A 72089-nucleotide genomic window follows, 5' to 3' on the forward strand; every position below is an offset into this window, starting at 1 on the left:
CTCATTTCTGTGGCAGTTAGATGGAGCATTTTGATTAAGTAAAAGGGTGGGTGTGTAGTGAATTATCGTATGTATTAGAAGATGGCAAAGTAGGAGCAGATGTTCAGCTGGTTCTGGCTGTAGGTGTTAGAGAATATCCCTCCAGCCCAGGCCCTGGGCACATATCCATTTGGATCTAAACATGCATGTGGAGAATGGCTTCTTTTCTTTCTTTTGTTTGTTTGTTCATTTTCACAAAGATTCCTGGAAGCAATGGACTGCAGAAAATGATCAATGAATGTGTTGATGGGGCTGTCCATGAGGTATTGTACTTAGAAATTAATAGCAAGTTTTAGGCTTTCAACAGCTATGTAAACTTGGGGAAATTAATCAATTTCTCTGAACCTCAGGTCTATAATATTAAAATAGAGGTAATAATATCCTAGATGCGTTGTGGTATTTGAGTTAAAGGCAAGTTGTTGATAATAACAAAAGATCAGAAACAACACAAATGTACATTCATTGGGCTGTGGTTGAGCAAGCTATGGTGTGAGTCCCCTGTGGAGCACAATGCAGCTTTAGCTACAGCAAGCTTCAAAGTGTGAATGCAGACCCCCCCAAATGAACACTATGCCCAATGGGAAACAACCACACAGAGAAGAGAATTATTTCAAATGACTTTAGAACTTCATGTACACTTACTAGTGTATATTCTAAGGAAAAAAATCCACATACAACTCTAGTCAGTAGTTTTACTTGTAATATTAATAATGTTGGTACAGTTATTTTGAAACAATTTTTTTATGTTGTAAGGTAGAGCAAGAATAAAGTATTAAGGTTAGTAGAAAACAAAATTTTATGTGTAAGAGAAAAGAGATATCAGTATAAAATGAAATAAATGAAGTAAAAACTCTGAATTGTTAAATGGGAATGGGAAATTTCAATATGAGCACATGATGTTAAAATATATTTTCTGGTCTGTCCACTGAGAAATCTGAGAATCACTGATACCCCAGGAACAATGAAACTCTTGGTATCCAAATTGTGGTTTCTAAATACCTTTCATACTAAAAAAATTTTGGAATATAGCTGTTTCAAGGTGTAGAATTTTTTGTGCCAGAAAGTAATCATAGAGACCATATCAAAAGGCTGTGGGAACCAATTTGATAGGATTCCAGCTGACCAAATTTGAGCATCATAAATAATGCAATTAACTGAACGTTATTGAATATGTAAACAGTAGTGAGCTATATTGAGGCTAACAACAGCAATAAAACAGAAGACTAGACCCTCATTTATCATCATTGGCAAGGACTATTAAATCAACTGCTTATCTTGGAAGTTGGTAATTAAAAGGAAAGAATTGAGCATTGCTAGGATGATAGTTCAGAAAAAGCAAATGGCTCCAGTTGAAGTTCTCCCAGGAACTTTACAGCAGAATGCCAACTAAAATACAGAAGGAATAATGTCATTAAAAATAGTTTTAGCGACTAATAAAATATTTGACTCAAGCAAGCATTATCACTTGATGCTCAACCACTAGATAAAATATTTCATATGGTGCCAAAGCATCACCCTATATGTGGTTTACTAACCACAAAGGGAGACACTTGTCTGGATAATAGAGAGATCCAAGTGTCACCACCTGAACCCAGGGATCAGACTTACAGCTCTGCTAGTGGAAAAACCAAACTTCATGGGCCTCCTGATGTGATGTAATATGAAGGACGCAGCATTCCTTAGAAAACATTCTTGTCAAACATATTTAACTTGGATTCACTACCTATCTACGAAAGCGCAGGGACCATAGGAACCAATAAAACGGTATCACAGGAAACAATTGAACCCATCTGAACTGTGGGGCACTCCTTGGACAACTGGCCCAATGTCAACTTCCTGGTGGTTAAATAAGGGGTGTTGGGGTGGGGGTTAGAGGAACTCCTGTGAAAGTGATCTCATTTGATTTCCAGGCATATGCATCTTGGGCTTATGTCCTGAGTCATGTTGGTATATCACATGCATAGGTTGCTCATAGTCAAAGAGCTTGAAATACCTCCAAATAAACCTAATACTAAGCCTGTCCTTTTGAAACACACACACACACACACACACACACAAATAATAGAAATCATCATATACTGAATTTTCCAGCCACATTTTTTTTTAAAAAGTAGGACTATTTTGCTTAGCATATGGACAACTTAGAAATGGTTATAGAAGGATAATTATTTTGTCAAAACATCCTTAAACATACACAAATATCTGTTGAATTTATCTATTGGTAAGACATTAAAAAATGTAAAACATTTAGTGACTTTTATGTTTATGATTCTGTGAACATTGAACTTTGTTGTCATAATTTCAATAGACGTGTTTGAATAAAGTTAGGCTACATTTTCATTTAAAAATATACTTTCTTTCTTAAGATATAATAAAATGACACAGTATAAGTTCTGTATCTTTATCATAAAAATTACACATGTGCATTATTATTTCCATTGGGCTTTAGGTCAGAGTGTCAATCTTTTTTACATGGGAATATTTACACTACTTATGTAAACATTTAAAATTTGATCTTCTGAGTTGTCCAAGTATAGGTAATCCTTTCTTTGTATGTGCATGTATATGAGGCTTATTTTCTTAATGTAAAAACTTGTTCTTGAGTGAAGCAAAATCTCTAAGCCCTAAGAATTGCAGTTACAAATAAATTTCTAAGGATGGATGTCTAAACAATCAATGATAGTTTTAAATGAAGCCTCACTAATAGGAACAATGATGATTTCAAATGAGTTGAGTATAAAAGAAGATAAGACAATAAATGAGATCCCTATTAATAAATGGATTGTGATAAGGTTACTATTGCAAACACAAAGTCAACTCCATGCAGATCAAGCTTACAACTAATTTATATTTCATGCCTTTTATTAACTGGCAGAAATGAGAATTATTCACATTTTTCACGGTATCACATCAAACTCTCCTAATCAAACTCTGCTCATTTTTGCATGTGAGTTGCACTATTTCATAAAATTTTCAGCAGTCTTTGACTCGCTAAATAAAGTTGTCACTCAAACCTCATTTCCTGTCAGCACACAAGGGAAGCTGTATGGACACTGAATTAATCTTGCATATTGTCTCTGCTTGATGAGGTCTCCAAGAGATCTTTGTTCTGTCGCCTTTAATGGACTTTGTCTAATGGACTCATTAGTGAATTTCTTATCATTTTTAGGAGAAAGATGCAATCGTACAAGACTGTCCTTTATGCATTTGAAAATTATTATAATTTAGTCCTTAAACACTTATTCAAAAATTAAGAATGAGGGGACTCTACTTTATTTGGGTACCACAATATTGTAACAATGACATGCTGATTACAATGAAGGGGGCCTAAGAATACTATTTCATGCTGATTACTCATGTTATATTCAACACTCATAGTTAAAGCGGACAACACTCTTCAACTCAATAGCTTAATATTCCACCCTAGTCAGAAAATTTGCAGCTGGGAAAATGGAGATTTTCTTGGCTTCATTTATCTATAGGTGCAGAAAAACTAATAATAAATGACTTCTTGATATCATGCAAATCTCTCTAAGTTCATGCTTTGGGGATTTAAATTTTAATATTATTTTGCATTGCAGTTCAATAATCAGTACTCATGTTTGTTATCTTACATGACACTCTTCCTTCTCTGTCTCTTTTTCTCAACTTCCCATGTTATTTTGGGTAATGAAATTCACACGATGGGGTTGAGGGAGGCGCAATGGGGAAGATGGAATTAAGCAAATACTTAATTCTAAAGAAATCTGAACAGTTTACTGTTTTTATGGTGTTTGAGTGGTTTCTATACCCTCAATTAATTTGTAAACACTTTCCACTCAAATCCCTATCACTTGAGAAAATTTGCTAAAGTTTCATTATCCGGCTTTCTTTGAACTCCAAACTTTTAAATGAACTATTGCTTTTATATTTAATAAGAAAAAATAACTAGTGTTAATACTCTGAGTAACTCTTAACACATTTTTCCTTTGCTTGAAATAATCCTCTGACTTTTCATTGCTAATTGCTTTATCACACTTTCTGATGAGGAAGGCTAGAAGAAGTAGAGACTTAGCAGGTAATTGCTATATAACACGAGGCAGGTGTGTGTGTGTGTGTGTGTGTGTGTGTGTGTGTGTGTGTGTGTGTGTGTGTTGTAGATGAACGAGAAGGTCACAAAGTTCTTTTTAAAGATCATGGTCAATAGGACCAGGAGGGATGTACCTGAAGTCAAGTTCCTGAGAGAAATCAGCATGGAGGCTGAGTCATCAGACCAGGCAAATGGTCTATATACAAAGGGCAGTCTGAGAGAGGGAGCTACTAAATGTCTGGGCTTTCCTGGGTCCTGGAACAATTATCTGTGGCTGACAATTAGACTGTGGTTTGTAGAAATTCCAGACACAAAATCATTGACTGAACTTTCTAAAAGGGATTTAATAGGACCATCATCTTTGAATAGTTCCTTCAACAACTTGCCTTCATAACCTCTCCTCATGTTACATAATTTTTGGACTTTTCACGATACACAAAACACACTTAGTTCTTTCATTTTTTTTTTTGACTCTTTGGATGCAGTGTTTTCTCTTCATGGAAAGTTGTTCTCCTTATTTGTCTGACGAACTTTTACTCTTCCTTCATGATGCAATGCGAATGTCACCGTTTCCATAAAGCTTTCCCTAAGGAAAAAGTTACTCATTCTGGTATGTTAAGTACTTAACCATCTTTCTTAAAATGTGTCATTGAATGTTATTTGCAGAAGTCAAGGCTCAGTCTCTCGTGACGGCCAGCATGGTTAACAACCTTACTTTATTTCCAACAATCTTGGTTTTTCTACCAATATGAAAGTGAAGGGAGGTGCAGAAAACAAAATGTAAAACTAACTTTAGCCTGGTCAATTGGTATTTTTATTCTAATATCTCTTTTGTTACACTGATACATCTGTGCTGCCTTTCCTAAATTGAGTGAACTCTGCCATATATTCTAGGATAATTTAAAACAGCTGAAATGCTTATTGCATTCAATGTTTATGCAGTGCACAGTGTAGGGAATGTGAATGCAAAGAAGGAAAGGAACGCACCACCATCTGGTAGCTATAAATGTCTGTGATGAGAGGTTAGTTAGTAGAAGGCAGCATCTGAAAATGAGGGAAAATGGAAATAATGTACATTAGGACTGCTGAGAAGTAGAACCATGGGGAGATTAATGATTATAATTGCTTTTTATGCTGCTAGTAGAAGTAAACACTTCTTTTCAGTGAAAATAAGGAGATGTTGCCTAGTGAAAAATCTATATGCAGTTCACACTTCAACTAGATCACCTTATCTTTTGTGTAGAAATTTCTGTGCTTTTCCAAGATTCCTGAAATTTACTAAGGGCAGGAAAAACATAGTCTCATGCTCAGTTTGGCTCTGGTTATCTGCCTCCATTGAATCCTTGTTTTCTTCTATGACTTCTGGTTGTTTCTTTCTCTGTTAGGCATTATGTCAAATATAGGATTTAGTCCTTCATTCATTTAATTTGAAAAGAACAAACAAGACACTTTCAAGAGACATGTAAGCAGCAGACTTTACTGAGGGTTTTGGAGACAGCATTGTATGATTTAATTTTTTAATATAAAATCATAAAAAATGCAACTAATTTGCAGTAACAGAAAACAGATCAGTGGTTTCCTGCACATGAAGTAGGGATATCAGTGCCGGAGGGAGGAATTACCAAGGGGCAAAATGAAACTTTTTTTTATAATGAATATCTTCATTATCGTATTGTAGTGATTATTTCATGGTTATATACCTATGTCAAAACTTAACAAATTATATACTTTATATATTTTCAATTTATTGTATCTTACCTCCACAAAGCTACAAATAAAATACATACACACAGAGATACAACTCTATACACACTAAAATGATTATAATAAAAATTTTGAAAATACTAAGAGTTGGAGAAAATGCATAGAAATTGGAACCCTCATGCATTGCTTGTGATAATGCAAAATGGTACACTTGCTTTGGAAAACAGTTTGGCAGTTTCATAAAATGTTAAACATATAATTATCATTTGATCTAGTAATTTAATTCCTGGATATTTATCCTGGAGAAATAAAAACGTATGTCCACGAGACTCACAATGCAAATGCTTATAGAAACAGCATTCATAATAGACAAAAAAAGCGATCCAATGTCATAACCTGGTGAAGCAATAAACAAATACTACTTATTGCATGCAAAAAAATCACTACGTGAAAAAGCATAGATTAAAAAACATACTAAGTGAAAAAATCTAGACGCAAAATAATATGTAAGTCATCATTCAATTTATATAACATCTCTAGAAAGTGTAATACTGTAAGGACAGAAAGCATATCAGTGTTTGCCTGGGAAGAGGGGAGGGAATGGGAACTGACTACCAATGTGATGGGACTTTTGAGAATGATAGACATGTTCCACATCTGAAATTGAATGATAGTTATGTCATGATATAAATTTACTAACAATTATTCTGTAGATTTTAAATGGGTGAATTTTATGATCTGTCATGTATACTTTAATATAACTGTTTTAGCCCTAGCCAGTTTGGCTCAGTGGATAGAGTGTGAGCCTATAGCCAGCCGTGGGCAAACTACGGCCCGCGGGCCGGATCCGGCCCGTTTGAAATGAATAAAACTATTGAAAAAAAAAGACCGTACCCTTTTATTTAATGATGTTTACTTTAAATTTATATTAGTTCACACAAACACTCCATCCTTATTTTGTTCCGGCCCTCTGGTCCAGTTTAAGAACCCATTGTGGCCCTCGAGTCAAAAAGTTTGCCCACCCCTGCTATAGACCGAGGGGGTCCAGAGCTTGATTCTAGTCAAAGGTGCATACCTTGATTGCAGGCTCTTTCTCAAGTGAGAGGCAACCAATCAATGTGTAAACACATCTCTCTCTCTCTCTCTCTCTCTCTCTCTCTCTCTCTCTCTCTCTCTCCCTATCTCCCTCCCTTTCTCCCTCCTTCCCTCCCTTCCCTAAAAATAATGGAAAAATACTCTCAGGCAAGGATAAAAAATGGAATACTTACCAGGTGCCATATATTTGGGGATACAAAGAAGATACAGTGTTACATGACAATTGGAAAAATGAGAAGTTGGGTAAATAGCTAGCTAACTCCCTTCCCCTTCTCCTATATAATTGGCCTAATGGAAGTCACCTAATTGGGCCACTGTTAGACATCTGAGTTTCAGAGGCCATGGTCTTGGAAAAATGCTCTGTGTTGTTCCCTGCTCTTAGCTCACTCTTTCTTTTTAACTGGCAGAGGTATTTTTTTCCAAACTCCAAAAAGGAGGTGGTGATAATATTCTTCTTGCCTTGCATCAGTGTCAGGCAGATTTAATAGATGATGGTTGTAAAGCGCTCTGAGGTATTCAGAGAAGGGAGCTTGACATAGTCTATACAGGTTTAATGACTAAGAAGCCCTGTTTTCCACTTCCCAACTGTCACCTCTCCCCTGTATTCATTAGTTTTGTCTACTGTAAATGCAATTGGTCACATCAATGAGCTGGTGAGTAAACTCACACATTTCAAGTCTTCTAATAAAATGGAAGACAAGTTCAATTTCTTTGAGGAGAAATAATGAAGTTGACACTATTTTCCTGCCTGTTTCTTTAATGTAATTTGTGACGATGTGACCTGTTTTCCCTAATTATACCATTCTCTGAGAAGTTGTTTCTCCCAAGAACTTTAAAATACTTAGTTTAAGAAGCCGTGATACATCACAAAAGCACACTTGTGCATCATTGTTAGATGTTGACAAATACTGGTTTAAAAACTGGATAATCTAATGCGTCAGGGTGATTATCAAAATAACTTAAATCCTTCCTTTTGCACTAATACCCAGGATTAGAACAGCTGAGACACCTGGTAGGTGCACATTTGACTTTATAAGAAACCAACAAAAAAGTTGTATAAAATGATTGTTCCATTTTACATTTCCACCATCAGTGTCTGAGAGTTCCAGTTATTAGATCAAATGACACGAAAACTTTAAATAGTCCAATGATATAACTAGAGATACACACACACACACACACACACACACACACACACACACACACACACACGTGCGCAAACTTATAACAAAGGGAATGACTTAAAAATTCCATTCTTTGTATAATCCTATATAATAAAAGTGTAATATGCAAATCAACTGAATGGTGGAACGACTGGCAGGGCTAGAGAACAGGTGGTGCCAGGCCAGTCAAGGCGAACGCTAGCAGGCAGAGGGAGGGGATAGCTATGGGGTGGGGGTGGGTGTGGTGGTGGTGACCAGCGGTGAGGTGATGGGGGCTGGCGCCATCCTCTCATTGCCCGCCCAGTGGCCTCCTGCGGCAGTGGCGGGGCGATTCAGGGTAGGGCCGACTGCTTGCTGTCCCTAGATAGGCCCAGCTGGGTCGCCTCTCACAGAGGGAGGCCAGTGGTCCAGTGGTGCAATGGGGGGCGAGGCTTTCTGCTTGCTGCCTGCACCATCTCCTGATCAGCCTGCTGGTCACCTTCCACAGAGGGAGGCCAGACTGAGGCTTAGGCCCGCTCCCAAGGACATCCCATGAGGGCTCCTGGTGGGCTGAGGGACACCCCCCCCCCCTGCCAAGTACATGAATTTTCATGCACCAGGCCTCTAGTGTTATATATTATGTACCTGAGTCACTTTAGGTGGTGTTGGCTTAGCTAATTAGAGCAAGAAATCCAGTGAGCAGTAAGGCAGTTCTAGTCATAATGTACTTGGAAAGTAATGAGAATTTGAACTAAGATAGCAGGGCCAGGAATGATTGGGGAGAAAGAAATAGGAGACTGCAGACATAACTTATAGATGGAACTTATTTTACGTGGAGGTTAAGGAGGGGAAGAAATAAACAATGATCCTGAGATTTGGCACTGTAGTAACTAGAAAAGGTATTGGTAATACAAGGTGATATTAAGAGGAGGTTATTTGGGGCAAAGAACAGAGAAACTGATACATATTGTTTAGATATGTTATTTTAATAAAGATTTCTAACTGGCAGGTCTGGAGTTAGAAGACTATATGAGATTAGAATGCACATTTAGGGAGTCACACCTGTAGCATTGTAGTTGAAAAGGTGTGAAATTATTGATATGGTAGAGGGGGAAATATGGTTGCTGAACTCTGAGACAGTAAATTAAAATATGTATATATATATTTTTTATTGATTTCATAGAGGAAGAGAGAGGGAAAGAGAGATAGAAACGTCAATGATGAGAGAGAATCATTGATTGGCTGCCTTCTGCACGTTCCCCCGCTGGCGATCCAGCCCGTAACCTGGACATGTGCCCTGACTGGGAATAGAACCGTGACTTCCTGTTTCATGGGTCTACGCTCAACCACTGAGCCACACTGGCCAGGCTAGGACAGTAAATTTAACAGGACTTATATTTATGAAATAGCAGAATGAAGAAAGAACGAAAATTAGATATGTGGGTTTTTTTTTTTTGAAAGCTAAGGAGAGAAATGAAATCAATTGGATGCTTTAGAACTGTTTCTAATATGCTTTGCAAAATGTTTTGATTGAAAACTACACAATTAATACATCCTATGTTCAGAAAGATTCTTTTCAAGTTGGATTTAAAGAAGCTGTTATTATTTCTAGGTGAGCTGGGAAAACAGTTTAGTTAGATAATGAGTTTCTCAGCATTTTGATCTGAAGTTATTTACAATTTAGCAACCTAAGAAGGGTTTCAAGTAAATATGTACTCATGGCTGATTGAGGATATGGGGTCAACCTTGGGGAAAACACATACAAAATGAAGAACTAAATCTTTTATCAAATTAAAAAATATATAGTGCCATATAATTAAGAGGGGTTTTTTTTTTTTTTTGGTTCATAGCATTTTGATTAGTAATTATAAATAGAGATCACAATTAAAACCAGTCTCTGAGGTAGAAATATCATCTAATGATAAAAGTATATGCTGATTCAGGCCTTATTGCCAATATTGCACACTAGAGAATTGCCCATGGCCTGCATTTTGCCTCAAGCTGTGTAGTTATCTCAGATCAGATATTAATTTAAGATGTTAATGCTTATGTCATCAGATGCTCTTATTTACAGACCTCGACCCTATTAATCTGCAGTCTGTGGTTACAATAGTAATTTTTATTGGCTCATTTTATGCACACATAGCTTTCTTATTTCTTACTTGTTGGTACCAGCACACAGGGAGAGGGGGGTTGACCAGTAGTTTTACTTAGGCTTTAGAAGAATATCTCCTGAAAAACTGTGATAAATAGATGGTACGTGTCTGAAAATGTTTCCCATATAAGAAGACTTAGGATTAAATTTATTTGTGTCTTATCCACTTATCTTATTCACCCCCAAACACTGTTAAACACCATGTGCTTGTCACACTAGTCAGACATGTGCAGATGGCTGGATGCATATAAAGATGGAAGAAAGCAGTTTCTGTCCTTTGAGGCATTCATATTGTATCAGTTTACAAAGTTATCTAATATAACATTTTTTTTTCAAAATTCCATTTCCAGGCAATTGTTCAGAACTGAGGATGTAGTTTGTCATATAAATAGGACAAAGAGGGTATTAATGCAATAAGTCAAGTGCAATCCTAACGCATGACATATGCTATTACTGAATCTAATCCTTATGTAAAATAATACGTATTTAAGAAAAATGCAGTCAGAGATGCCTCTCAGAATACCAAGATCACATCTCTGCAGTGACAGAGAACTGTCCCTTTTTCCACTCCTGTCATCTATAGAGAGAGGAGAGAGAGAGCCACAGCTGTAAGAGGCCAGTGGGAGTCCAGCTGGGTGAGCGCCAGAATGAGTTGGGGCTCGTGACAAGACAATCCCTTTGGGGGAGAGGTGTCTATTCCCCGTATGTCAGTTTTCTTTTCTTTTGGAAGACCCAGGGGGTCGTCTGTTTATTTTTCTATTCATTGCCTCAAAAAGGAGTCACCTATTGGCATGCCAATTCAGCATTTTCCAACTTACACAGTATTTGATCTGTGCGGGAACTGTCCTTTAAGATTGGCCTGCTAAATTTAGACAGAGCCTGTTCAGTCTTCTCAGATTCCAGGAGCTCAAACTACTTATTAAAAAACCTCTCAGTCGGAAATGAGACCATAGATCTGTCAACCTTTTTGCTGAACCATTAAGCCATAGATACCACTTTGACTGAATAGGGTACAGCTTCAGTTGTGGAGAAGGAGATTCTCTGCAGTGGTACACATCACCATAGTAACTGGGTTTTCAAGCAGGGCTGTGAAATGGAACTTAAAAGTCACCCAGAAACAGGTCTACGTTGCAGTGGCTTCAAACGATCATGTTGGAGACGGCAGAGATTCAGGGATTACAGGCCATTTCATCTAGGATGGCTCAAACACAGGGGGGAAGAGGTAGGCATTATGCATGTTGTATTGATATGCTGCAACATTAAGACAAAAGAGTATATACCTCAACACTGACTTGCTGTAAGCAAACAATCCAATGAGCACCTCTCATAATGTTGTGGCTTGAATTAAGGCAGCCTTTATGAATTTTCAAAAACAGGCACTAGATTTGATTCTTCCAAAAATTTTAATTTGTAGCCCAGAACGTTTCATCTTAAAACAGCAGATGTTTATCATGTCCTCCATGTACTGTGTAGTCATTGTAGGGAGCGAGTGTGCTTGCTGCTATAGTGAAAGTACAAAACATGTATAATAGGAATTTAGTGGGAAAATCAATACCAAATTTTAGAACTAAAAGGAAATAGGGCTTATAAAGTTATTTAAAACTATTTTTTAAAATTTATTTCAGAAAGGAAGGGAGAGGGAGTTAGGAGCATCAATGATGAAAATCATCAATTGGCTGCCTCCTACATGCCCCCCTCCTGGGGATGGAGCTGCAACCTGGGCATGTCCCTTGAGTGGGAATTGAACCAGGGACCTCTTGGTTCATGGGTTGATGCTAAACCACTGAACCACACTGGCAGGGATGGCTTATAAAATTCTTAAATCTTAAATGTGAGAGCGGTGTTTAAGGGAGATCATCTGCAATGTCTCTAATTTTCAAATGGGGAAATAAAGTTCCACATTGAGCAACTTGCTAAAAGTCACACAACTACTACTTACATGTGGAACTGAGGCTAGAAGCCAACCAAGTATTTTGACTTTTAAATCAGGATATTAAGAGAAACATGACAAATGAAAGGTTGGGAAGTGCTCAGGAATTGCTTACAATTTAAAGAAGAAAACAATGAATACACATGAAACAACTGGAACAGAGTTATGAGTGGCAAGGGCTTAGCATTAAAATTCCTTATTAATTTTAAGGCACATGGCTTTAAAAATATGGATTGCAGTTTGTGAGACAGTTCTTTTTAAAGCTAAAGAATAAAGAAAGGTGTAGGGGCAGTTGTCAAAGACATCCACGGACCAATGAACAGCTTCAATGTGTTAATTCTTTCCCTATTTGCAAGTCTTTTTCTTCCTCCTCCTTCCCTCTCTCTTTCTAAATATGATGAATATTACAGTACAAATAAAGTTGATGCTCTTGTTTCTTACTCCCCATTTAATTTCTCTCGTAGAGCAGCTCCCAGTCAATCACTATTATGAATACATTTTTCAGTAAGTAGTGAGTCCTACTATATGTCAGACAGGTTTTGATGCTTGAACTACAGGATGTCCCAGAAAATGTATACACCCATTGCGTAATTATAAAGGCAGTGTTTATTAAAATACATTTTATTTTCAATAATAGAGTCTAAAGACATAGTGTCTACACATTTTAGGGGGACACCCTGTATATTGGCTAAAAACAGGCTGAGAGTATTTTAGAGCTTAGAGAAAGAATTGGGTGTGTATCCATTTTTAGATTTTATACCTATAAGCATACATGCACACAAATAACATATTATTGCTAGTCCTCTGTGTTTTAAAATGCATTCAATTTGCCTCATCTTTTATGCATTAACTGAAACCACAGGTTGCTTTTTTTCACTTAACATTATGTTTTTGAGATCTAATGTTGATAGATATCAAGTTCATTTCTAGCTGCTTCATACTATTAATATTTGATTTATTCACTTTTCTGTTGAAAGTCATTCAGCTTATATCTGATTTTCACCATTGGTATAATGCTGCAATGCTATCCTTGTAAGTGACCATTATGCGCATATTTAAGTCTTTTTAAAAGTATTTACCTAGATATGAGTTTGCTGGGTATTAGAGTAAACTCATTTTCAATTTTCAAGTTGCTGCTGCATTATTTACTTTAGTGATCATCTTATTTGATATTCTTATCAGCAATGATTTTCATCTAGAAAGTGTTTATGGTGCATAGTCATTTAGTGTCTTTTTAGACATACTAAGGCAGTGATGCGAACCTTTTGAGCTTGGCATGTCAGCATTTTGAAAAACCCTAACTTAACTCTGGTGCCGTGTCACATATAGAAATTTTTTGATATTTGCAACCATAGTAAAACAAAGATTTATATTTTTGATATTTATTTTATATATTTAAATGCCATTTAACAAAGAAAAATCAACCAAAAAAATGAGTTCGCCTGTCACTTCTGACATGCGTGTCATAGGTTCGCCATCACTGTACTAAGGTAAGCAAACGTAGGTTTACAATTGCAAGTACATAAAACACAGTTTATCCTTGTATTATTATTTATTAATTATTGTGTTATGAACAGTTGTAAACCTACTTTCCCCACCCCACTATATCAAAATTGTATGTTTTGTTTTTGCAGGGAGGAGAGTGTTTGTGTGAAAAGCAGCGAGAAATGGAGTTATTACTGATTTATTAAAGAATGAGTAAGACTGACGTCCTAAAAATGACTAGGGAAGTAATTTTTATATTATGGGACAGAAACCTTAACTCCCAGCTTTAATAAGTGGGAAAAACTAGGCTCAGTTCTTCCCTGTGTAGGTTAGTTTGGCTGATATAAAATAAACCCCATAGAAGGAAAAGCATCAGTGATGCAAACACACTAGAAATAACACATAACCAAATGAAGGTGCAAGTTAAGTTTTTGTGAGAAACTGAAAATTGCAAGAAAATTGTCTAAAAATTGGACTCTAGAGAATATTTTTCAATATGTGTTATAAAACTGATTTCTAAGTTGAAACCACACTAGCATAAAAAATATTTCTTCTAAATACTGGCAAAGAACTTGTGCTAAGAAAGAGTTCAAAAAGACTTACTTTTTCAATCAAGAGCACACTTTCTCTAGTTAAGCAAGTGTAATGTCCCATTTAAGTTGAAATTATAATTCAGAGGAAATTATACAATTGCTGGTTACTAAGCTAAGAGTTTATCTGATAACAAAATTGATTGAATTTAAATGTTTAATTGTATAAATGATAGTCTTTTAAACCCCAGAATATTTTCAAATGATCTAATAAATTCTCAAATCATCTAATCATTTTTGACATTTATGGCAGAGACAAGTTTGACAGAAAAATTTCTTGAGTCTCAATGTCTTTTCTTCCCCCACAACTTTGTTTAAAATAATGACATATAATTTTACTAGGGGCCCAGTGCACAAATTCATGCACCCTGAAAGGAACTGTGGGCCACAAGTCTGCAGTAGGCACAGGGGCGGGTCTTGGCCCATCCTCTGTGTCCCGGCCTGGCCCCTCCCACCACAGCCCCCCAGTACCGTCTGCCAGCAGCCCCTCTCCCACCGCCGCCACTCCCATGTGCTGACGGCACTGGCCCTGCTCACACCCGCTGATTGTGCGGAGGAGCGATTGGGGCCAGTGCCAGCAGCAGGTGCGAGCCATGGCTGCTGCCCTGATTGCCCCTCAGGGGCAGGGAGAGGTGGAAAAGCCCTCAGGGGTGATCAGGGCCAGCAGCTGCCACTTGCACCTGTTGATGGCACCAAGTGGATCAGGACTGGTGCTGGGCACCAGCAGCGGGTGCAAGCGGCAGCTCCAGCGCTGGCTGTGGGTGCGAGCGGGGCTGGCACCAGCAGTAGGTGCGAGTGCTAGGCGGGACTGCGGCACATGGGAGCAAAGAATTTTTAGTAACCACCAGAGGCTCACCCCAATGACAGCGACCAGTGCCCCACCTTGGTCTGGCGCCCGCGCTCAACTTTTCCACCATCCCACTGCGGCCAATGCCCGCCATGTTCTGCACACGCCCCCTGGTGGTCAGCACATGTCATAGCGACCTGTTGTTCTGCCGTTCAGTCTATTTGCATATTAGCCTTTTATTATATAGAACTAGAGGCCCGGTGCACAAAAATTTGTGCACTCGGGGGGAAGGGGGGGCCCCTCAGCCCGGCCTGTGCCCTCTAGCAGTCTGGGACCGCTCGGGAGATAACGACCTGCTGGCTTAGGCCTGCTCCCGGGTGGCAGAGGGCAGGCCCAGTCCCTAGGTGCAGCCCCTGGTCGGGCTCAGAGCAGGGCCGATTGGGGAGTTGGGGCACCACCCCCTGTCACACTCAAGGCAGGGTCGATGGGGAGGTTGCGGCACGACCCCCTGTCACGCACAGAGCAGGGCCAATCTGGGGGTTGGGGCACTGCCCCCTGTCACACACAGAGCAGGGCCCATCAGGGGGGTTGGGGCTCCATACCCTGTCATGCACAGAGCAGGGCCCATCAGGGGGTTGGGGAGCTCCCTCCTGTCACGAACAGAGCAGGGCCCTTCAGGGGGTTGAGGAGCTCCCCCGTCACTCACAGAGTAGGTCCGATAGGGGAGTTGGGCCACCGCCCCCAGTCACACACAGAGAAGGATGGATCAGGGGGTTGGGGCGCCGCCACTCTCACACTCAGGGCAGGGCTGATGGGGAGGTTATGGCTCTACCCCATCACACACAGAGCAGGGCCCGGGGGGGGGGGTGGTGGTTGGGGTGCCGCACCCTGTCACACGCAGAGCAGGGCCGATCAGGGTATTTGGGTGCTGCCCCCTGTCATGCTGATACCGGTGCCGGGAGGCCTCTCGGCTCTGCTGATCCTGGTGCTGGGAGGCATATTACCCTTTTACTATATATGACAGAGACCTGGTGCATGGGTGGGGCGGGCTGGTTTGCCCTGAAGGGTGTCCTGGATCAGGGTGGGGGTCCCTACTGGGGTGTCTGGCCAGCCTGGGTGAGGGGATGATGGTTTGCAGTTGGTCACACACCCTTCAGGGTGGGGGTCCCCACTGGGGTGCCTGGCCAGTCTGGGTGAGGGGCTGAGGGCTGTTTTCAGGCTGGGGGTGACTGAACTCCCAAACGCTCCTTTTTTCCTTTTTTTTTTTTTTATTCTGGGCCAGCTTTAGCTTGAGGCTTGGCTCCAGCTCTTAGGCCTCCATGGCTGAAAGTAGGTTTCTGGCCTTTGCTTACAATGTTGCGAATCTGCTGGCTGATATTTGTTACAATGTTTCTTAAACTGCCCGCTCAGAGGCCTGCAGCCGCAGGCGGGGAACGTTGGTTTCCTCTGTCACTGAGGCAAGCAAGCCTCATGTTAGTTTCAAGCTTCCTGGCTGCCGGCCGCCATCTTGGCTGACAGTTAATTTGCATATCTCGCTGATTATCCAATGAAAAGGGTAGTGGTCGTACGCCAATTACCATGTTTCTCTTTTATTAGTGTAGATTATTATATAGGATATATTTTAAGTGTACAGTGTGATGATTTGATATACATTCACATTGTAAAATGACTGCAATGCCTTTCTGTTTTTGTTTCAAAATCCGTGGCCCTGGAGGACTTATGGCTAACATTTTTTCCCCATAAATTTGACTTTGAGAAAAGTGCATGATGTCATGCCCTACCCTCAACAAAGTAAAAATTTCACAGGGAGGGACTATAGGACAGACAAGTCTTGAGCAAAAGGAAACTTAGATGTCAGTGACTATCTAAGAAGGTGCTTAGTGTTTTCATAGGTAGAGAAGAAAACTAACCATTCACCTGGACTTGTGCCAAGGGACTCTTGAGTATACAGTGAATTGATTTATGGTTTTTAAAGAACAGAAGATAATACCCGGAGGGCTGGCACTTTTCAGCCCTCACTCTCAGCCTTCCCACCATAATGCAGCCTGCTGTGAGCACATTCTGGAACAGATCTTGGTTAAAATCAAGAGTCAATTACCCATCCACTGTAGGGAATCACACTAAGAGCCCAACCTATGCCAGAGGGCTTTCCTTCCTTGTATCTGGTCAGAGGAGGGTGGAGATTGCTCAGTGTATTCCCCTTGGTCCCAGAGGGGTTTGGAGAGCAATTGAATATTTCCTGTGACCCAGAGAGGGACACAGTTATATCTGAGAAAGATCTAGCCATCACCACCACCGCCCTCCCCCCGCCCCCCCCCCCCCCCCGCCCGCCAAAAAACAAAAGGTGAAAGAAAAAAAAAGGTAGCATTGCATTTCTTGAGAGAATACAGCAAGTTTGCCTGTGATCCATGATTGGAGACTGGATAAGAAATTGGGTCCCTCCAGATTCCAAAACCAGGATACCATCTGGGCATAAGGACAGTCAGAGGAGCTGGTGGCATGAGTGCATGTAAGACTCATTGTATGAACCTTCTCAAAACTTTTATAAAACCACAAGGGCTGTGTTCAAGGGAAGATACAAGTTTATTTTGCACACAACAAATAAAAGTTGACTCAGAAAAAGTGCAACTTGACTGAGAAACTCTGAATTATTATTATTTTTTTACTCTGAATTGACAAAGATTAAGTTGCTATTATCAGGTAGAATGGAGGTTCAAAAATGAAAGTAAGTGTAATTATAGAAAATTAAATTGACATTATTTGCCCATTAGAGTTCATAGCCTTAGATATCTGTATTCATCTTAGAATTTTAACTCCAAGACCCTAATATTCTTAATAACATGTATTTGTATCACAGCACTAAGAAAGATAAAAAGGTTGAAAGCACTGATTAGCTTTTAAAACGTAATTGAACTGAGCTTGCTTAAAATTTTAATTTCTGTGGGTTAAAGAGTAACATAAGCTAATATATTATTATGAATTTTTGAAATCTAGTAGTAGAAAAACTTTTTTAAAAATTTAAATCAGTTTCATTGAATCGTATTTTAGAAACGTGAATTTTTTATTGATGTTTTTTGAGAGGTTAAAAAAACCTGATTCTCAAATATAAAAGATACCTTAGTGTAAAAAAAATCTCAATATATGTAAAACACTAGTTTTATAATGAATTTTAAATGACTATAAATCCTCTTTTATGCTCATTTATTATTCATTTGCACAATTATGAGGCAAGAAAAGGAGTATATTTTCTATTGCATTGCTTTATCAATGTAAGTATAACAAATTTCCATATTTATCTCCCTTTCTAAAACTATGTGTTCCTGATTTTACATAGCTGATAACATATCCATTTGGGAGTTTGTCTTATTATGATCATAATTTGAAAAATTCAATGAAGACTGTCAAACTTTAAATTCGAAGCAATCTTTATAGATACCATTGGGATAAACACTCCCCTGTTGTCCCGGTGGTTCAATTTCTGAGGCTAATACTGCTAGTTGCTTATGCATTTTCATGGTGTTCTTCTTTCCAAGCAACCCCAAGTTTGCATCTCCCTTAAATTCTCCAAACAACAGTAAGAAATGACATTTTAAGAAAGTTTCCTTGAAGACTTGAGGATTCCTTAATAGCATTACACATCAGAATGTGAAAATTTATAGTTCTGTGGGAGAAATCAGAGCTCCTCGAGTTCATCAACCCTGGACCTTATAATCATGGAAGTTCTCAGATCAGCTTTTTCTCCACCTCAGGCCTGTGGCCTTATGACTGTGGCCCATTTAACTGCCCAGACATGGTCTCTTTGAACACACTCTCTAGTTTTACTCTCCAGGGTCCTGTGCCCCTGGTCCCACATATTTTTCCATCATATAGTTATCATTCATTTTCTTCAAGGGAACTATCTCACTTTTTTCACAGGATGTGTCCAGGTCTCCATGCCTGAAACAAAACATAACCCAGTTGGTTAGGGATGAGGTCATAAAATGATCCATGAAAAAATATGGTGGTATCTTTGTGGTATTTTAAAATATTAACAATATATTCTCCCTAAATATTCTCCCTAAACATACTTAAAGTATATTCATTTTAAGATAATTTTTGAGGTTACAAAATGAGGAAGTCCTGTGCCTGCAAATGCAGGTAACTAGTTGGTAACATTGAGAAAAGAAACTTGAAAAATAAAACCTGAATAGTCTGGCTTCAAAAATGTCTGAGAGACCTGCTGCTATAATTTTGATGAGCATTTTTTAAAACCCTGAGCTTGAAATATACCTAGACAAAGATGATGAATGGTTAAGCTATTTATGTTGATGTTATTATCATTTCGGCATCATAGACTCTTTTTCTCAGTGCCTCTAAGCAGTCTTCTGATGTGTGCCTTGATTTGTGAGTTGGTGTTGGAGGGCTTTGTGCAAGAATGGACATCCGTTATCCTTCCACATAGATCTTCCATCGAAAGTAGTAAATGAGATTTTGGGTTTATAAACCGATTCTCAAGAGTTCAGTTAAGGAGAATCCATTTTCCAGAGTCCGATAATCTCTTGGTCAAGTTAGTCAACCTCTTTGAGCTTCAGCGCCCCATCTGTGAAATCTCTATTTTATTTGTCTTGACTCATTCAAGAAAAAAATTAGAAAACACTTCTAAAATAGCAAATATTAAATGTAATAAAAATATTAACATTAAAAGAAAATATGTATTAGGGAAGTCAAGAGTACACATAGAAAATCAGTACCTGGGAAAGTAATGACATGATCATTCTTGAGTGTAAAAGGATAAAACTGATGACTGTTGAAAGGGATCAATAACACAGTACTGTTTTGTAGGGCTGATGAGAGGATTGAATTATATAATCTGTCATATTCGTGGCATTTCACAGGGTTCATCAAATGTAAGTTCCCTTTCTACTGGAAGAGATGTGGGATTGTCACAAAGCCTTGAACCTGTGGTAAAGTCAAGACATGGAGCTTGGTGGTGGTGGGTGGATGGGTGGGTTGGTGGGCGGGCTCTGTTACCACTGATAGGGAGATAATTCATAATCATATAGCATATAATTTTTGTGTAAATAATTGTCTAATACATTAGTATGAGAAAGCAAGGAACACAGAATTGAACAAATAGACAGATATCAGGTGTGTGACCCTAAAAGGGTAGAATAGGGCCAGTGAGGAGCAGTTAGAGGAGACTGATTCCAGTTGAATATAAGGAGGACTTTTCTAACACACTAAGCTCACCCAATGCAGCATATGTTGCTTCAGGAAACTGAATATCTCATCCCTGGAGGTGTTTACATGTAAGGTAGGCATCCTGTTGACTGGAACGCTGTGAGAAAGATCCAAAGAGTGGTTGGCTGGATGAACTACTTGAAATATTTTGCTATCATGATTCTGTGACTTTTCTGAAGAGGCTCTTTGAATAAAGTGAATTTTAAGTAAGTTTTAGTGTCAGACATGAACATAGATCAATAGAGAACAGGAATAGGCATTATTTCTTAACTCTGTGCTAGTCCTAATATTTATCCTAGCCTGTCACTCTTATTCTATAGGAAACTCCTTGCTCATCCCATCACTTTAACTTGAAATTCCCCCATTATCCATTGATGACTCCTTCCAATTACCATTTTATTTTCAAATGAATCTAGCAGACAAATTCAGATGCTTCTTTATGACATGTCAAAATCTATGTGTAGATTGCTTTTCTGACATCTAAGATGCTTCCTTCAGTATTTTTTTCCTTTGATACATGCAAAATACTGCTATACCAAGCAAATCTTTACATGGTTTTCTGAAGTAGAGTCTTTACTATTACCTTTCTTATTTCTTAGCTGCTTTCAAGGGCTTCTTTTTTGCCTGGCCTGTGTGGCTCAGTGTTTGAGCATCAACATATGAACCAGGAGGTCGTGATTTGATTCTGGGTGGGGACACATTGTGAGGCACAGCAGGAGGCAGCTGATCAATGATTCTCTCTCATCATTGATGTATCTATCTCTCTCTCCCTCTCCCTTCCTCCCTGAAATCATTAAAAATATATAGTTTTTTAAAAGAGCTACTTTTTCAACTTATGCAAAAGCAAAACAACTTGCCAACACCCTTTTCCTAGTCTGTGTTCTACGTTCTATTTTGTTCTCTAAGCTTCCTGAGTCATCACAGTGCTCCTTTCCTTACTTCATGCCCTTCTCTGATTCCTTCAATTTTGAAATGAGTAGATTTAATAGCTATAAAGCCTTTTATTGCCTTTTCTTCCAAGTTCCTGCTGGAAGCTTATTCTATGTCCCTATTATTCTCTTTAAATTTCTTAAGGGAGAAAAAGTCAGTTAAAATAAATACAGAAACAAAAAGAATAATGAAGAGGTTGTCACCTAAAGGGTTGTAATGACCATTCTGTTGAAGCAAGCTGGTAGAATATGATATGTTAGCTTTCAAGAGGAGATAGCCTCTCATTATTTGCCTGGACCACAATTCTCTCTTCACTTTGCATGCTTTAAAATGGAGTTAATATTTTATTTTTGATATTTTAGCGAATGGAAATTATGGAGCTCATAATTTAGATTTTTAATATAATTAATCTATAGAATGTTTTATGTTTAAATTTTTTCTAATGTTTCATCATCTAACTATATATTCACCAGGACCCAGAGGAGTGGGCAAAGCAAGTGTTATTATTCCTAGTTACCACATTAGATCACTGATGCTTAAAGAGTGGATTTTACAAAGACCACAAGACTACATGTCATAGCCAGACTCAAATTCCAGTCTTCTGTCTCCTAGTCCAATGCTCCCTAAGTTTAAATATAATTTTATTTTAGTTCAGACAGACCATTTTATCTGTACTTTTAAAAATATGTTCTCAGAATTCAGCTCTCTCTCAGATAGTAAAGACCCACCATTAATTGACATTTGTGGAAATCTTAAATGAAAAAAATCTGAAGATCTCTAAATCTGATGACATTTAATTTGATTACAAGTACATTTGTACTAGTAAGTTACCTATTTTTAGTTGTTTAACTGTAACTGTACATCTGCATGTAACAGTGTAACAGACATTTGATTCATAGAATCTTAGGAGGAGTTACTTATTTTCAGAATTTTAGACACACACACATTTGCTGAATACATTGAGGGAAGAATTCATTTAAGCTGACTAGGGTATTTAAAAGTGGCACACCATACACAAAAATAAACTCAAAATGGATAAAGGACTTAAATGTACGACAGGAAACCATAAAAATTCTAGCAGAATCCAAAGGCAACAAAATCTCAGACATATGCCGAAGCAATTTCTTCACTGATACAGCTCCTAGGGCACTTGAAACTAAAGAGAACATGAACAAATGGGACTACATCAAAATAAAAAGCTTCTGCACAGCAAAAGAAACCATCAACAAAACAACGAGAAAGCCCACTGTGTGGGAAAACATATTTGCCAATGTTATATCTGATAAGGGCCTAATCTCCAAAATTTATAGGGAACTCATACAACTTAACAAAAGGAAGATAAACAATCCAATCAAAAAATGGGCAAAGGACCTAAATAGACACCTTTCAAAAGAGGACATTCAGAAAGCCAAGAGACATATGAAAACATGCTCAAAGTCACTAATCATCCGAGAGATGAAAATCAAAACAACAATGAGGTACCATCTCACACCTGTCAGAATGGCTGTCATCAACAAATCAATAAACAACAAGTGTTGGAGAGGATGTGGAGAAAAAGGAACCCTCCTGCACTGCTGGTGGGAATGCAGACTGGTGCAGCCACTATGGAAGACAGTATGGGGTTTCCTCAAAAAACTGAAAATGGAACTCCCATTTGACCCTGTGATCCCACTTCTAGGAATATATCCCAGGAAACCAGAAACACCAATCAGAAAGGACATATGCCCCCCTATGTTCATAGCAGCACAATTCACCATAGCTAAGATCTGGAAACAGCCTAAGTGCCCATCAGTAGATGAATGGATTAGAAAACTGTGGTACATCTACACGATGGAATACTATGCTGCTCTAAAAAGGAAGGAACTCTTACCATTTGCAACGGCATGGATGGAACTGGAGAGCATTATGCTAAGTGAAATAAGCCAGTCAATGAAGGAAAAATACCACATGCTCTACTCATTCATGGATAATAAAGACCATTATAAACTTTTGAACAATAATAGATACAGAGGCAGAGCTGCCTCAAACAGATTGTCAAACTTCAGTGGGAAGGCCGGGGAGGGTTGGGGGGCAGGAAGAAGGAGGTAAGAGATCAATCGAAGGACTTGTATGCATGCATATAAGCATAACCAATGGACATAAGATACTGGGGGGTAGGGGAGGCCAGGGGATTGTCAAGGGCGGGGGGAAAAAAAGGACACATATGTAATACCCTTTGTAATACTTTAAGCAATAGAAAAAAAGAAGTTAAAAAGAATAAATTTCAACCTTAAATTAAAAAAATAAAATAAAATAAAAGTGGAAAATAGTAGCTCCAATCATAATTCTTTTTTTCTATTTCAACTTCTCCGTGCCAAGGAAGATTGTCTATTTATCACCTATCTCAGGAAAACAACCTTACTACTTGAAGAATTTTTAACTTCTCAGAACCCAGTGAATAATCAATCACTATAAAATTATTTCAACTTGGAAAATAAACATTCTTTAGACCTCTTCAACACTTTTAACTTAATAAAGAGGTTTCTCTCTAATGAAATAGAATGTTTAAAATAAGAATAAAAGCAGTAAATAAACTTTGAAAATCAGAGTTAAAAGTGTACATATTTTCTCTTGCTGCTTTACCATCAAACCTCAGAGGGAAGGCGGGGGGGGGGGGGGCGGCGGCGGGGGCGGGTGGTAAGGTGGAGAGATCAACCAAAGGACTTGTATGCATCATATAGGCATAACCAATGCACACAGACACCAAGCGGATGAGGGCATGAGCGAGGAGGTGGTGGTAGGGGAGGCAATGGGGGGAGGATAAGGACACATATGTAATACCTTAATCAATAAAGAAAATAAAGAAAAAAAGATTCTACAAGGGAGTGCCCATATAACTGTCAGCTGATTTTTCAACAGAAACTTTGCAGGCCAGAAGGGAGTGGCAAGAAATAGCCAAAGTGATAAATAATAAGGACCTACAGCCAAGATTACTCTACCCAGAAAAGCTATCATTTAGAATTGAAGATAAAGAGCTTCACAGACAAGAAAAAGCTAAAGGAGTTAATCACCAACAAACCAACAAAGCAGTATTACATGAAATGTTGAAGGGTATTCTAGAAGGAGAAGGAGAAGGAGGAGGAGGAGGAGGAGGAGGAGGAGGAGAAGGAGAAGGAGAAGAACGAGGAGGAGGAGGAGGCGGCGGAGGAGTGAAAATATAAACAAAGGGCAATACATACATGTATATCAACAATTGAATCTAAAAATAAAAATAAATGAACAAAGAATCTAATGAACAAAATAAACTGATGAATAAAATAGAACAAGAGGCATGGAAACATGGAACAGACTAATGAATCTGAGGGCAGAGGCGGGGGGCGGGGTGGAGGGATGGGAAGAGATTTACCAAAAGAACATATGCATGTATGCATTACCTATGGACACAGACAATAGGATGGTGAAGGGCTGGGGTGGGGTGGGAACCAAGTGAGGGGGGCAATGGGGGAAAAGGGGGTTATCTGTAATACTAGCAACAATAAAGATTTTTTTAAAGTTTATATATTTTTGTGCTGACTATTGAAATAAGAACTTCAGACAGATAGTCACATTCCTTTGTGTGAAATAAAATATGTAGTGCTTTTAAAAGAAAACTCTGAATATTATAGCCCCCATGGAAAAAATACAGCTTTGTCCTAATATTGTAAGTAAAGAGTTTCTGAAAAATAACAGAATAGAGTGTTTTAAAAAAAAAACCTAAAAAGCTTTTACTCCAGGCTATTATAATGAGAAAAAGTGTGCCAAATGTGAACTAATGAAGTACAAAGTAATGAATATTTAATTTGTATAATTTACCAAAGTGCTTTTAGAAATCAGAGCTACATTCTTCATAAACATAATGTTCATTAGGCCTTAACTGTAGCTCTCATGCAATTACCATACCGTTCCTGTACAACTTCAGCATCACATGGCATTGAGTAAAATCCTCTGAGAATATCTCGAGGGCAAAGAGAAAAAAGGAGAAGGAAAGCTGTTATGGCTGTGAAATTTGAATAGCTTACCTTTGACAAGGGAAGCATAGAAGACTGCATACTGGAGGGCGGGCAGCCAGCACCTGCCCAGGAAACAGAATGGATTCACCTGGGCTCCCTGCTTCTGGCAACAGAGGTTTGAAGGGTTAAACAAAACACAAAATTAGTTTGATGGCTAAGGAGGACACGTTACCACATTCTTAAAGGTAAGAGGCGTGCTACTTAAAGTGTGGCTGATAACATATCAGATGCAGCCAAGCTGAGCAGTTTTCAGTAGAAACAAACTCGTGATGTGATATGAATTTTAATCTGGCCACTAACGTTGCTCAGGTAGACTTCAGAGCCCAAGAACCTGCACTCTTTGGCTATTATAATGGGGGGCGATTTCTTTGTCTCTTGAATCATATCTCTTCTTCTTCTTCCCTATTATTTTATCAATTTGGCAGTAAAATTGCCCTTGCCATTAAGGGGTCAGGTAAAAATTTAAAATTTCATTTGAGGGAAAAAATTCAAATATCCAAAGAAAATGATATTCCAATATTTTAAAGTCTGAAAATCACTCTTACTAAAGTAAGTGAAACAGCGTTCTTAACTTTGAAAGCCCTCTTTCCCCTTTTCATTTGCTTTGTAATGTTTTTCTTCGATTATCCTGGGTCTATATAATTCAACATGCAGGTTAGTAAAAATTGCTCCAGAGTCAACCCAGTCTATTCTGACTGATGTCAGCCAGGCCATCCTAGGAGAGTCACAGAGCACTTCTCAGTGAAACAGAGCTATCCTCTCCCTCGGAAAATAGCCCAGTTACGTGATTCATAATAAAAGAATAACACTGCTGGAGTGATGCAAAGAGTTTGGGGATAAAGTACAACAACTGAGCACCGAATTAATATGGAAATCATTAGTGTACAGGCCTGCCAAGGATTTCCATTAAAGTGTTTAGAGAAAAATGATTTTGACAAATTATGTATTTTATGAGCAAAAATATGCAACCTGCTGCATTTGGCGCTTTGTCCTTCCATTCCTGAAAGAAAGGTGAATTGCTTTTGCTGCGAGTTACTGTAATTGGGTTCCAATTCCTCCAATAGATAGTACTGTCCATTAGCTCAGATGGCCACCTGGAAGCACTTGGTGACAGCTGGCAGGTATGGCCTTCAGGGAGCCTGTGCCAATTGGACTTAGATCCTGTTCAAGGAAAGGGAGAATCTCTCAGGAGATAGGTTATCATATATGAAATCGACTGGCAAAGATCTTTCATTTAGCTTGTCATTTGGAGCTGCAGGTAAATGCAGTTCACTTTAGAATAGAAATAAGCTTATAATTGAGATGGCCAAAATGAATGCATTATGGGACTAAGTCCTGGGGAGGAAAGTTGATGGGGTATTAGACGATGTACAATAAAGGGATTATGAAATTTTAGTGCCAGAGATAGCGGAAAACAAACAAACCCTTTCGCCTATCTTCAACGGAGCAAATGAATTGGAGAATAAAGACAACTGTGCAGATGGACCCTCAACATTTTATAGAATGGGAAGGAAACTTAAAGAACTTAAAGGTGTTGAGTTTAAAACATAAGCAGAAAATCTAGTTGAAGACACTCAGTAGTCAAATGATAACATTGGGGAAAATGCAGAAGTCAGACTTGTGTGCCACCGTCTTCATTATAAACATGAATGGGATTGCCAAGGGAGAGAGAAAACCCCAAAGGAGGAGGAAAACGAGAGAGAAGGAAGAATGTTATATATTGCGGTTGAACTGAGGAAGGTGGAGGCAATTCTTATTACATGGTTTTTATTTTCTCAAGTGATTTGGAGATGTTGTAAGAGTGGGGAAAGCAAGAAAGATGTATAATAAAAATTGCATGAGTTAGAGTCAACTAGAGATAAATGATTGCCCAGCAGTCTGGATAGGCCAGCAGATGTTAGATAACACGGATTGGTTGTCATGCCAGCTGGCATCATTGTATGACTTTTTCTAACAATGCTCAGCAGTCAATAGTAAGAGAGGAGTGATCAGATGATTGACATCACCCGAGGCTGGAAATGGCCATGATGGATATTTTCAGGTTCTGAGAAACTTTTAAAACACCTAATAGTAAGAACTGGTATATATGTAGGATGCATAGGGAAAAAAAGGTACCTTTAGGCAAAATTATGCTGTCCTCATAAATAGTTCTGACATTCGTGAGTTGCATTTCCTTGACTGTACTTATCAATTTTATGGCCCTACGCAATAGAATTACTCTTTTTTTTTTTCTGCATGAATAACTTAATTAACTGCTAATGAAAATTAAAACTTTTCAGGGATTTTCTGACAAGATTTTTCGTTATTCTTAAAATGCTTTCTCTTCAGTGAAGCCATCTTTAGAGTTAATCTTGACTTTCACCTTATCTGTCATCTTGACTCCAACCTGATATTCCTCTTCTTTTGGTCCAGACATTCAGATTTTAGAAGTAGCTTCAAGCTGAGAAAAGGTCATTTTTCCACAGTTCAGTGCTCTGAAAAACTCCCACCTCCCACTGAAAGTCAGAGTCCAGGAGTGAAGCAATCTCATGCTAGCACTTCAGGGCCAATTAGAAGTCATTATGAACACTTGCATTGGTCGACCTTATTTATCACAAGCCTGAAAATGCACAGTCCTGAAAAAGGTGGCCTCCTTATGCACACACGTAATATTTCAAAAGGAGAGGGCAAAATAAAAGAGGCTGAGGCTTGATCACTAAAAATCAGCACAATGAAAACAAACAATAATGAGTAATGGGTAGTAGAATTCAAAATAGCAGATGTTTTAAAGAGATGGTGTGTGTGTGTGTGTGTGTGTGTGTGTGTGTGTGTGTCAATTTCCAATTCCATTTTGAACACCACATTACAAAAGAAATATTTCTATAAATAGAAAAGGGTTGAGGGGAAAGAAAAGAAAATAGAAAGAATATCTAAACCATTGAGTGACCCGGTTTGTTCCTGGTAAACTTCAATCACACCTTCTTCCTTCATTCCCCGTTCTTTTGGGGTGTATTTATCAGCAATCCTCTGACCTTCAAAGAGAAACCTGAGCGAATTCATTGGAGCTCCCTGTCGTTGACAGTATGATTCTTTAAGTTTCTTGAGATGTGTTGTCATTTTCACTTTGAAGTGAATCTCACTGCTGTCCAATGACTTTGAGTTTAATGTATTCTCCTTCCTTCTTATTCTCCAAGTCCTCAGCTGAAGGTTTTGCCTCTCTTTGTGGGCCCTGAGCTGGTATAAGTCTGAATATCTGGGGTCTCCATGCTGGTCAGACATGGTGATGGTGCTTCCCACAGGATCTCCGCATAGCAGCGGCCTCGGCTAGGCAGGACCTTGCCCTGGGCTTACAAATCTGTCTCTCTCCCCCACAGCACAACCCCATATCTCTAGAATTACTCTTAACTGATATTATCTAAAACAGCCAGTTGGTGGGTAAATTGAAAAAAATTCTGTTAAGGTGAAGAGTAATGAAAATATTCAAATATGAATATATTTTATTTTACCTTAAAACATGTTAATTTACACTTTAATATTTTTAATGTAAAACACAGACCTGTTTGGGGGATATGAATCTAACCATATTCAAAAAATCCTTTATCCTCTTTTCACATAATGCACACACATTTAAATTTTCTTATACTGGATTCAGAAATTTTTGGAATTCTCTAATTTTTAAATAAATGCCACAATGATCCTGTGATAATTAATTTTATGTGTCTACTTGACTGGCCATGGAATGGCCAAAAGTTATTCTGGATGTGTCTGTGAGGGTGTTTCTGAATGAGATTAACATTTAAATTGATAGAGTAAAGCAGATTGCCCTCCCTAATGTAGGTGGGCCTCATCTAATCAATTGAAGACCTAAATGGAATAAAAAGGCTGAGTAAGAAGGAACTTCACTGGCCTCCTTGAGAGGGAACATTAATTAGTCTTTTCTGGCCTTTGGGCTCAGACTAATACATTGATTCTTTTTGGATCTTGACCCTGCTCGCTTTCAGACTGGAACTTACAGGCCTTTGGATTCTGACTGGAACTGCACATCTGCTCTCCTGGGTCTCCAGCTTGCCAAATGCAAATCTTAGGACTTTTTAGCTCCCATAACTGTCAAGTCAATATCTTAAAATAAATGTCACTCATACATATAAATACATGTAATAAATATTTATGTATATATGCATGTATGATGTATTTGGATGTGTATATTCACATACTTATATGTATGTATATACATATGTATATGTATATGTATATGTATATGTATATGTATATGTATATGTATATGTATATGTATATTATTGCTTCTGTTCTGCTCCTCTGACTAATACAGATGCCTAATTTACTATTCTTTATCAATATGCCTCTCCACGGCATTCAACTACTCATAAAAACAATTTTCTTTCTTCTCACACTTAAATTTCATTTCACTAGTACACATACTCTTTAATTAAATGATGAAACTTCAATAACAACTATGCTGTAATGATCAGTTTGACTATAATTCAAGCTCTGGAAAAAGAAGTGTGCGTGGAAGATCCAGAGAAAGGAGATGCTTCTAACTATAAATGGGAGGAGAGGGTCTAGTAATTGTGAACCTAATTGTGAACAAGCACACCCCTCTCTTGTGTGAGCCTTGTCTCATGCCCTGTGATGCATATATGCACATACATACTCCATAACAGATACATACTAGATCTGACCCAACGGTGCTGGAGACAAGCAACAGATACACTTTGCTGGGGAGAATCCCAACCAAGAGACCCCACTCCTTCAATAAATTTGGGTTGGAAACAAAGCTAAGATATTACAATGCAACTAGAATGTGATCTTATTCAACAACCTGTGATGTATTTGATCCTCCACCTTAGCTTTGGAAAACTTACTTCCGTAAAAGAAGACTGGGGAGCCCAGGTTTTGGGGTTTTAATAAAGTCATTACCTAGTACTGTAATCTACTGCTAAAGACCTGTAATCTTCCACTCCAATCTATTAACCTTCAGGGTTTCATTTATTCCTTATTCAGGACAGTTTATAAGAGGAGCCCAAATATCTTCAGCTTCTCTCTCTCTCTCTCTCTCTCTCTCTCTCTCTCTCTCTCTCTCTCTTCAGATCTTCAAGGCTATAGCTTTTAAAATCTTCTTTACTGATCACATTCTCTCCTGGCAAGAGTTTTGGATTCCTGTACTGAATGAATTGTCATCTTCCTACTGTCACCATCAAGACAACTTGACCCAGAAGTTGCCTAGTCTAGACACACATTACATTGTAGTTTTGCTAAAAGGAGAGAGAGCATTTGAGCTGCTATTAAAATTAAACTATAAGGAACTGGTCATAGGATCCAAGCTGAATATTGGTGTATATAATGGATTTAAAGAAAAGGAAAGGGCCAAGGGTTTTGGAATGAAAGGAAGAGGTAATGATGAGAGGGGATGGACAGAAAAAGGTATTTCCCTTTGAGATAGCAGAATAAGTAATTTTAAGCAATGAGGATGCTTGTGGAAATAATATTTGAAAACCTACTTGGAAATCACGAGGTCAAGAATTTGTGAGGCCAGTGTGTTTAATGTTTCACATAATACAATTATTGTTGATTAAAATGTTCAGTTACTTGTTATGCTAATGCTTTTAATATTTCCATTGGAATATGTCTGAGAAAGCTCGGGTTTTAAGTTTCTGGATAATTACCTCAGATTTCTACTTTACTTTATGATGAGTCTATGTACAAGACAAAAAATTCACATTGTGAATTGCTGATCTAGGAAAAAGAAAACATGGTCCCCTGAATTAATCTAATTGCCCATTTAAAACGACTCCAAGGCATGACTTTTAAGAGGGAGGAGATATTTGAATAATCTTCAAAACTTCTAGTTGTTCCCACAAACCTCATTTCTTCTGACTTATAAGTGATTGCAATCCATGATATAAGTGAATTAAGCATGGAGCTTGAATAGCCTATTGAGAATATCAAATCCCAAATATTTGTTGCCTATTTATAGAAGCTATTAGATAATTATGGTTTAGAAATTGTTTTAGATGAGTAAAGGCTCATCTAGCCTTTAGAGTTTAAAGGCTAGTAAATAAAATGTCTGCATAATTGCCCTTGAGACCAAGCTGTTTTTCCAGGAGGATCAGTACAAGCAAGGAGGCAGGGAACTGTGGGAAGTCAATAGGAACTGTAAACTGGAAATCAGGAGAACAAAGTAGGACCAACAAACCAGTGGTTTGATGTGGTCAAATAGGTGGATTGTGTTGCTAGGACATCAGTTCTCCCACTATGCTAAAGAACAACTTCCTTCCCAGTCTTTATCTCATGGGCTTGAAAGACAGGGTCAAAGACTCTTTGGGGAGATACTCAGCCCCCACTTTCTGAATGTGACCTTCATCCCTGCAGATCCCTGGTTCTGATAGTCTTTAACTGAATCATACTCTGATAACCATTAACCAAACCTGCTGCCCACTTAGTTAACTCTACTCTTAACACTGCAACTCCCAGGCTCCTATTGCCTCTGTTGAGTCTACATTATACTTTATTAGGGGCCCTAGTGCACGAATTCATGCACCTTGAAAGGAACTGTGGGCCGTGAGGCTGCGGTGGGCATAGGGGTGGGACTCGGCCCATCCTCCATGCCCCCGCCCGGCCCCTTCTGCTGCGGCCCCCCCAGTCCCGACTGCTGGCAGCCCTGCTCCCACCGCGCCACTCCCATGTGCTGATGGCCCCATGCACTGAGGGTATTGGCCCCACTTGCACCATCTGAAAGTGCCGAGCATTTGGGACCACCACCAGGTGCCAGCAGTGGGTGCAAGCCATGGCTCCAGCACCAGCAGCAGGTGTGAGCGCCTGGTGAGACCGCAGTGCATGGGAGCAAAGAATTTTCAGTAACCACCAGAGGCTCGCTCAATGACAGCAACTGGCGCCCCACCTTGGTCTGGCGCCCCGCTCACCTGCTCCACCATCCCACTGCAGCCAATGTGCACATGTTCAGTGCTCAGCCACTTGCTACTGACACCCACCATGTTCCACATGCACCCCCTGGTGGTCAGCACACATCATAGAGACTGGTTGTTGGGTTTTTCTGCTGTTCGTTCTATTTGCCTATTAGGGTTTTATATATAGAGATACCCTGAATAGATTGAAAATAGGGAGAGGAATTTGAGGCACTGTGGCTTCGAAACTACAGCTTCAGTAAAAACAATAAGCAATGCTCCAACATACAGTCCAAACTTCTTTCTTTTTAAAAAAATATATTTTTATTGATTTCAGAGAGGAAGGGAGAGGGAGAGAGAGGGATAGAAACGTCAATGATGAGAGAGCATCATTGGTTGGCTGCCTTCTGCACGCCCCCTACTGGGGATCGAGCCCACAACCCAAGCATATGCCCTTGAGCGGAATCGAACCTGCGATCCTTCAGTCTGAAGGCCAACGCTCTATCCATTGAGCCATGCTGGCTAGGGCCAAACTTCTTTCTTTTAAAAGACAATTTTGAGAATTATGGTTTTCAGGATGAATTTATTCCAGTTAAATAAAGGGGGGGGGGGAAGCTATATGGTAATTTTTTTAAAGATACATACATATATATTTAATAGATATTCAAAGAAACATATGTATGTAAATGATAGACCTAGTTTCCTTTTTAACTTATAAAATAACAGGGATAGAGTACATATTTCTCTAACTGCTTTAAATCATAGCTAATGATAAGTAATTATAACTAATCTCTCAAGATGAAAAACATCATTTAAGAACATAATTTTTCTGACTTTTTTGTTGCTCTAAAGATGGTGCAAAAATGTCATATTATTGTGAGCAAGCGCCTTCCCTTAAACCTTCCTGTTCAAAGTGAGTTTTGTCTCAAGCTAGTTTGAGAAAAGTTTAGCTATCTCTGTTAGCCTTGATTGTTACTGCCTTTGGGTCACTTAGAAAATTTAGCAATTAAAGCACAATAGTACTTGCTCTGGGTCACAAAGCACTGTTGGAGCTTTTGAGGGGCATTAGTGTGATAGGCACACAGGCTTTGGAGTCAGACAGACTCTACTAGCGTATAACATTGCTATATGCTTCCAAAATATTTGCTTCCTCCAGGTTCTTTGCTATGGGTCCTTCCTACAGGGAATAAACAAATCCTATCCTATTGCTGTTGGTGGGGCTCCTTCTGGGTCCCCCACTGTTGCTGATGGAAGTGGACCTCTTGAGGTGCCGTGGGACTGAGAATTTCTTGACCGCCCCCCCCCCCCAGACACACACAGAAGGGTGAGGTATCATGGAAAGCTTTATTGATGAGGTAACATTAAGGGAGTTTCCTTCCAAGGTCTCATCTCCCTCCATCCTGCCCTTGAAAAAGTCCCCTTTTGTTTTCAGCAGAGCTAGAATCAAAGATACTATCCAGAGTTTTGTTTCATATTAATGTCCAGTCCAGTCCAGCATCTGGCTAGCTTAGTTGTGTTCCCAGGTACAATCCATTGTGTCTAGGGTCCACGTGGTCATTGGCCATGTAGCTGCTAGGGCCACATGGCATGGGTGAGTGTAGGTCACTGGGCAAGGGAGTGCAAGAAAGTAAAGCCACACAAGAGGAATAAGAGAGAGAATTCTTTGTTTGGGGATTTTAACTAGGAGCTTATCCAATGAATCCTTCAAGATTTCACGTGCTTGCAGTGGTTCCACCCTCTTTAGCCAATTTCCCCCTCAGGTTATACTGACTGGCAAGCACCTTTCCTATGTCACCCCAACTTCAATGTGCACACGTCCATCTTCCCCTTTGTTGGACCCCTTCCCCCAGTGATTTGCAGGGAATGGACACGTGGTCCCCTGGGGAGTGTACAGCTGTAGCTCAGTGGTAGGTTCTTCATCTTGGGGCTCTGGATTTATACCTCATGGGAATGTAAGGACAAGCTCATCACATTTCAAACTGACACTGGGAGAGATGTTAAAGGTACTCCAAGGCAAAGTGAGGGTCCTGAATGACTTAATGACTCCACAGAGTGGGAATGATGGACCCATTATAAATGAAATTGAAAAAAAATTCATGACAAAAATAACACAATATGAAAATGACAACCCAATCAACACACTCGTCCCCCCTCCGAAAGGAAAATAATGACAATAGCACCAGCATGAAAGGATAAGATGTGGGCGCAGCAGCAGCCCAGGTGAAGAACATGGTCAACACTGTGAAGAGGTGTTATTAAAAGTAATTTGGTGCTACTCAGAGGTGGAAACAAACAACTCTGCCCTTAGCATGGTCAAGCCCATAGAAAGAAATCACATCTGGGCACCCTCTGATGCTGTGTGGCCAAGAACTTCCTAGCCATGCGAGATAGCCTTCTTTAGTCGGGAGATTCTTTAATAAGCAAAGATGAGACATTTGTGTGCTGAGGCTGTTGCAGAGGGGATGTGTCCAGAGCAGGGGTCCTCAAACTTTTAAACAGGGAGCCAGTTCACTGTCCCTCAGACCGTTGGAGGGCCAGACTATAGTTAAAAAAAAAAAACTATGAACAAATTCCTATGCGCACTGCACATATCTTATTTTGAAGTAAAAAAAAACAAAACAAAACACGGGAACAAATACAATATTTGTATTTGCATGTGGCCCGTGGGCCATAGTTTGAGGACCCCTGGTCCAGAGGGTAGGTGCTAGGCTACCATTTAGAAGTTGGGTAACCCAACTTCTACTTGAAAACCGTAGCACTTTCTTTCACTCCTATGTTGCTTGAATTAGCATGGTACATGTTAGGACAAATTAGAGATGATGATCTTTCAGGAGGTAGGAGGTAAAATGTGAAGGGGAGGGCTCTGGAGGAGGTTCATCCTGGCATGTGGGCTGGCATGAGACCACTCAGATTCTCTAAGTTTTCAGAGAGATTACTTGTCTGGGAGCAAGTACTGATGGGGGAACTGAAACATTCTTAGGACCTGGTTGGGCCCCTGGGGAAGGCAGAATAACATAAACAAATGATTTATCAACTTAAGAGGGCTTGAGACTCAACTGGGGATTCCACAAAACAATTTAAAAATACCTGTAAATGAATTGTTGGGCCAACCCTCAGAAAACATCCAGATCTGGATTGGGGCTCAGGCACTGGCACTTTTAACAAGGTTCCTGGGAAGTTCTGACAAAGTGGTCCATGGAGAGTGACAAGTTATTGTCTCAACTGGTGGCTTTTGAGAGTGAAAGTGGGCAATATTAAAAACTGTGCCAGGCATAGATGTGATCAAAGACTATTTAAGGAAAACAGAGGTATATCGTATATAATAAATGTCCAATATGCTAAGTGTCCAGTCGACCAGTTGGCCATTCAACCAATCACAGCGTAATATGCTAATGATATGCTAAGGCTGCTCAACCACTCGCTATGACGTGCACTGACCACCAGGGGGCAGACAATTGACTGGTCAACCAGTCACTGTGATGTGCACTGACCACCAGAGGGCAGATGCTCCGACGCGTAGGTTAGCTTGCTGCTGGGGTCTGGCCTATCAGGACTGAGTGAGATGGGCTGGACACACCCTGGAGCCCTCCCAAGGTACCTCCCTGGCTAGCTAATCTCCCGCATTTCTCCCCAGCCCCGATCGTGCACCGGTGGGGTCCTTCGGTGGGGTCCCTTGGTCTGGCCTGTGCCCTCTTGCAATCCGGGACCAAGGGGGATGTCAGAGAGCCAGTTTCAGCCTGATCCCTCAGGCCAGGCTGAAGGACCCCACTGGTGCATGAATTCTAGTAGTTATTATATGAATGAATCATGCTTGACAAAAGCTAGCATGGTAGTGAAGAACATCACCCTGGGTACTGACAGACCAGATTCTGACCTACTAACTATGTGTGATTCTGAGCAAGTTCTTTATTCCTCTGAGCCTGTTTCTTCACATAAAAGAGAGAACTTCACTATACATTTAGTACAATATTCTCTTTGGGCAAAGGTTGCCCAGGGCCCATTTCTGTTCTCTACAACCTGATCCTTTTCAGTGTGCAAGCACCTTGAAGTTGTTTTGTGGAGTATTATATTTGACTCTCAACTATTGATTACTTCAGGCAAAGCTTATATAATATCACAGAGCCTGGAACCTAGCAGATGTGAGAGGATGACATGCTTATTATGCCAGTTTGGTAAGACAGTGGAATGCTCGCCCCTGTCACCAATGCTCTTTCACTGTCACCAAGATATGGAGAAAGGCAGAAATTGGAAATGCACAACAAGCAATACTTCTGTGTCAGTCTGCCTTTTATTCTTTTGCCAGGACTTTCCAAACTGATTTCATCAAGCATGTGCAAGCTTTCCAGGGGCAATTTTGTTTTTTCTTTTAATTTTTTTATTATAATTAAAACTACATGAAAGCAAATCAACTTGTTTCAATCAGAATAACTCATCTTTACATTGTATTTATAAAACAAAAGATACAATAAAATATATAAAATGTTTTCATGTTCTGTACTTTAATCATCATCTTCTTCATCACCCATCATGGACTTCTCTTGCTTTTATTTGCCTTTTCATCTTCTTCTGCTTTTCTCTTTCCAGAAGCTTCAGCTTCCTCATCACTGGTGAGTTTCTTTGCTTTGAGGAAGTTTTGAGCCTGATCTTCTGATACTTCATCACTGTCTGAAGAATAGATTCTGGCTTCGTCCTCTCAAATGCCCCCTTTGTATTAGTTTTTAATGGCAGCCAAGCTGATGGACACCTCACCTTCCTCTTCCTCATCATAATGGATGAGGTTCTAGGTAACCAGCACTCAGCTTCGCTCTGCCTTTGCCAGGCATCAGCAGTGTCCCAGTGAGGGCTGTGTTGACAGGTTGAATCCTGGAATATGCAGGGGGAGGGGGGGAGCAGAGTCACACCAGATCTGCAGCCAACAAGTGAAAATGAGCTTTGCAGTTAAAACCCACGGAAGGTTCACTGCTTGTTTGTCTTTATTTTTTTATTTTAACCACAGAGTAGCCTGGATGATAGTTATTTAATAGCATCGTTAGCATAATGACTTCTCTCCCAGCCTCTTCTGGAGGGAAGGGGATGCTACCTTTCTCACTAGGGTTTTTTGTGTGATGACTGGAAAAGTTAATGTTTGAAAGTGTCTGATACAGAGGAACCCATTATGGGCTCTAATTGATATTTGTTGTGATCCCGGGGATGAAGGTGATGATGATGTTCTATTGTTGGAATTTCATAGTGTGAAATGTTTTGGCATGGGAAGTTATGCAGTGAGAAGCATTAATCCTCAGAAAAAAAACCCTAGGAGAGCTTTTTGTCTAATGAAGTAATTGTCTATAAAAGCCTCCAGAGAATAAACATTTTATCAATATTAAATCTTGACAGAGTCAAGAGAAATGAGTTGGAGCCCAAGTATTATCTCTTAAGATCCATGTAATCTTGGATGAGCGAGACTTGACCTTCTTGAGCCTAGCTCTCTTCTGTTAAATGATCATGATACCATCTGCCCCACCCAACTCAGGGATCATTATCAAAATAAATGAACTTTATCTGAAAGCCATGTATAAATTGTCAAGTGTTATAGTAATACAAGAGCATATGAATGAGCACTTTGTAACTTACCAACTACTTATGGTTCACATTTCTTTAAAAACGCCTCCTCATTTCCTACTTTCTTAAGGGAAAAGGTTGAGTCTTTTGTTAATATGTCAGTTTACACAAAGAAAAGTGCAACTTGACTTGCATTGGATGAAATTGATTACTCGAGTTCCCGTTTACCAGAATAATCTAAATGAATACATTCTGTCCGGTCGTCCCCGAGTTAGAAAATGCATGTCCTCACAGCGAGGTGAGGTCATTTTCTTTGTGCACTTGATGTGATTCAGTTCCAGAATGGATACCCCAGCTGTTTTGGTAAGAAAACTGCAGTATTTGAAGCAAGCTAGTAGCCATCTCTGCACTTTCCTGTGAGCTTCTAAGAGGTACAATTTAAGTGGTACAAGTAAGTTCAGCAGTGATATTGCAGCCTCAGGGGAAATTCTTTTCAAATTGTGTACAAATTGTGCCATATATATCTGACTTTTAATGGCTATGAAGTTTCATTATCAGACTTAATACTATTCTATATATTTAAAGAGGATTTTTTTTTTGTATAAAGAAAAAAGTACACTTTACCAGTAAAAATGATCGGTGTACAAAATAAGTCTGGAGTCAGAATGACTTGAGTTTAAATCCTGCTCATGGCACTTGCTAGCTGTGTGAGATTATGCCTCTCTGATCTGCGGTCTCTTTATCTGTAAACTGGGAATAATAATAGGGTCTTGCCCTAGCTGGTTTGGCTCAGTGGATAGAGCGTTGGCCTGGGGACTGAAAGGTCCCAGGTTCGATTCCAGTCAAGGGCATGTACCTTAGTTGCGGGCACATACCCAGTGGGGAGTGTGCAGGAGGCAGCTGATCGGTGTTTCTCTCTCATCGATGTTTCTAACTCTCTATCCCTCTCCCTTCCTCTCTGTAGAAAATCAATAAAATATATTTAAAAAAAAATAATAATAGGGCCTCTTTCCTAGAGTCGTATGAGGCTAAATGAGCAAGACAAGGAAAGTGGTTAGCACATTCCTGGGTTCTTACTTAGGGTTCAATACTAATTCTATGTTATATTTACCGAGTTACTCATTTTTGCTTATGCAAACTTAAGGGAGGTACTTACTCCTTTTAGACTTTTACTGCTTATTTGTGTAACCAAGCCTAGAGTTCGTCCACCCAGTGCTGCCGACAGCCAATTACACTGACACTGGGGTGCAGCGAAACAAGTGGCGCCTATGGGATATGCTCCCCCATGAAGAACGAGCAGCTTGGCTCGAAAACCCGAACTCCTCGATGGTTTACAGACAAGGGGTTTTATGGAGCAAAAGTCACCAGTAATCATGAGTAAGGTCAGGGTCGTGGGCTGTGCTAATTGGTCAGTTTTGATGCATGCTTTGGCAATCTGATATATTCAGCTCCTGGTGGCATCCTGGACTACGTGACTATGGCCAGGTGGTCTCAGTGTTCCAGTGCAGCTATGACTCTTAAGAAGGGCTAATTTAATATTTTTAACTAAAAGGTAAATTCAAATGTTTGCAGTCTGTTATGATATGCTTTTAGCTTCATTTGCTTTACTCTTTCTTCAAAATAGCAATTCTTTTCACTGGTATTCATAAGCTCTAACTGGTCTAAAATGTTATTTGAAAAGGCAACATTTCAAGCTGGGTCCTTTCTGTTCTTAATTGCGTGATGAAGTACAGAAACACACACTCCTCTCCCACTCCAATAAGAATCTATAGAGAATGCATTAGAAAAATTTTCTTTCATTTTTGTAAATTGCTGCTCCCTGTTTATGTATTCATTTTATGGGTTGATTCATCTTTATTGTTAATTAAACCCTTAAATTACCATCCAAATTGGAATTAAAATAAAATGTCAAAGGCATTTACACGTCAAAACTAGATATTCCACAAGTACAATTAATCTCAGAGCATTAAAAAGAAAGGAAAATAACATTAGTGCTAAAAAACCCTAGACCTAGCAAGAAAAGTAGCTTGTGAAATAAGCAAACATTAGCCTAAGCAGGAGGCAGAAAGTTCTATTTATGGAGAGACCACTGGGGGTCCCCTGCTGAATGAATGGGGCTTGAGAAAATAAATAAGGTTGAAGCAAATAATGAAAATGAAGCATTTCTCCCCACCTGATTTTCAGACCGATTATAAATTGTCTTTAATCATAATCTTCAGTATTAGAAATTTCATCAGTTTATTTTTATCATGTGCTAGCATATTCTTGCTCCTTCCTGGGAATAAATGATCTGTTTTGGCCCAAGCCTTTTTATTTTACAACATTACTATTCCTTTTGCATCTCTCCCGCTGCTCCATATCACTACAGAATATTTGTTAAGTACAGGAAAAATTCATGTTTTCCTCCTGCTTGTCAGGTATAATGTGGAAGAAGGACTAATGAAAACCATTTTTCATGCTTATTCAACAGAGACCATTAAAATGAAACGAATGAAATGCTTTTTGCTTCAATTGAAACCTGCCCAAATGTTTCTGTAGAGAGACACTCTCTCTTCTTTAAACTAAATAAGCTGACCTTCCATTTGTTTAGACAACAATTTTTCAATTTTCCCCAGGAGCAAGTTGCTCGGGGTGGTCAAATCAACATGTTGATTGGGTCTTCACAGCAGTGTTAACCATCTGGACTGTGAAGAAATGGGTCCAATTTGAGGTAAGGAGTGCAGCCTCTGTGATGCTGTCTGTCACTCCACGTCTTTCACAGTCCAAACTGTCTCTGAATTGGCTTCTGGATGGAGCAGAAAGGCAGATGAGGGATGATGGGATCCTGAAACGTCTGGTTTCCCCCCTAAGTCGTATTCAGTTCATTTTTATTATTTTTTTAAAATACGTTTTTATTTATTTAAGGGAGAGAGATAGAAACATCAATGATGAGAGAGAATCATTGATCAGCTGCCTCTTGCACACCCCCTACTGGGGATCAAGCCCACAACCCTGACATGTGCTCTGACAGGGAATCCAACCGTGACCTCCTGGTTCATAGGTCAACGCTCAGCTACTGAGCGAGCCACACTGGCCTGGCAGTTCATTCTTATTTTATCAGAGAACTGTAGTAGGACTCCTGGATCAATTTCATATTCTGAATTCCCTTAACCAGGGTATGGTCCAGACAGGGAGCTGTAGACAGGGTTTGACATGAGGAGAAGTAGGAACGACAGAGAAATGGGAAGCTGGACCAGGGGCTGCTGAGGTTGCCCTTGAGGAACTTGGAGCCATGTCCTTCAGAGGTCAAGTAGAAATAAGATAAAGTCTTGGTAAAGGAGGTGGGTACTAAGGAGGAGCCAGATAATGGGTTTAGAACTGAAGAAATGAGAACAAGTGAGTTTTGATTGAAATGTGGAAGGCAGAATCTACACTGATTTGCCAATCTCAAGAGCTTCTGTGGGAAAAGAGACAATCAAGAATACTAATGGTAAGATCATGAGCAATGATAATGAGACTTCTTTTCTTTTTTTTTTAATATACTTTTATTGACTTCAGAGAGGAAAAGTGAGGGAGAGGGAGATAGAAACATCAATGATGAGAGAGAATCATTGATTGGCTGCCTCCTGCATGCCCCACAGTGGTAATCCAGCCCGCAACCTGGGCATGTGCCCTGACTGGGAATCGAACCGTTACCTTCTGGTTCATAGGCTGATGTTCAACCACTGAGCCATGCCAGCTGGGCAATAATGAGACTTCTTAAAGCTCAACTTTCTTCCTGTTTTACACCTGTATCTGCTCAACTGATCATGGCTTGGAAAAACATACAAACATGCTGGCTGGTCCAACTTTAAGCTCATACCTTAAATGGTCCCTCAGAGCACCCTGAAATCATATTCTATGTCCTAGTCCGCCTACTTATCTACTCTCTAGATGGCGATTTCATATCACCTTTCTCCTCAAACCTCTACCATTCTAATTCTAGTTGTTGAATTTGATTCCTATTTCACTGAGAAAATAGAAGCAATCAGAAGGATGCCCCCATGTCCCACCAGCATACTTTCCCACCTGCCCTTGTGCCCAGACACTCTGACTTCTTTCCACTTCAATAGATGAAACAACTATGCTCCTCTCAGAGATGAACCACTTCACCAATGCACCAGATCCCATTCCTTCTAATCCTTTGGAGACATCACCGAGGGGATTTCCCCTTGCCCCACCTGTGTAGTCGTCCTTTCTCACTCTACTGCATTATTCTCCTCAGCATACAGCCATGCTGAATTTCTCCCACATCCCACTCCAACTACCAACTCATTTTTCTGCTCCTGAAGAACTTCAGTGGTTTTTGTCTTCACCATTCCAATAAATGTCTCTGTCAAGGTTAGCAATGACCTCCATGTTGTCAAATCCATTAACCAATTATTAGTCCTTATCTAACTAGCTCCATCAACAGGATTCCACAACACCTTTGACATGTAGTTCCTGGAACACTAATACTGCTGACTTTTCTCCTAATTCACAGCTGCTCCTTCTCAAGCTCCTTAGTTTGTCTTACTTATTTGCCATAATTATAAACATTGGAGTGCCCCAGAGTCCAATCATTGGAACTTTATCTACATCCACTCTTTAGGTATCTTTTTGGGTTACATGGCTATAAATACTATATTGATGATTCTTAAATTTATCTCTCTCCTAAATTCCAGACATATGTACCCAACTGTCTACTCAACATTCCTACTTAGATCTCCCACAAAAAACTTAGTGTTTCAAAACAAAATCCTTGCTATTCCCCCTTGAACATGTTACTTCTGAAGTCTTCTCTAATTAGAAAATGCCAATTAGATCATTTCAATTTACCTCCTCTCTAAAATCCTCCATTTAATCCATCAGTATGTTCTATTGTTCCTACCTTCAAATATATCCAGAATCTGACTTCTGTTATCAACATATTTCAAGCAGTTGTCATATTCTTCCCAGGATATTTGCAGTATTCTCTTACCTGTCTTTGCTGGTTCTATTTTCCCCAAATAGTAGACATTACTTCCACTCATTGAAATTGGTTTTTCTTTCTTGCTGGGAGGACTATATTTCCTTGGGCCCTGACTAGTTCTTGGCCATAGAGTGAGTGTGAGTAGAAGCAAAAGTTCCCTGTGGGACCAGCCAGCATGGCTCAGTGGTTGAGCATCAACCTATGAACCTGGAGGTCACTGTTCGAATCCTGGTCAGGGTATATGCTTGGGTTGTGGGCTCGATCCCCAGTGTAGGGTATGAAGGAGGTACAGTAGTTGATCAACGATTCTCTCTATCATTGATGTTTCTATCTCTCTCTCCCTTTCCTTTCCTCTCTGAAATAAATAGAAATATATGTTTTAAAAAGTCCCCTGTGGATCTTTCAGTTTACTTTCTGCTTGTTAGTGAATATGTCAGCTGAGTGTTGAAATAATAAAGCCACCAATAGAGACAGCTTGGATCACCAAATCACCATGTAGAAGACAGCTACCTTTCTGGGGCATCACCAAACTTACATCAAATTTCAAATTAATGTAAGTCAAACCATGTGTTTGTATTTTACTCAGAGTAAAAACCAAAGTCCTTAGTGTAGCCTACAAGGCCTTATATATTTTTCACCATTATATCTCTACCCTAATCTCTGATTACCCTGCTCCTTGCTCACTCTACTCCAGGCATACTGTCTCCGAGTTAGCCTTTGGACACCATGCACTTGTTGCCTCACGGCCCTTGATCTTGTTTCCTCTGCCTGTAAAGTGCCCAAGATATCTGTGTGACTTGAATCCTCATCTTCCTTGGGTCTATTCAGAAATGAGATCTTCTCAGAGAGGCCACCAACTGATTAAAAAACATAGCAGCTTATCCATACTTGTAACTCTCCCACTCTTTCTGTTCCTTAATTAATTTCTTCTTTGGTATGTATCACCATCTGACATATTATATATTTAATTTGTTTATTTGTTGTCTGTCTTCCTCAATTAGAATGAATGCTTCATCATAGCAGGAATATTTAACATCCCCCGCCCCGCTTGCCCCCGCCACCCCCCTCCCCCCCACACACACCCTGATCTATCCTCAGTGCCTAAAATAGTGCAGGATACATAGTAGGCAAACAATAAATATTTGTGGAGTGGATGAATAAATGAATAAATGGATAAAACTTCCTTTCTCTAACTGTAACATCCGAAGATGGCAAACACTTATTCGTATATTATGAATGGAATGTGTTCAACATAATTCCAGAAATTCCCAACCTAGCCTACCTATAATGCGAAAGTAATGTACCAAGAGTCACCAATGGGAATCGGATCTCACACGGCTTAGATGAAAACCAAAGAGTGCAAATTGTAAATTCTTAACTACTTACAATTAAAACAAAGAGCAATAGGCCAGGACTTAATTTTTTTCTATAATTGAATCTATTCATTTTTATAAAATACCTACAACGAAATCTGGAAGGGATATTACACAGCCCATTAGTATATAATAATCGATGCAGAAAATGTATTACACAATAAATAGAGTAGGGAACGAGGCAGAGATTATGTGTGTGCTGTGTGTGGGTAAGTGGGAGGTCAATAAGTGATTATGAATGTCCACCTCATGTTAAAGCTGTCACCCACTCACAGTTATTTGCTGTTTTCACATAGAGTTATTGTCACATCCACAGTTTAATTGGGAAAGTTCAAGACTTTAATGTGAAAAATGACCAAAAAATTTTCTTGAGAATACATCATAATGCTAAGAATGCAAAGTGTCATTAAAAATGACTTTTCTTAAATATATATTTTAAAATTGTAATTTTCTTTAAAATATTTAATAAATTTAGAACAATCTGCAAAGGGTTTCTGTGGCATATGAACTGGCTGCTAAAAGGCTGCTTGAATATTTTTTCTTGGGTTTGTTTGGCTTCAAAATCTGAGTGGTAATAAAGTGCACTTGAGTTGCATGGAAAAATCAGGCAAGGTTCTCTTTTGCATAGGAAATGAGACTGGATTTCTGCAGCTTGCCAGCCAAGAATTTACTTCTGACCAGTGCTGCCTTTATATTCAAAAGCCAATTATCAACTGAATTTTTTGAAACGGTTATAAGGATTGTGAAATTGATGTATGCCCTTGGGACTTTTTATGTGTGAGCTATTAGCCATCAAAAAAGACCATGCCAGTTTTTAGAGAGTTGGTTATGAGGCAGTGTGGGAACAGCAGAAGGACACTTGGGTTCTAGAACTTGCTCTGCAATAAACAAAACTGACATCACTATTCTGAGTATGGTTTCTTTATCAAACAGGATGCAATAGCTACTTTAACTCCTGGGGATTTTGTGAACTCCAAATAAGATAATGATTATAAAAGGTTGTAAATAAATCTCTACAAAAATCCAAAAGGATAATAGATGTTATTACATATACTTAAAGATCCCAGTCCCAGTGACCCAGTGACTCCCTAGCGTAAACTTTGCTCCAAACCTAGGCAGAGTCTGATCATCTTTATTCCACAAATAATATTTTTTGTGATGATTTAGAGAGAATGAAAGGGATTGTTTAGCATGTGATTAGAATATAATATTCACAAGCAACCTTTGAATTCAGGACAGATAGGATTTCCAAGAACAAATTAAATCTTATAGTTTGCCTATTTACATGGAGAAATTTATCATTTGATCTTTTGCTTTATTTCTTGTTGGCTCTAATTATGACTACTTGCTGAGTAATTATGACAATCCTTGCTTGGTTGTTTCAATGTGGTAATTCAGATAGAGCAATGTATCCCAAATGGTTTTATGCACAAACACTATCAAGTTTCTACATGTAAAAAAGAGAAGATTATAACTGGAAAACACCTGCCTAATGAGGAAGAATATAACCTCCAACATATCACATAAAAATACCTAAGAGAAGAATTGCTGGAATTTGGAACATATTTTTAAATGGATTTTAGTGTATAAGAACAGAGACAGATAATTAGTGGGAAGTTCTCTGTAGGAAATTTGCATAGAGTCTTGGAAATCTATGTGTTTTCTGAAGTCTTTAGGAGTAAATAAAAATTGCATTCTTAAAAGTAAAATTATTTAAAAATATTTCTCTCCATGTCTACCATTTGTTCTTCAACCTGCCCTAACTCTTTACTTTTTGTTTTTCTAGATTCATTATTTTCTTGCACAGAAATCTCTTTGCTTTTTCTAATGTATAAATGTATAATGTATAAATGTCTGACTTTTCTGGATTTATTTCTCCTCAGAGCAATATACAAAAAGTTAAGAAAGCAAAGGCTCAAGTTTACACAGAAACTTCCTGGATAGTAGAGAAGTCCCTTCATTCCTTAGAGAATGACCCTTCTACAATTGGAAGTCTATGAACAAATACAGAATAATTTTTTTTGTCAATGCTATGTTTGTAAAAGATCCAGAAAACATGAGATTTTTTTTTTCATTGTGGCCCTTGCATCTAGCATCTTTACCTACAGCTGTTCTTCATCTGAATATTAACCTTGCACATGATCTTCATCCCTGATTGTTCCCACCCATCTGGGCAAAGGCACACTGTGCAAACAATGTCTGCTAATCCACAGGAGGAGCCCTCCCTCTTCCAAGAACCATCCTTGACCAACTGTTCCCAAAGCTTAATGAGCCCTTTCTCTTTAAGTCCTACACAAAGCTATACTCTCCTTCTCCAAGTTGGAATATTCCATTTAGAGTTTCTCATGCCTGGCATTTTTCAATATAGACTTATGTTTTGGTTGATTTTCTTCCATGTGCTTATCTAAACACAATGAAAGCCACAGGAAGTAATGTACCATATCGTAGGCTGAATAATGCTCCTCCCTCTCCCCCCAAATATCCAGGTCATAATCCCTGGAACCTGGGAATATTACTGCATCTGCTGAAAGAGACTTTGCAGATGTAATTAGGTTAAGGATCTTGAGATGGTGAAATTATTCTGGATTACCTGAGTGAGCCCAGTGTAACCATAAGAACCCTTATAACAGGGAGGCAGAGGGAGAATTCACACAGAAGAGAAGACAATGTGTCCACAGCAGAAGTGCCTGGAGTGCTATAACCAAGCTCCAAGGAATGCTGGTAGCCACCCAAAACTGGTAAAGGCAAGTAGCCTACCCTGAGCCTAGAGCCTCCCAAGGGAGTGTGGCTCTGCTGACCCAGTAAAACGGATGTTGAACTTCTGACCACCAGAACTGTAAGAGAATAAATGTTTTTAAGGCACAAAGTTTGTGGAAATTTGTTGCAACAGCCACAAGAAACTAATTTGTAGAAAGCCCTGTTAAATGGCAAACCAAATATTTTGGAGATTGGATATTCATAAAACCAATTGTAATGGTAGGGGCATTTTTCATTATTTAATTAATTTCTTTCTCCTTCTACACTGGTCCATATGTGTTATCTAAGAAAAGAAAAAAAATAACTTTGCTTTTTATGTTTGTAGAATGAAGTCTAAGTAGAAAAAAAAATGTTCTTACATATCAAATGCCCAGGCCTATTATGAAAAGAGAAAGTGGTAGATTGTACTACTAATCTCCAGTATCCATCCCCATGAAGTCAGGCAGAGCCAGGTGACTTCCTTTAATTAATGAAATGTGACAAGAAGTCTCTTGTGTCCCTTCCAAGCAGAGGCTTTAAGGGACAGTGTGTCTGCATTCTGCAGCCGTGATCAGCAGTGCTGCCTGTCCCCCCGAATGAGGCTGAGACGAGGAGCAGACACCCAGCTGACCACCATGGGCGTGTAGTGTGAGTGGGAAATACAGCCACCAACAGCAACACAACGATGACAACTTTGGTGTTTTAAGCCTAGGAGATTTGAAGACTGTTACTGTAGCACAATTTAGAGGATCTCAACTGATATGCAGAAAAAACCTTTCTTGTCCCTAAACCCACCTCCCCAGTTGTTAATTCTGGAATCATCTCAAGCATTCATATATATTAGATGGAAAGCCCTGTTGGTGTTTCCTCCATAGTACCTTTCCAATATCCTTTTCTGGCCATGACTCCTGCCAACACCTGTGCTCAGCAGCTGCTCATCTCACTCTCGAACCACTACAGTTACTCTTCAAGTGTACAGTCTCTCCTGCCAACTGCTGCCAGATCATTCTTTAGAAAGTGCTGCCTGCATCACACAAGTCTCTACAAAAAATCCACAGTGGCCACCTATAGACTAAATATTTGTGCCCTGTCCCCCAATTCACACGTTGAAATCCCACCTCACCCCAAATGTGATGCTATTAGGAAATGGAGCCTTGGGAAGTTATTAGGATTAAATGGGGGCATGAGGGTGAAGCCCCCAGGTACAGGATTAGTGCCCTTGTAAGAGTCTTGAGAGAGCTTTCTGCTTCTCTCTGCACTCTGCCAGGTGAGGACACAAGAAGAAGTTGAAAAAAGAGATTCCTCACCAGAATCCAACCCTGCTGGCACCCTGACCTCAGGCTTCTAGCTTCCCAAACCACTAGCAATGAATTTCTGTTCCTTATAAGCCACCTAGTCTATGATCCTGTGATATAGAAGCCCAAACTGACAAAGGCAGCTCTGGCTGTTTATAGGTTAAACTAGAGGACCGGTACACAAAAATTTGTGCACTGGCAAAGGGGGGGGGTGTCCCTCAGCCCCACTTGTGCCCTCTCACAGTCTGGGACCCCTCTGGAGATAATGACCTGCTGGCTTAGGCCCGTTCCCAGGTAGCAGAGGGCAGGCCCAATCCTAGGTGCAGCCCCTGGTCGGGCTCAGACCAGGGCCAATTGGGGAGTTGGGGCGCCGCCCCCTGTCATGCACAGAGCAGGGCGGATTGGGAGGTTGTGATGCCACCCCCAGTCATGCTCAGGGTAGGGCCGATTGGGGGGTTGGGGCGCCGCCCCCTGTCACACTCAAGGCACGGTCGATGGGGAGGTTGCGGCGCCACCCCCTGTCATGCACAGAGTAGGGCCGATAGAGGAGTTGGGGCACCGCCCCCTGTCACCCACAGAGCAGGGCCGATCAGGGGGTTTGGGCACTCCCCCCTGTCACACTCAGGGCAGGGCCGATGGGGAGGTTGCGGCTCCACCCCGTCACACACAGAGCAGGGCCTATGGGGGGGTTGGGGTGCCGCACCCTGTCACACACAGAGCAGGGCCGATCAGGGGGTTGGGGAGTTCCCCCCTGTCACACACAGAGTAAGGCCGATAGGGGAGTTGGGGCACCCCCCCTGTCACCCACAGAGCAGGGCCAATGAGGGGGTTGGGGCACTCCCCCCTGTCACACTCAGGGCAGGGCTGATGGAGAGGTTGCGGCTCCACCCTGTCACACACAGAGCAGGGCCGATCAGGGGGTTGGGGAGCTCCCCCCTATCAGGCACAGAGCAGGGCCGATCAGGGGGTTGGGGCGCCTTCCCCTGTCACGAACAGAGCAGGGCGGATAGGGAGGTTGTAGCCCCACCCCCTGTCACACACAGAGCCACAGGGCGATCAGGGGGTTTGGGCGCTGCCCCCTGTCATGCTGCTCCAGGGACCAGGAGGCCTCGTGGCTCCGCTGATCTCAGTGCTGGGAGGCCTCTCAGCTACGCTTGACAACGGGGCAGTGAGGCCTCGCTGCTCAGCTGATCCCAGTGCTATGAGGCCTCGCTACTCTGCTGATCCCAGTGCCGGGAGGCCTCGCAGCTCCACTGATCCCAGGTTTGGGAGGCCTCGCGGCTCTGCTGATCCCGGTGCTGGGAGGCATATTACCCTTTTACTATATAGGATAGAGGCCTGGTGCACAGGTGGGGGCCGGCTGGTTTGCCCTGAAGGGTGTCCTGGATCAGGGTGAGGATCCCACTTGGGTGCCTGGCCAGCCTGGATGAGGAGATGATGGCTGTTTGCAGCTGGCCATACCCTCTTCAGGGTGGGGGTCCCCACTGGGGTGCCTGGCCAGTCTGGGTGAGGGGCTGAGGGCCGTTTTCAGGCTGGCGGGTGACTGAAGCTCCCAACCTCTCCTTTTTTTCTTTTTCTTTCTTTTTATTCTGGGATTTATTTACCTTCTATGGCTGTAACTGGAGCTGAGAGCCGGCTTTAGCTCTGAGGCTCGGCTCCAGTTCTGAGGCCTCCGCTGCTGAAAGCAGGTATCTGGTTAGTTTGGCTTCTATAATTGAAACACTGTTGCAACTCCAGCTTGGCGGGCTGGCTGAAAGCACGGGGTTTGTTTAGCTTCTATAATTGCAACATTGTTTCTTAGAGTGCAAGCTCAGAGCCCAGCAGCAGCAGGCAGGGAACCTTGGCTTCCTCCTTCACTGGAGCAAGCAAGCCTCCCGTTCACTTCAGCTGCCTGGCTGCCAGCCTCCATCTTGGCTGGTAGTTAATTTGCATATTGTCCTGATTAGCCAATGGGAAGCGTGTTGGAGGTACAGTTAATTACCATGTTTGTCTATTATTTGATAGGATACCTCACCCTTATACCCCTACTAAGTAGCCATAACTTTCTGTTTCCAATTTTACCATCCTTTACATCATACTGTTTTCTCCCTACTTCAGCCAGGGAAGTCTCCTCCCTCTCAGTGAAATGTGTAATACACCTTTAGCTTTCAGTTCTGTCTTTTGAATCATGTTTGTTATCTTGTGTCTTATCCTAATAATTGAACATCACCTAGCACTGGTCATATTTCAAAATGCATTTGAAATATTATGTAAAATTTTTCTGGTTAAATACTTAATATTTTGCCTGATTGAGAAAGAAAAGAGAGCTGGTCTGCAGATCAAACCCTTTCTGGATTAAGAGCAATATATCAGCCTTATGTGTGATAGCTCTCTCATTTCATGTAATCACAGTATATATATATGATTTATCAGAGCTGCCGAAAATTATCGCTATGCTTAATTTATTCAGAATCTAGTTCTCTATTTATGTATCTAAGTGACAAATACTAAAAACAGGAAAGGAAAAAAAACTCTGTGTTCAATAAATTGAAACATGATTTGTTATATACCTCATGAAGTTTAGTGGCCTTTAGCTAAGAAGTCTATTTGTGATTGAACAAAGGGTTTAATTATCATAACCAACGCCATTTCAGCATTATCTTCCCTTTGAAACGTTGCAGTTAAATTTTTCAGTCCAGGCAATTACTTATTTGTAAAAAAAAAAAAAAAAGAAGAAGAATCGGCTACCTTTGAGGCTTGAATTAAAGATGATAAAATTAGCCATCTAAAACCATTTCAATTTTATGAAAAATAAAACTGAATGCGATGTTTCAGCTTGAAAGCTCAGATGATCTTTAGGGGAAATTAGTGATGTTGTTAATAGTGGTTCCAATTTATAAAGCACTAGAAGAAAGAGATTAAAGAGACGAATACAAGATAAATAATCCTTAAGTGGGACAATTAAATAAAGATCATTTGTGACAAAATCACAAAACAACATTCCCAGACTTTGAAAGGCAATGGCTTTCTTTTCGTTAATTAGAGATAATCTACATTTTATAATATGTAACTATTTACCAGGCAATGGTGTGTTTCCTGTGGATATAAAAATGGATGCATTTCCAAATGAACTTCTATTCAGCAGGGAAGGTGGCTAAGGGGATAGTCTCTCATTTCTCTAGATATAACTTTGACAATCTCTAGGCTCTCTATCATTTTCTTCAAAATCAAACTACATGTATAAACCATGTGCATCAAAACTGAAACTAGTGCAATATATATATATATATATATATATATATATATATATATATATATATTCATTTGGTAGAGATATTAAAATACCTGCTTATTTACACATATAGCTGAGTGTAAATATGAAATGAAAAATGTCACATAAGGCTCTCTCAGTAAAGTATATTCCCCTTTAGAATACTCATGCTTATATTTCAAACATCATGAAATGAATATTATATACTGTGAGTTTAACAGATGTTGAATGTGTTGCTGTTACCTCATTTACATACACAGATGAGAATGTTTCACTTTGTTATGCACTAGCTTGATCTCTTAATTCTGATGATCTCAAACTGTTTTTCTTAGGTTTGCAAGAAAATAATAGTCAATTATTTCATAAAGAAATTCACCCACATAATGTGCATCTATTCATACATAGAATAAATTTTAAATGTATATATTACTTTATTCTCTGTCCTATTATAGTCAGAATGATAATGTTAGAGCTTTCTTGATTCATATTGCTTTAAAATTCATGCAAATAGACATAAATACTGGTTTGTACTTTTGTTTAGCATTTTCATGCATATTTATTCCCACAGAAGTAAATATTTCTCACTTTCAAATTCCTTTTCTTCTTTCTGAGAAATTAACAGGCCAGGAAATCAAACTGTAAGCAAAATAAATTTTCCAGATTCTGTCAAATTTACTTTATTAGGAAATAAAGTGTTGCATTCTAGTATAACCTTCTTTTCCCAGGATATAACAGCTATGAGAAAACCAATAAGGGCTTGACTTCAAACATTTGGCTCCCGATGGTCTTCAGTTTGCTCCCAGGGTACCAGCTCTGCTGAGCCCTCTCCCAGCCCTGACCCAGTGACCCCTCCCTGGCTCTTGCCCTATGTGGGGTCTCGATGACCCACACTTTACTATTCCTATTCCTCAGTCATAGCTCCCAGGTTTCTTTTTGCAGAGACCCCCAAATCTTGCGGGTAGAGGGACGATTTGTGAGAGCTTTTCGAACATTCTTTGCCGGGCCTTTCCAAAATCCCCGAAGGTACTCTTTCAGCTTTGACTCTATTTAAGAAAACATGTATGAACTCCCTCCGAGAAGCAGGCTGCACTGTAGCAAGAGCTCACCGTGTGACCCTACCCTGAGACGCCTTTGACATCTCAAAAATTGCCGAGGCTGTGATCAAGATGTCTGGGTATACATTTTCTTCCTGAGACTGCTTCCTGACCTTTTCAGTAGGCTGTCTCCCTTCCCCCATTCTAGGGGGTTATTTCTTCTATCTTTGTTATTATGAAAGTCTTAATTCCATGTCTCTATGTTTCTACAGGAGAGAAAGCACACATGGCTGGTGGGAAAATTGAACTCTACTAAAACTTCTGTTACACCAGCAGTTGCTTCCTACCCTTTATTTCTCAGGATCCTTAGTCACGTGCATTTTAGGTTACCAAATTATTATACAGTCCCACCATAAATTTCAAATTGTGTGCCATTCTAAGTAGCGTGGTGAAAATTATAGGGTCTTGTGAATCATCCCTTTTCCAGCATATCCATGTAGGCACTCCCTGCCCGTTGGTCACTTCGTAGCCATCTTGGTTATCAGATCTATTGTCATAGCATTTCAGGGCTTATGTTCAAGTAACCCTTATAGTAGCCTGACAATGTCAATCTCCTCACTTCATCTCATCACATAAGCATCATCACATTCTTACAAGAAGAAGAAGAGTGAGTATGATACTCAGATATTTTGAGAGAGACCACATTCACATAACTTTTATTTTATTTTTAAAAATGTTTTTATCAAAAGAAAAATATCACAGAGGAAAGAAATGATCCAAGTTTAATTTTAGAAAATATTTTCCCTAATTTGATAAATTAAAAAATGATGTTTTTCTTTCAATTTGGGATTAGTATTGAGAATGAGAAGTATTTTTTTTATATTTGTGACCATATATTTTATTCCTTCTGAGAATTATTTATTCTTTTTATACAGAATTATTTATTATATTCATACAGTTTTCTAGTAGCTGTATTTTGCTAAATGATTTGTTCTTATAAGTATCTAGAACATATATAAAATTTACTAATTTTTATCTCCAATAAAAGCCACTCAAAAATTAAAAAAATATTTTTATCGATTTTAGAGAGGAAGGGAGAGGGAGAGAAAGATAGAAACATCAGTGATGAGAGAGAATCATTGATTGGCTGCCTCCTGCATACCCCACGCTGGGGATGTAGCCCACAACCCAGACATGTGCCCTGACTGAGAATCGAACCATGACCTCCTGGTTCATAGGTTGACGTTCAACCACTGGGCCACGCCAGCCAGGCTGCATAACTTTTATTATAGGATGTTTTTATAATTGCTCTATTTCATTATTACTTATTGCTGTTACTCTCTTCCTGTGCTCAATTTATAAATTAAACTTTATTAGAAGTATGTGTGTGTAGAAGTAAGCACAATATATGTAGGGTTTGGTATTATCTTTGGTTTCAGGCACCCATTGGGTGTCTTGTATTGCATCCCCACAGATAAGGGGGATTACTGTGTTTTATATCATGAAGATCACTGATTGAATTTCTTCTATGAAAAAGGTGCTGAGTAAAAAGACAGAGCTCTTAAGAAGATAATAATCTAGAGGGGAGAGAGGAGATACACACAAATATAAAAAACAAAGTTAGCAAAGGCCAGTGGTCGGCAAACTGCGGCTCACAAGCCACATACGGCTCTTTGGCCCCTTGAGTGTGGCCATGAAGTTTCAATCGCACTGTACGTGTGCACCCGCACGTGGTATTTTGTGGAAGAGCCACACTCAAGGGGCTGCAGTTTGCCGACCACTGGCATAGGCTATCTTATGTATTAAAGGCTTGATAAAGACAATTAGTGTAGCTGTCCTTAGAGGAAAGAGAGGACAACAGGGGCAGGAGTGGTTTCTGATGACTTCTTAGAAAAGTATGCAGTTAGGTGGATTTTGAAAGATAGATAACTCGGTTTAGTGATGGTTGAATGACATTTCAGGCCACAGAAATTTTGAGAGAAAATGAGCTGAAATATGAAATCACAGGTTTTATCTGGCCTTACAAGCTGGCAGCAGCTCAAAGGCACTTGTTTGGGAAACAAAGAATAATGTAAATTCTGGATGGATGGAGGATTTGGTTAGTAGGAAATGACACTAAAATTATGGATGGGGAAAAGATCATAGAAGACCCCACATTTCCAGCATTTAGCCTCTTATGCCCAACTGTGTTCCAGTCAAATTGTGTTATAGTCTCATGAGATTTTAATAATGATCCTCACAAAATGGTTCCAGAGTCAAAAAAATTTTGGAAAGCAATCTATGACTGCCTTGGATAGTCACAGCACATTTCAGCACAATAAAACTAAGAACAGCAATAAAGAAATCTGTTAAATATTGTTTAACCCAGAAGTTCTCACATTTATTTGACCACTGGGCCCATTTTAATTTTTTCACAGAATACTTTTGCCTTCAGTAAAATGGCTCTCCTAGGGAATAAAGCTGCTTCTTGAACTATGTGGATTTTGCAGGAATTTGAGGAATGAACCACTGTTTTATGCAAATGGAGATCTAAAGAGTGGGATACCTACATAATCTTGGGGCCATTTGACATAGAAGTCACTTTTCTTTCTTCATTTTAAATCCTCACCCAAGGATGTGCTTATTGATTTTAGAGAGTGAGAGAGAAAGGGAGAGAAACACCAGTGCGAGAGAGAAACACCAGTTCGAGAGAGAAACATTGACTGGTTGACTCCCACACGCTCCAACCAGAGATGGAATCCACAACTTAGGTATGTTCCCTGGCTGGGAATTGAACCTGCCACCTTTTGGTGTATGGGATGATGCTCCAACCAACTGAGTCACACCAGCCAGGGCTAGAGGCTATTAAAAAATATTTTCTTTACAGAAATTCAGAATCTTCAAGATGTATTTATGACAAAACTTTCATGTGCAAAGCAATGAGTGTATTTGCTATGCAGAATGCATGTACAAATAAGAATCAGTCACTACCCATAATTTACTGACTAGTTTTTGAGGCAGATAAGACAATTTCATAAATTATTATTATACAAGGAGGAAGTTAATGTGTGAGAACAAAGTTACATTAGTGTTATGAGGTGAAGATGTAGCGGAGGACATGGACTTTCTCAGTGAATGCATTTGGAATGAGAATATAGCTCAAAGAAGAACCAGAAGATACACTGGTGGAAAAGGAGTCAGTGATAAAACAGTCTGGTTGTGACCACAAAAATGACAAACTAGTGACCCAAACCTCAAATTTAGAGGTGCTGCGTTTTACCAACAGTGTTGCCAATATTGAAAAATTCAAAGATTTACATAAAGTTTCAGTTAATGAAGATAAGTATGCTCTCGAGATCCACTATATAACATTGTGCCATAGTCAACAATAATGTATTGCACACTTAAAAATTGGTTAAGAGAGATTTTAAGTGTTCTTTCCAAAATAAAAAAAAAATAGCAGTGGAAAGACAATATAGGTGGTGGCAGAGTGGAGCTTCTATAAGCAACTGACTGCAGTCCTACCACTTGAGAGCTGTGCAGTCTGACAGCACATGTGAAGTATGTAATACAGTGTCTAACATATACTAGGTATTGAATAAATTGTACATGTATACGCACATATTTACATATGACTTTATAAACCTAAAAAAAATGTATTCCCCAAACTGCATTCTATGGAAACAACTTTCCATAAACTTATCTGAAAAAAGTTCCTTTTACTGTTGGAAAAAGAGTGTGATCATTAGGGGACAAACTGAAGTTGGGAGAGACTAAACAACTAAATCAAAGCCTATAGCCCTAACTGGTTTGGCTCAGTGGATAGAGCGTCAGCCTGCGGACTGAAGAGTCCCAGGTTCGATTCTGGTCAAGGGCATGTACCTTGATTGCGGGCACATACCCAGTAGGGAGTGTGCAGGAGGCAGCTGATCGATGTTTCTCTTTCATCGATGTTTCTAACTCTCTATCCCTCTCCCTTCCTCTCTATAAAAAAAATCAATAAAATATATTAAAAAATAATAAATCAAAGCCTATAATTAATAAATAGCAGAGATAGAATGTGTAGTCTAAGGGTTGGTAAATTACCATCTGCTGGCCAAATCCAGCCAGCCGTCTGTTGTGTCTTATTAGATCAAACACATGCCCATTCATTATTATTGTCTGTGGCTACTTTCACGCTACAATGGCAGTGTCGAGTAGTTGCTACAGAGACAGAATCACCTGAAATATTTACAATCTGACCTTTTAAGAAAAAGTTTGCTGACCCCTGGTCTAGTGTAGAGGACAGACATGGAAATTAGCTCAACCGACACCAATTTATAGTTAGAATTCAAGTCATTCTCTGTTCTGGATCTTCGCCTCTCATGTAAAAACCTTCAACCTTGAATTTTGACTTGATTAACCACTGTGGTGCATACTTAGATGCATATTTAGATGCTTGGCAGGCATCTGAATAGTACATCCTTAGGAGCAAAACTTTACACTGAATTGGAGTGGTTATCATAATTCATTCCCAGTTTCTGCTTCACTATTCATTCCTACAAGTATTTTATTGCTGGCTTAGATCCTGAACGTTCTCCTGGGGACCACAATTATGTTGAAGACGCTTCCAAACATGGTCATTCCTCATCCTGAGACCGTGCTAGGATGGAACCACCAGTCTTCTTTCTCTGCCTGTAGCTTTCTCTGGAGACTCTGTATCAAGGAGGGCATGGGGTGATCAGAGCGATGCATTATCACAAAGTCAGATCAGATCCAAGGCGAATGAAGAGCAAAAGAGATTAATGGACTCACTGCTTATACCACATGATAACCCAGTGATTTGCAGTTTCCACTCAAAGGGGAGAAGTCGAGCTTAAAAGGCTTCGCATAGCCTTGTGATAATTTTGCTATGGAAAAGATTTACTGTTCTGCCTTTTGCTTTTCTTTTTTTTTCTTTTCTGGACAAATGGGATTGCATGTTACATGCTTGATTTAAGACTTTAACTTTTTCTGAATTTAAGACTCTCTCCCCTCCCTTCACAATTCATTATAAATAAATTTGCACAAAATCAAGGGCAGGTGCAAATGGATTTAGGTCATTTGTTTCTTTGAAATCAAAACTGTTCCTCCTTCATAGAACTTCAGACAACAGGCCCCTGTTTCTGAAGGCTTTTGCCTGGCTGCCAGATTGGAAAAGAAAAATTGCATCCCAGCCGCATCATTTGCCAACAGTGTGGCCTCAGCCAAGTTACTTTGCTTCGCTCAACTTTCTTAGGAGGAAGCTGGAGATAGAAACAGTAGCTTCCTCATATGCTTGTTGTAAGAATTGAATGCGCTACTGCATAGAAGGCACTGGGCACAGTATCCAGCTGTGGGTAAACACACAATAATTTTAGACCAGCACATGCTTTCTTAATTCTTTAAGACTTGACATGGCTGAAATGGCTCAAGTAATTTTTCCTTGCATGTAAAATCCAACTGGGAAAATGTGACAAAGTATCCTTGATGGACATGGAAAGATTAAGGAAAGGGAGCATTATTTTTGTAACCAACAAAGTCTGTATCAAAAGGGCCTTTGTCTTCTCTGCCGGATGTATGGTGACAGATGTTTGTCTTTGGCTTCTTTCCTGTATCCTGAAGAGGTCAAGTGTGGTCTATCAGAAAATTCATTGTTTTACATACTTTATCAAGAATTTTCAAAAATCTTTTAACTCAGAATGCCTTAACGTGGATGCCCACAGAATAGCTTTCTGGGGACCCAGTCCTGAAGCTTTATGTAACATTTATGTTTAATTTTCATTTTCTTGGGAGAAATTCCATAGCTTTAATAAGATTCACACTGTGGTGTTTGATCTTTAGATCAAAGATAAAACTCTAAGAAGCACCAGTGGGCCAAGAAGCTGTTAGGAACTTTGGAATTTTGTGAGAAAACGGTAATAGTCAAGAACGCCATACTTTACAATAATTTAACTTTCTTTTTTCAAGTAAAACTAATGAAAAAGCACTTTGTAATGTGTAAAAGGCAACAAAAAGCTTAATAAAATAAGTAATTTCACATTTGTGGTGCTGATGAGCCAGCTAAGTACGTTCAGGTGACACTTCTGTGGAAGGAAAGCTAATTTATTGTGATTTAACAGCACTTTATAATAGATGCTTAACAAACCAGGTAATAAAATATAATCAGCAGAAACCTTTTAGAAGCTAATGTCGAACATTACCAAGAAAATACTCATATTATTTAATGATTAGAGGCCCAGTGCACAACATTCGTGAACTCGGGGGTGGCGGGGGGGGGAGGGGGTGGGGGTGGTCCCTCAGCTCTGCCTGCACCCTCTTGAAGTTTGGGAGTCCTCAGGGATGTCTGACTGATGACTTAGACATCCATAGTGCTGCCACGGAGGTGGGAGAGGCTCCCACCACTGCTGCTGCACTCGCCAGCCGTGAGCCTGGCTCAGGGCTTCTGGCTGAGCAGTGTTACCCCTGTGGGAGGGCACTGACCACCAGGGGGCAGCTCCCGCATTGAGCATCTGCCCCCTGGTGGTCAGTGAGTGTCCTAGCGACCAGTCGTTCTGCCATTTGGTCAATTTGCATATTACCCTTTTATTATATAGGATTGTATTCTATTCAATTAACTGTTGCCACTCTTCCTGAGAGACTAGAATTGAAGTCTTCAACACTTGCTCATGTGTCCATTATTTTAGCGAAGTTTATTATACCCGTATGCAGCCTGGTGTGAAAAGGTCCCTTTTTTCTAATGTCAAGAAGTTCCCTGCTTACCACAAGTGGTGGGGTGAAGGGGAGGCAGGTGAGGATATGAAGGTTGCACCAGAGACTGGATCTCCAGCCTTTTTTTTTTTTTTAAATATATTTTATTGATTTTTTACAGAGAGGAAGGGAGAGGGATAGAGAGTCAGAAACATCGATGAGAGAGATACATCAATCATCTGCCTCCTGCACATCCCCCAGTGGGGATGTGCCCGCAACCCAGGTACATGCCCTTGACCGGAATCGAACTGGGACCTTTCAGTCCGCAGGTCGACACTCTATCCACTGAGCCAAACCAGTTTCGGCTGAAGTTATTTTCTTAAGCGATGACAGCTCTAAAAAAAAAAGCAATCCAATTCTGTGGGAGAAAGAGGTTGTAACCTAATCCAATTTAGTAGTCCTCTCAAACTATATTAAGGGAAGGGTTTGCTTATGGCTTAGGCCTTCCAAAAGGTGAGCAATCCATATGCTCTCTCCACTGGTCTCTTTCAGGTCTCCCAGATGGGGAACCCCAAACTGTTGGGGAAACTCCACTGTGGTATGAAAGCAGATGTTCCACTCCTTCGGCCCCATCTTGTGTTCTTCAAAGTTGAGTGTCAGAAGTGAAGACATCGATGCTGTGTGTGCAGGTGACACTGGTGCCCCTGTGCCAGTTCCATCTGCCCATCAGAAAGCAGTACAGCTCATGGCCTCATTAGTGTTCCAAAAAAGCAAGTACCTTTTGCCATGTCTCTACTAGTATTTATTTTCTCATGATATGAAGAAAGGGTAGAATTCCTATGATTATTCCTGTGACTTTGACCTTGCCTCTAACAAAACAATATCATCATTATTGTGCTAATAGTATAGGGGAGTGTTTTCCCCATTAATTTTGTCACAGAAAGGTCTATTTTCTAAGATCTAGAAATATTTGAAAAACGTAACTGACATGATCATCACTTACATGGGAGCAAATTGAAGGATTACAAATACTGGTAATTTACTTTCAGTAGTCTTAGAAATCTAGTCATTGAACGTATTTTACAACCACTTAACAATATTTTCTACTAAACCCATATTTTGAGGCATAATAGAAACTAATAATTCCAACAAGAATTATTATTATTACTAGAGGCCCGATGCATGAAATTCGTGCAAGGGGCTCAGCCCTCACAGCTCTGGCTACCACCTCGGCCTGCCCTCACAGCGGCCCTGCTGCCTTGCGGCCCCACCCCCTGCCCACTGTCTCATTCCAGAAGGTCTTCCCGGAAGGTCGTTCCACAGTCCGGTCTAATTAGCATATTATCTCTTTATTATATAGGATTTTTGTTGTTACTCCTTACCTAAGGTTATTTTTTTCCACTGATTTTTAGAAAGAGTGGAAGGGAGGAGGAGAGACAGAGAGAAAGAAACATCCATGTGAGAGAGACACATGGATTGGTTGCCTTCTGCATGTGCCCTGATCGGGGACCAGGGATCCAACCTGCAATGGAGGTACCATTGATTGGAATCAAATCTGAGACTTTTCAGTGTGTGGGCTGATGCTCTAACCACTGAGCTCCAGCTCGGGCCCAACAACAATTATTTTAAAAAATTTAGAAGTCTTAGAAGGAAACCTGTACATGTTTTTAAGTTTTAATGTTTAGATTAATAGGGAAATGAGACAACATAAGGACGTGGGCCTGGAAAGGGAAAATACTAAATGGCCAGGAAGCCAGTAAAGACCAGGTGGCCAGAAGAAATGAAAAATGTCATCATCCCTCCACTCCCTACTCAAAAATACAGAGGTAGTTGATTTTATCTCCCTTCTAACTGTCTGCTTCTTTGCAGATGTTGAAACTACTGACCTGCATGTGCTTTGACAATTATTTGATCTTCCTGGGGTGGCGGGAAGGAGCAGTCTTGTTCCTTGCCCCCACAGTGCAGACCCAAATAGTTACCAGGCAACGCAGCTGGAAAAGGAACTCACCTGACCAGAAATGGAAAATTCAGTAAGCCCATTTTCTGCAAAAAGCCCGCTCTTTCACAGAAGTCCACTTTGTTCTCTGCTTATAAAATCAACCAAGCAGAGCCAGCCCCAGGCCAGTTCAGATAACCTTCCTTTCCTCTGTGCTGCCTCCCTTGTGCCGAGCATAAGCTTAATGAAATCTGTCCAGAAATTTCTCTGGGAATTCCTCTTCAATTCTATTTCAGGAACCCAAGAACTCCAATACCCCTAACAGAAATGCAATAATAATGTAACAGGAAGAATCGCAGTTTTGAAGTCACATGGACTTGAATTTAGGTTCTGCCTGGATGACAAAGGGGCTGTGACCTTGGTCACATTATTTAATCTATCTGTAGTCTCAGTGACCCTCTGGTACAATGCCAGATAATATTAAATAAAGTAACTGCTGAAAATCCTGAGCACACAGTGAGCATTTAACCATTTGTTTGAACATATTTTTTATTTTTAAAGGAATTATATTGTTTAGTCTCCATTGTTGCTGATGAGGCCCCAGGCTAATCTAAGACCAGTAGTACATGGCAGAAGTAATATGTACCACTCCTAGATTCTGGCATGAAAAGGATTGTGAGGGCACACTCCTGGTCCCACTCCTCCCCATCCCCACTTTTTCTGTCTGGGAGATAATGTGAGCTAGAGTGTCACCTAGGCCACGCAAGGAGAAGCTGTAATGAGGAAGGCCCAGCCATACTACTATACTAGATCTCTGTATGCCTATGGACTGTTATGTTATTGAGAAATAAACTTCCATCTGTTTAAGCCACTGAATTGTCTTTTTTTTTCTTTTCTGTTCTTTTCTTTCCTTTTCTTTCCTTTTCTTTTCTTTTCTTTTTTCTTTTCTTTTCTTCTTTTCTTTTCTTCTTCCTTCCTTCCTTCCTTCCTTCCTTCCTTCCTTCCTTCCTTCCTTCCTTCCTTCCTCTTTCTTCCTTTCTTTTTTCCTTCCTTCCTTACAGCTTAGGCTATACTATGTTATAAAGTTGAAATTCAAGATTAAAGGATAAGAGTCGTCAGGGAAGATTCAATATTTCTTTTCTTAATGAACCCAGCTATTATGGAGCCATTAAAATACTTATTAAGTGCAGGAAACTATGAAATAATGCTTATGTTAAATTTCAAAAGCAAGGCCAAAAATTATAAATATTATTACAACCATATTTTAAAGCACCCAAGTGACAGGAAAAAAGAATTAGAAGCAAATACAATAAATAACCATGTTTGTATTCTAATAATAGCATTATGCTACTTTTTAGCTTTTTCCTCTATTTTCTAAATAAATTTATGTTATTTTTGCACTGCAAAATATTCTAAAGCTTTACTAAGGAAATAGTCAGTTAATCTGATAAGGATTTCTTTTCAAAGATGTCCATCACAACAACAGTTTTTTATTAAAGAGAAATTAACATCCAACAACAGGTGAATATTTAAATAAATTATATGAAGCAATATAATGAAATATTATATTATACAGTATATTAGTTTGCTGGGATGCCATAGCGAAATACCACAGACTAGGTGGTTTAAACAACACACATTTATTTCTCATGGTTTTGAAGGCTAGAATTCCAAGATCAAGGGATTAGCAAGTTTAGTTTCTTCTGGAGCCTCTCTCCTTGGCTTGCAAATTGCCACCCTCTTGCTGGCTCTTCACAGGGTCATCCCTCTGTACATGTGCACCCTGGTGTCTTTTTCTGTGCTCAAGTTAACTCTCCTTGAAAGACACCAATCAACCCAGCCATTGTGGCTCAGTGGTTGAGTGTTGACCCATGAACCAAGAGGTCACCAGTTCGATTCCTGATCAGGGCACATGCCCAGGATTGCAGGCTTGATCCCCAGTAGGGGGCATACAGGAGGCAGCCAATGGATGTTTCTCATTGATGTTTCTCTCTATCCTTCTCCCTTCCTCTCTCTCTAAAAATCAATAAAAACACATTTTTTAAAAAAAGACATCAATCAGATTGGGTCAGAGCTCATTCTATTGGCCTTCTTTTACCTTAATTACCCCCTTTAAAGGCCCTATCTTTAAATACAGTCACATTCTAAGGTACTAGGGGTTAGGACTTTAACATATAATTTGGCGGGGGGTGGGGGTGGGGAGGCATATTTCAGGCCATGACACACAGCATTAAAGGTCATGTTGGGAAGAATACTTCATGGCATGGAGAAAGGTTGATGGTGTACTATGAAGAGAAGAAGAAAAAAGTTAAAATGTATTTATATAATACAATTTCAAATTTATATAAAATAATGTATAAAGAAACAAGCTTCCCATCAGGACAGCTTCTGTGATCCAGTCTTTCTCAATATAGAGAAGTGAGTATTTATTAACTTCAAGATCTGTGGGGCTGGAATAAATTGACAGCTGATGGTGAAAAATGCATTGTCATCTCAAAGAGAGTAAATTTGCTATTGGCTTTGACTCTGAATGCTGTCCAGGCCCACTCCACAGCAGCCTCATGGGGCCACACACACGCCACAGTGGAAATCCACAGCCTGCCTTTCCTCTTGCTCACTGAATGTTTTCAGGCATCTTCTGTAATCACTTATATCAGCCAGCTTTGCACCACGGTGCCCGATAACAGTCCTAACGAGCAAGAAAACAAACAAACAAAAAATAGAGACATAGAAAAGATAAACAAAAAATCAACAGCTATAATAAAATGTGCAGGGATAAAATCACCACAAATAGCTAGGAAAAACCTTTAGCCTAAGTTTAGCATAATCCAATCCAACTAAAACCAAAACGAAACAAACTGGCCCTGACTGTTGAATCTGCTATTCAAGGCAGGAAATACTTCTTAGGGAGCATGGCAGGTAAAGGGCCCTGGAGACTGAATTTCTCCAGGCCAGACTTAAGCACATTTTACTGTGTGTGAGTGAGAAGTGGCCCTTTAGAAAATAGTCAGTCATAGGAGAATCTTTTCCCTAATGACCTGCATAAATACAACTGCACATAAACAGCAACAAAGAAACCTACACAAAATGCCTCATGATATTGACTCACGTGATCACCACTCTACAGTGTACGAAGACGAGGTCTCATGTAATCCTCACAGGAATCTCCTGAGCTAAGTGTTGTTATTGTAGTTGTTTTATGGACAGTGGCCTGAAGCTCAAAGGCTAAGCTTGTCCAAGATCTCACACACACACTCTTGGCTACAAGGTCCATAGCAAGAACGAGAGACCATGAGGTCCTCTGGGAATAGAGACCATGCATTTTATCTTCACACTTGAACTCCCAGTATAATACTTGGCCTGCAACAGGCATGACAAATGAATGAGGGGGATGAAGGAATTAATTAGTGAAAAAGGAAACTGTTCCCAAATATGCACATATTTTTACCACATGATGATACTTCTTAAAAGAGAATGCAGTATTTTTTAGCTGGGATGTTGAATTTGGACATCTAATAGTCCTTAAAGAGAAAAAAAGACCCTTTTCATCTGTAGTCGCCTTCACGTTACCCTACCAAGGGCGCAGTTCTCCTTTCCACATCACTCAGTGCTTCTTTGGTTTTCTATTAGCTTTGTGCTGAAAATTGAAATTGGAATATTAGAACTCAGTCGGGGAACACACTAATTTAATTAAATATTAAAAGCCAGCTGGTTTTATGTTATGTGGGCAAATTAAAGAATTAATGATTTGGTATACTTTCTTGTTCCTGTCAAGCTACAAGAACATGAAGAATAGCTCATTCATACCCAGTTGCAAAAGGTGAGATTGAAAAATTAGGCCTGCTTTATTAAAGTGTTTCCATCTAGAGTCTTTTGAGAGAAGGGTAACATTTATAAATGCCTGGAAAGCTTGAGACGTGGGCCAATGTGCAAGGACCTGGGAGACCAAACTATTAGTAAAGCCTCACCTGAGAAAACTAATCCACTCGAGAATCGTGTCGTCTTATCTTTTTGTGCAAGCTGATTGGGGGTCAACTGGGTGCCTATTGATTCTGTAAACTGATCAGCTCCTGTAAGACTTAAAAAAATATTTTCTCAGAAACACACAGTGTGAAATGAGGTAATGAGAGTGACATGCAGTTAGTTAAAATGACTTTCAGTCCTTAAGAGTCATGTATTGTACTAAAGATTCCCCAGATTTCTTGGTTCTGTGAGCACTCATGTGCACAAGCGCGCGTACACACACACACACACACACACACACACACACACACACACACACAGTATACAATGCAATATGATAAGAGAGCACTCTATTTACTCCAAGGCCAGATGCCAAATTTTTGTCCAGTGTCCTTGGTTTGTTAGATTTATGATTGTTTCTCTTATTTCAGATTTTTCTTTCTTTCCCATTTCCCTCTTCCATTGTTTTTCTCTCATCACCATTTACACTAGAAATTTGAGAGTAGGGCTTTGTTAGAGGCTACGGGTTGAAGAGGAAGATGTGTGAAACTCAGAACAAGTCGCTAAACCTCTCTGTTTCTCAGTTTTCTTATCTGACACAAAGTAATGGACTAGATAATAATAATCATCATCCTCTAACAGGATGATGTTACTGCTTCAGTTACATATTGCTGCATAACAAAAATTTATGGCCTCAAACAACAACCATTTCATTTGTGACAATTCAGCAATCTATACTGGGCTCAGTGGGTGGGCCTTCCAGCTGTCATTCATGTGGCTGCATTCAGTTGTGGATCATCTGGAGTTAGACTTAGCTAGGATGTCAAAACAGCTGGACTCTGTCTTCCTGTAATCACTGGACTTCCTCCCCAGGTGGGCTCTCCACATCGTCTATGCACCGAGGTTTCCCAGGCAGAGTACTGGACACCTTATGAGGTCTCAAGGCTTCCACGATTGCAGGCACAGAGGCTATCAGGCCCAAACTTACACAACATATCTTCCACATTCTCTGGTTAAATCAAACCATGCATTTCCCTCAAATTCAAGGGGGATAGACAATACATGGGGCGGGGGGAGGGATGAAGTTCACTCGAGACTACTTATGTAACTAATTACCTCAGTAAAATTAGAAACCATTGTTCTAGTTTAGTACCTACACTGTCAACATGTAGTGTTATTTCTAAAATCATGTTTTAGATAACTGTATTTTTAACAATGATCTTCATTCACAGGTTAAATTATTTTGCCTAGAGGTTGTGTCATGATGTTTCTATTCCTAGAGGAATACTCCTTTTTAACACTTTCTCACATCACTGTGGTCACTTTGCCGGGCTTAAAATGACCAGATACTTGGCCATTTTAGGTGGGTAAAGCTTTGAGGTTTGTTTTGCTTTGTTCTTTTTTTTTCAAATCAAACCCAACAATTTACTAAAATAATTATACAACACAACCAAATGGAATTTCTCCTAGATATGCAAGACAGGTTCAACATTCAAAAGTCAATCAATGTAATCCATAGCATCAACAGGCTTGAAAGAAAAGTAATTTTTAATTGACAGTTTTAACCTGATTTATATAAGGGATAAAGCTCTGTGCAGAAGAGCATGTATCTTTGACTTGACTCAGAACTAAGTCCTTGTTAGAGCAAAGCCAACCCCAGCAGGAAGTCCTTACTTCTCTGAGTGGCCAATTACCTTTCTAAATAGCTTATCTGATTACATTCCTTCTCATGGTTCCCCATTTTCTTCTGGATAAAACCCATAATTTCTAAGATGGCTTTTACCACTATCCATGACCTCCCCTGCCCTCCCCCATACCTTTCCTTTTATCTTTCGACTATTTCCGAATTATTTGTCCTAGTCTCAGTTTACACTATACTTATTTTAGGAAAGTGCCCCAACTCAATCTAAATCAGATTGCATGCCTCTTATGTATACCCATAAAATTCTAAACTATTTTTATACTAGCACCTGTCATACTCTAATTTTCTGTACCTTTCTTCATCACTAACCTCTAAGCTCTATGAGCACAAACACCATGTCTGATTTGTTTATTCTTGCATCCTTGGCATTTAATATGGCTATAGAAATGCCATAAGTAATTATTGAATGAGCAATTGAATGAGTAAGTTTCAGGATTACAGAATCAATGACTTGGTGTTTTCAACCCCTCTTACTCGAGTCCACAATACAGAATAGTATTTGGTTTTCTTATCGACTTTAGCTCCTTCTCATTCCCACACCTCAAATCTCTCTTTTTCAATGCCAACAGTGTTAGTAGTAATGGATAGAAACCCTTTCTGTTTTTAAAAAGAGAGTACTTTAAATCCACACAAATCTCTGATTGGTAGATTTAGACAGTGTACTAAAGGATAATTTTTTAAAAATCAGACAATGCCCAAGGGTTAAGGAGAAGGCAATTGGAGGGCTCCACCATGCTGAGAGTCTTCTCAGGCTATTTAGTTTTATTCTAAAGGCATGTTCTATATTTGCCTACCTATGTGTGGGTCGGTCCCAAGCGTCATTCTTTCCCTCCTGACCAGTCCTCTTTGCTGTCATAGTATCATTAGGCTGTGGTATCCCAGTCATTTACATATATAGTAGATTCAAGAGATGTTTTGTTCTGCTTTCAGATCACTTTCCAGATATTGAAATTTATGGCATGGCTGTGAACATTATTATTTTCCCACGAGTACTCATTTGCTAGAGCTTTGGTAGCAAAGTACCAGAAACTGAGTGGTTTAAACAACAGTAATTTATTATCTCATAGCTTAGAAGTACAAATCAAGATGCCAGCAGGGTTGGCTCTTTCTGAGGACTGTGAGAGCAAGTCTGTTCCATGCTTCTCAACATGCTTCTGGTGGCTTGTTGTCAATATTTGGCATTCCTTAGCTTCTAGATAGAAGCATCACCCCAATCCTTGTCTTTATCTTCACAGGGCCTTCTCTCTCTGTCTCCAACTTTTTTCTTTTAATAAAAACATCAGTCAATAGGATTTGGGTTCACCCTAATGACTTCATTTTAACTTGATTACCTCTGTAAAGACCATATCTCCAAATACAGTCACATTCTGGGGTTAGAATTTCAACATCTTAATTCTTAATTTGGAGGGGAGAGACACAATTACACCCATAACACCATGTAAGTTTTCTCTTTACTCTGTCCTAATGCTATAGCAATCATATGTACAACCATGGACCTCTCCCATGCATAAGGTTAATGTGATTGATCTATAGGCAATCCCATGCTCTGGCCATGGTGGGCTTAAGCCAACGAGAGTTTGGCGCTATTTTGGCTACAGAATTGGTTTAGCTATGACCATATTACCAATGAGATAGCAAAAAGTTTACTGACAGTTGTGGGAAAGAAGTTTTTTTAGCTTTTAAGAAAGAGCCTCAAGGAGAGTAGAAGGGCAAAGTATTTTTGGTAAAGGGGCAGGCGGTAAATACTTTAGGCTCTGTGGACCATGTGGTCTCTGTTGCAATGATTTCATTTTGCCGTTGTAGTGTGAAAGCAGTCATAGACAATATGTAAATGAGCAAGAGTGACTGTGTTTCAATAGAACTTTCTTTGTAAAAGCACATGACAGGCTGGATTTGGTCCATGGGCCATAGCTGGCCAACCCCTGACACAGTGTGAGAAGATGCGCTCTTCCATTCTGAGGTCGAAGCCCACACAGAAAACAGCAATGAAGAAAAGTCAGAGGAAATAAGCTGTAACTGCTCAAAACAAGCCTAATTACACCTCTAACCCTGGGCTTTTTCAGTTTCTTTAGTTAATAAATGCTCTTTATTGTTTAAGCTGGTTTGGGATAGGTCTTCTTATGTTTACAGCCCCAAGCATTCTAACTGATAGATGAATTCAGCAAGTCTATAATAATATGAAAAATCACGAGTAAACATAAAAACTTTAGTCATCTCCCAATCTTCCAGGGCTGAGAGATGCTTCCTAAAATGAGAATGTCACGGTAAGGAACATCCAAACCTGTAGAGAATTTTTATGGGTTTATTTGAGTCAAACTGACAATAATTTCCAGGAAGCAAAAATCTCAACGGATTGAGAAAATGCTCTGGAGAATAGCAGTTTTGCAGTTTATTTTATACATTACCATCAATGGAGACATAAGGAGGGTTACATAGAATTTATTGGTGATAGATTAGGGAGGTGGGGGGAAGCAAAGCAGGGAAATCTCTGGGATTCGATAAAAAGTAAAATGGAGCAGGTGGAGCTCAGTGGTTGAGTGTCAGGAGGTGATAGTTTGATTCCTGGTCAGGGCACATGCCCAGTTGCAGGCTTGATCCCCAGTAGGGGGATCTCATCATTGATGCTTCTATCTCTTTATCCCTTTCCCTTCCTCTCTAAAATCAATTAAACTATATATTTTTTTTTTAAAAAAGTAAAACAGAGAGACACATACTTCTTTCACATTGGTGGGTGTAGGATAGTTAATAATGAACACTTACAGCACATAAAGATGGGTTGCGAGGAGCAAAAGAACAACGAAGTGTTCTCTGGTTTCTGCTCTAGTGGCAGGTTACACTCTGAGGGGTCTGGAAAAAAGGGGGCTTAGTCTGTCATCCCAAACGTATGTTATCGTAGATGCAAAAAGACAATAGGCAGACTAGTTACTAGTAAGGTAGAGATTGATCTTTGTCAAGGAAAATACCAGTCTAGGACATGATTACCTGCCATGACTTGTTGTTTGGAAGTTTTAATTTCAGACCATCCTATGTAGTTACTTTAGGTCTCAGTTTGAAAGGCTACCATGCAAGCTTCCCCTAAATTTGTCAGGTTTAATATGTGGCCCCTTTTTCATCCACAGGAATTTTTGTTGTTGTTAATCCTCATCCGAGGATATTTTTCGATTGATTTTTAGATAAAGTGGAAGGGAAGGGGAGACAGAGAGAGAAACATTAATGTGAGAGAGACACATTGATTGGTTGTCTCCTGCACATGCCCTAACCAGGGCCAGGGATTGAGCCTCCAACCTAGGAACCTGCCCTTGACCGGAATTGAACCTGCAGTCTGCAGGCTGACACTCTATCCACTGTGCCAAACTGGCTAGGGCCACAAGAATTTTTAAGGTGACCCCAAGACAATTGAAATATGCATAGTGTCAGAAAAGATTGCTACTTGGAAAAAAATATGTAGTCACTTATGAAATGCAAGCATAACCATTTGGGTCCAACTTCTTTGAAATAAATAAAAGAAGAAAACATCCATAAAACAAGTTGAATTTCAAGGTTTTTCTTTTTTGGTATTCATGTTATTGGACAAAATGGGGGGTCCTTTTCCCCACTGGGTGCTGGGGATGGAGTCCCCATGATAACTTGAGAAAAAGAATTTTCTGAGACCCTCAGGGGAGAATAAAAGATTATTATTTGCATGGAATTAAGTCTTTGTGTTTCCAAAGTCTCATTTCTCTTAGGAACAGAAGCATAGCTGGGGCTTCAGTAGCGCTAGAAGCACAGCCAGTGTCCAAAGTTTCTGTTCCATGTTCCGGGTCCAGTTCAGCATCAGGCTAGTTATAGACCATTAGTCCGTAATGTGTGGGGTCCACATGGCTGTGGGCCACGTGGGCAAATAGGGGAGAGTGCACCCCAAGCAATGAGAGTCCAAGTGTCTCAAAGCACAAGAGCACAAGAGTAGGAGAGTGAACTCCTTTGTTCAGGGGATTAAATAGTCCAAAGTTTGCACCCTGGCAGTGGCCACACCCATTCGGGCAAGTGACCTTTGTTCTCAGGTGTGACTATAGCAAGCACCTTCCCTATGTCACCCCAACTTTACTGGGCATGCATCTATCTTCCCTCTGTTGAACCTCTGGGGAGTGTAAAGTTGTAGCTCCCTGGTGAAGCTGCCCAAATGACATGCCTATAACATCTGACCTGCCCTTTGCTCTTTTCCCGTTATTAATAACTTGGTTAATTACAACAGTATCATTTACACACCTCACAGTGTACAGGCCAGTGCTCAATGTAGATTCTCAATCTATGCTTGGTGCTGATTGACTTCTCACTTCAAAATCACCTGTGTTTTCTGAAGAGCGGTTAAGAATATTTTTGCTGTATATGATAAAAGATATATGCACTTTTATGTTCCTGAGCATAAAGGCAGTAAAGCAGACATCCTTATCCAAGACAAGTCACAGGTAAGAGAGCATTTTGCTTTTTAGGCTGGCTGCCAGCACATAGCTGAATTTTAGGGGTGTAAAAGAAAAGTGTGAGCAAAATAAGAGGTAATTTGATGTTTGCAAGACAAAGGAACTCAGAGGGAACATACAAATGATGGGAATTTTGTTCTTACATATTCCTAAAATGATTTACAGTCTAAGAGCTGCAGTGAGGGTCATTTGATGAGGCCTTCCTTGAAATGCAAAGAGAAATGCAGGGCCATGTCTCCCGGACAGGCGTATTCTCAGCCCTCAGAATGAAGAAAAGCATTTCAGCTGGAAGTTCCTCAGAGCCCTGCACATCACAAACGGAGATACCACACATGGCAACAAAAGAAAGCAACCCACAAATGAATGAAGCTGAATTGCAGAGGTTTTACCTTTAGGCTTCAGGGGACATCTGAAAGATTTAGATAAAATCAGTGCAAAAGGGCTTTGAAAAGTTGGAAGGCTGTCAGCGATTCTGAAATAAAAACACCTGACTTCAGCATGTGATTATAATGCAAAGATCAAACAGAAGGTTCCACAGGTTTCCAGGAAGAAATAGTTGATAAGTTATTGGTGAACTGACTCTTTTAGGGAGGGAGCTGCTTGCCAATCTGGCCACCAAGGTGGCCTCAACATCCCCTTCATGTCATGACCTTTGCGTGGCTTTTTTCCCAGGGGCTGCTGGGGAGCAGCATCCTCTATAGATGAGTATCCAAGACATGGCTTTGCACTATGGTTTTTAAGACTGCACAGAATTATTAACCAAAGAAATTAAACATGCTATAAGAGGAAGTGTAATCATTCCTGGAGGATTCAAGCTTTAGCTGCAGTGTTTGCTGGAATCAGGCCACCGATGAGAATGTTTGAGTGGTGCACCTGTTGGGCACCGTTTTCTTCATTTCCCCCTTCTTGCCAAAGAAAAACACCTGAAGGCTGATAACTCTCATCTGGGAAATCAAGGGAAAGTGTCCATGTGCTTCATGGATTTGTATTTTGCACAGATATTAATTGCTGGGCTCCCAGAGTGTTTGCTCCATCACAGAGCATGGATGGAGTTTACCTGGACATTGTGAACTGAGCTAGACCAGGCAATT

At 39.8% G+C, this 72089-nt stretch overlaps 1 pseudogene; it reads right to left on the bottom strand.

The window, feature by feature from the left end:
* Positions 1 to 25027: 25027 nt before the first annotated feature.
* Positions 25028 to 28432, bottom strand: LOC118650691 (annotated as a pseudogene).
* Between the last annotated feature and the right edge of the window lie 43657 nt (positions 28433 to 72089).

This window comes from Myotis myotis, unplaced genomic scaffold (genome assembly GCF_014108235.1).
Source record: "Myotis myotis isolate mMyoMyo1 unplaced genomic scaffold, mMyoMyo1.p scaffold_m19_p_3, whole genome shotgun sequence".
Taxonomy (NCBI): Eukaryota; Metazoa; Chordata; class Mammalia; order Chiroptera; family Vespertilionidae; genus Myotis; species Myotis myotis.